Source organism: Aegilops tauschii, chromosome 2, assembly GCF_002575655.3.
Source record: "Aegilops tauschii subsp. strangulata cultivar AL8/78 chromosome 2, Aet v6.0, whole genome shotgun sequence".
Classification (NCBI taxonomy): domain Eukaryota; kingdom Viridiplantae; phylum Streptophyta; class Magnoliopsida; order Poales; family Poaceae; genus Aegilops; species Aegilops tauschii.
In genome coordinates, this window is record NC_053036.3 from 406757063 (window position 1) to 406829151 (window position 72089).

Here is a 72089-nt window from a genome sequence, read left to right on the forward strand (position 1 = left end):
ATGAGGCCCTTTGTAACTCTCGGCCCATTAATGGCCCGTGGTAAAACTAGCCCGTAATGAACAGTGTATCACTTTATACCCATTAATGGCACGTGGTGAAACTGGCCCGTAATGAACAGTGTATCACTTCATACCCATTAACGGCCCATTATTCCATTGGGCCGTTTCCAGCCCATGTTATCTTTCGGCCTTCTCAGGGCCCATTTATTCATGGGCTCCTTTCCAGCATTCGGTTACTTACGACCCGTTACTGTCATTTTCTGCTTGTGGGCCAAATTCAGCCCGTGGTTACAGTCGGCCCGTTTGTGGCCCGTTAATACGTTGGGCCGTTTTCACGTCAAAAAAACCCGTTGGGCTATTTTCATAGAGTTATCAAATACGGCCTATTAACGGCCCGTTATTTTCCCTGAATAGTACGGCCCATGATTGGCGAAATTATGATACGCCCCATAGAAGGCCCATGGATCCTACGGCCCGTAAAAGGCCCATGGATCGTACGGCCCGTAGAAGGCCCATGGATCCTACGGCCCGTATAGAAGGCCAATGGATCCTACGGCCCGTAGAAGGCCCATGGATCATATGGCCCGCAGGAGGCCCATGGTTACAACAGTCCGTGTGTTGCCATTATTATTTTGGCCTACTTTCCAAAAATAGGTTATTGTGGCCACTAGAAAAACACAAAAAAAGAACTGCAGTGACTACAAGCACAACTAAATAAGACAATAAGGAAATAAATAAGAAAGCAATTAACGCTAGCCTATTACCGCTATTACACATATTACATCCACTGGGCATCAAAGTTCACCACCAGTGCAAATATAGGGAACAAAGAAGCATATTACATACACTGGCCATCAAAATTGGCCACCAGTGCAAATAAACGCGGCAGCAAAACAAGAGCATAACTGAAACAACTTCAGAAGAGCTCAAGAAACGTTATCCTGGGTATCCACCATGCTGGCAATAAGCTTAGCAAGCTTATTAGCTTTGTCCTATTTGGCGCTAAAATCCTCCAACGCTTGTTGTTGCACCAGAAAGTATGCATCTGAATGCTCTAGGGACTTCCGCAGTCCTTCCGCTTCTTGTCGCAGCACAGCTGATCGATGTCTTTCAGCTTGTAGTTGAGACTCAAGAAACTGAACTGATTCAGACAGTGAGTTTGAATAGCTTGTGCAAGCGGTAGTGGCCAGTAACTCGAACACTAAACCAAGACAGGACTTTGGGGTTGTCTCACTGTCTTCGAGATAGTCTTCCTTAGCTGTTTTATCAGCTTTATTGGAGACCAACAAGGATGTGTCACTATCATGAGCCTTATCTGCATTACTTCCTTTACCATTGCTTAATTAGGCACTCTTCCCCAATATTCTGTCAGCATTCTAAAAGAAGAAACAAGCAGACACATAACAGGTTTAGCATGTACTAGTATATGAAACTCATTTCGGTGAACTAGTTCATTAGTAAGGTGGATAGGATTAAACTACCAAGTCTTCTATTGCCAAGTACTAGTACATAATAAAAGTATCAAACAAACATATATCTATGTCCTATGGTCACTGCATTGTCTTGCCAAATCAAAATAGAGACACGGTTCAAATCATATCAGTTCAAGACAAAGCAGCGGTGAAAGAATACAAAGCGTGGGAAACTACATGGCACAACAAGATTTCAGATGGGTACCATGGGTCTACATGTACAACAACACTATTGGCTCTGTTGTGATGCTAGTAATGTGCATGATATGAGAAGTCAACTGTATACACAATTGAAATTGAAATCAACAGAGCTATTGATAAGAGCAAGCCTGTTAAAGAAACATGCGTGAACATACCTGCCGTGCCATTGGAGTTTCGATTGGATCCTTCAATTTAAAAATAAGTTTGTATGAGTAAATACAGTGATACAAGAGCAAAGCAGTATGCACAATAGCAATCATAGTTAAAAAAAGGCGCGCCTAGGCTCTAGGCGTTGGCAAAACGCATTGCGCATAACTACGCTTAATCTATGCATAACTGCGCATAAGCATGCGCTTTGGTCAGTAAAGCGCAAGGCGGTGGCAAAACGCACAATTAACGCCTAGCGCTTTTTTGAACTATGATAGCAATGGAATCTTAAATTAGAACAGTTGTTCTTCAGGTTTAGGCACTTGTTCTACATGAACAGAGTACAGTAAGACGCAAGAATATAGTTCTTAAAAATAGAAAATGAGCTCATAGACCTTACCACATTCTTGGTTCGGGACCAGTACAGAACAAGGTGTTCCCAGTCATCGTCGAGTAAATGTGTCTCAGGAGAACGTAAGGGAATTTGATGAGTTTCTTTGCCGGTGAAGTACGTTTTCTTCAGGTAATTCCGATACTGCCACCAAGCATTCTTGAAGATAGCAAAGGTATTAGCACAGGTTACCTCATCCCGAGTTTCCAAATCGGTCCTTCTCTATAGAGAAAAATGGGAAAATTTGCTGTATTATAACCATCATGGAGGTAGGATGTATGGGACAAAGTAAAGTAATTGCCATGAATAACATTACTTACACATAACTCCTGGACAAACACCTGCAACTGGCATTTTCCTTCATCTTCAGTATAATATTTCCAAGATGGGAAGATACGCACATACGATTTAACAACATCAAATGCGACAGATGCTAAACTACGACTAGCTGGTTGTGCTTCCTCCACAGGAATAAGCGTACTAACTGGTGGAGTTGGGGTTCTGTCGGCGTTCTGGGAACGGGGGTCCCTAGACTTGCCTGCCTGTGGCCCATAGCGTGGCTAAGCTAGCAGGCCGTACGGCCCATCTTCATCAACAAGGCATCCAAGACCCTCGCGAGGGTCCAAGCTTCGCGAGGCGGACAACGCAAGACCTCTTCTGGAGTAGCCTAACCAGGCAGGCTCGCGAGGAGCGGAGATATCAAGGCGGGGCAAAACCTCACGAGGCTCTTGTGACGTGAGCCATGACGAATGACACCAGGCGGGCGCCAGCGCGCGCAGCGTCCTTATTTCCTCTTTGGTGCTAAGGAGGCTAGCGCAGGCGAAGAGTACCGAGGCATCATGCAAAGGTTGCTATATTGGTGCAACGAGACCAAGACCAGGAGGACGGCAAGACGGAGGTCATCGTGGAGCCCAAGACGGCGTCACCACCAGAGCTTTTCGCAGGCGAAGACCACTTTTGCCAGGATAGCTTGTACTAGCTGTCCCCCTTCAAATTCTCCCGCCATTGTTGGCTCCCTTCCCGCTCGATATTTGGGAAGAGGACCAGGGCCTCTATAAATAGGTCTAGCCACCACAGTAGGGGGGGACGGGATGATCTTAGCTGGATCCAACCCGATCGAATCCTCACCCGCACAAGTTCTACAAGCACAAGAACACCTCAACCTTAGCAGGTTGTTCTTCCTTTGTACTGTTCATTATCAGCCCAAGAGGCAATCCACCACCACCACACTGGAGTAGGGTATTACACCACAACGGTGGCCCGAACCAGTATAAACCTCGTGTCTCTCTGTGTTGCGAGTTCGTCGAGTTCTTCTGCGAGATCTTTGCGAGCCAGGGCATAGATCGGTAGGAGGGAAAGACTTCGCGCGCACCCCAGTGTTCTAACCTCAAGAGTTTGCCGGAACCCCACATCCGACATTTGGCACGCTAGGTAGGGGTGCGCTGGAGCCCCTCGCCACCAACTTGCGCTCCTCACCGTCGCGCTTCACCCTCATGGCAGGTGCCCGGCCATCCACCACTGCGGCCGACACCAGCAGCAGGGAATCTGGGTACCGAGCCCTGGCCCCCGCATTGCGGCGAGTGCATTGGCCAACCAAGTTCAAGCCGGAGATGCCGCCGCGTTACGACGGCACGGCAGACCCGGCGCCGTTCCTGCTGGCGTACGAGGAGGCCGTCCTCGAAGCCGGAGGCGACGACAAGATCATGGCCAACTGGTTCCCCATGGCCCTCGCCGGCGAGCCGCGCGCCTCCACCTCCCAGGATCCACAGTGGCATCCTGGGGAGAACTCCGCGACCTCTTCACCGCGCGCTGCGTGGTGCCGGCACACCATGCAGTCGCGGCACTGCTGGGTGGCTCTCAAGCACCGCCTTCAGATCGCCACGTCAAACCTTTCTTCCGTCAGATTGGGGCAGCTTCCAAGCGCCCGGGGGCTCCGCTAGGCTGGGCTGCCCCAGAGGCCATACGTACACCGTGTTTATCACACATAATATAGTGCCCCGCCCCCTACATTATGACAAGTATTTAGACCTGAGCTGCAAAAGCCACACATTAGCCCAAATTATGATCAATGTTCTATATATTATACGTAGTACTAGAAAGATGCCCATGCGTTCCACGGAACATCAACATGATCAAGGGGAGGCCTAATTTGCAAATATGGAGAGGGGTGTGGGTATCTTTTTTCAAAATTGCCATAGTTTCCTTCCTATCTGTCAGATATAAATCGGACGGCCTATATTGCAGGATGGCAGGCACACCATCATCAACAACTCCGTTTTTTATAAGAGTAGAGATAAAATATATTATATGTAGTATAACATGTTCATAACCACACCATGTGTATCACCGTTATATATATTCACACATGCGTCGGTTTAAAACACTATGATAAATTCTTCAAATATCCGAATTCGCTTTTTATAATGAAGTATGATCTCTATTCGTCTTTTACACCCACACAATCCTCTTATCTTTGTAGCTAGCGCTAACTTTCTCTCATGCATGCACACGCCCGCATCCCTCTCACCCTCCCTCAGCATTCTCTAGCGCCATCGCGCAAATTCGTCTTTTCACTTTAGGTCGTTCACCCACGGTGTGTGTAGGCCCCCCAGCTCCTTTACGGCACACATCGATCGATATGCCTCTCTAGCCAGGTGTGCCTAGCACAAACACAAGCTTCCCCTCTTCTCTTATCACCGTCCATGCCTCACTCCCACCACTCTTTTCATCAATCTCGTACTCGCACACTCCTTCCCCCTCGATATAGTATGACTCTCGCACCACCTCCTAGATGCATCCCTCTCTCTCTATCCTTCTCCCTGTGCCTCATTTGCTTCTAACACACACATGCATGTATACTGATCGATCTCGTCGACTTTAACTATTCCCCCCCCCATCGATCGACGTACCTCACAAGTTATCTCTCTTCTTTCTCTGACAAAGGACGATTGATCTTCCTACGTAGTTATGTCTGCTTACCACAGCCATATCGTCCCCCCTCATCATTCGTGCATGCCTCCTGACCCGTCTCTCACACGCACGTGCACAGACAGGCAGCCATCCCCTCTCTTATTGATATTGCAGGCGTGCCCTCTAGTTGTCTAGCAAGCCTATCGCACCATTTGTTAGAAGCAACTCCACTACCACCCCCTCCAACACTCTAGCTCTATCTCTCTCCCAACCTTATTCCTCTCCTACACATATGCATGGATGCCGATCGATCTCCCTTAATACATGAGGTAGATCGATCTCCCTTAATACATGAGGTAGGCCTCTCTCCTCCTCCACACATATACCAGCCATTGTACCTCTATAGTTAATTAGGCCTCCCTCCCCCCCACCACACACCGATAGTCGAGCGCTGTAGGTAGGTATCCATGCCACAGAGACAAACTGCACCTGCCCCCTCTCGCGTTCCAGTCACTCTATATCTTTGACGTGGGCACACACAAATTCGATGGCACTCTTTATCGATCGCGCGCGCACACACACACACATCATCCCTCTCTTCGATTCTATGGACACCTCAGGCCGATGATACCTCCACTCTCTTCTCGTGGATCGCCCCCTCTATATATATGATATATCCAGGACTCTATTTCACACACATTGCATATGTTACATTTTTTGATTGACCCCCCCCCCAAAACTCTCACGAACCCACACACTATCTCTCTCTACGTTTGTATCTCTCTCACACAACCCCACATAGGTGGTGTACGTATACAAGAAGAGAATAGGTGCACCGTGCACGTACTCACGCTTCGTGCCCAGCCACACCCGCGTGGGTACACGGTGGAGCTCATTTCTGTACGAAATGGCAGCCCACGTGCTAATTTGAACGCGTGTAGCGGTTGTTTACCTACGGAGGTCGTGTACCACGCGTGCACGAAAAAAAGTTCGACTTGATGCGTTGGTGCGTTATTTTTAAATAAAGTTATTTCGCTCAATGGCACGTACACAGAATATAAAACGATTTTTATGGAGAAAAAGGTAGTCCGCTCCACTATATACAATGGAGCCTGCCTGCCTGGTTTGTCTCTCTTCAGAGTATCTCACACAAGGTTGCGGTGGCCTCTCTCTCTCACCGTTGGTCACTGATCCGTCCACACCCCGTCCGCCGTCGGAAAGGGAGGACATGCATCGTTTCTCCGTTCGACGGCGTCGAGGCAGCACGTCCTGATCTGCGGTACACACCGTTCTCTCTGACCAAGCTCCGGCGCGGTAGGACCTACGCCACCTGCTCGCTGCCGCAGTATGGGCAAATTCCGCCCGCCGCCGCTCACCTAGTTACATCCGGACGCCCTCCAGGTATCCCCTCCGGCCTTGCTCCAGTGCCCGTCTTCCCACGTCACTGCATGTGGATCTTCCATAGTTCTTTGCCCAAAACGTAGCTCGTCCGGCGTACTTTCCATATTGCAATCTCGTCCTCACACCGTTTTAGACAAACACAACCGTGTTGTTATCTTCCCTTAGGACAAGGAATATGCTTCTTTTTTGTCGTCGCATGTGTCATCAACTGTTATTGGCCAGTAATTGTTTCCTTTCTACCTCTTTTTTGCAAACAGGGCTATCCATTTCACCTCGTTGCTATTGCGACCTTTTGGTGAACTGCACAAATCACTTTTTTCTTAAGAGTGTTTTGTGCAGTTCTACCAAAATGTCACACGGGCAACGTCTCTACATTTCAGTGCGACTGCACAAAGGGAGATTGGTTTTGCTCTATCCTCCTCATCCAACTCCGAGCCTAATCTTCTCCAACTAGTTAGTCTTAAGAGAGACTGCAAAGGTGACCGGCTTCTATTTGTGTGTTTATTGTTTCATGAGCAGTCCTCTATTATCGTAATCACTCTTAATATCTTTGGAACAGGGACGCTCAGCTCTATTTTAGTGGAACTGCACAAAATGATCAGAATGTTTCATGCTCCGGACAGCTACTTTTTTCCCAACATGCCTTGTTGATTTAGACAGAGCTGGGGGGACGTTGCTGCCAATGAAAGCATGGATAAATTTTAATTAACACCTTCTCACAACTTTGTCTTCAGTTGTGATGTAAATATTAGCTCTGATCTGCTAATAATTGAGATGCATTAGCAAGGAAGTTAGTTTTTTTATTGTTTTCGAAAGAGCATCGATGGCAAGACACACGAAACAAAAGCTGAAAGCTCACACCATTGTACAATTTCATGTCGCTGGAAAATTATTTGTATAGTACGTCAATTATGTAAACAAATGCTGGAACTTTGATAGCATTGCCAGAAGCCTCTTCGGCATCCGGGTCCATGTGCCATGCACAAAATTATACTCCTTAGTTCCTAAATATTTGTCTTTTTACAGATTTCAAGTGGGCATATTTTAGAGTGTAGATTCACTCATTTTGCTTCGTATGTGTACTCCCTCCGTTCCTAAATATTTGTCTTTCTAGAGATTTGAACAAGTGACTACATACGGAGCAAAATGAGTGAATCTACACTCTAAAATATGTCTATATACATCCGTATGTAGTAGTCCATTTGAATCTCTAAAAATACAAATATTTGAGTAGTCACTCGTTGAAATCTCTAGAAACACAAATACTCCGGGGTATATTTAAGAACCGAGGGGGTAGTGCACAGCCGCATGGGAGACTCAGCCCGGTCGTTGCGCCGCATTAATAGTGAGTAATGAGCAGTCAAATCATAAGCCCCACCTTTTCCCACTGTAAGTTGCTCGGAAGAAGCAACCATCAATACGCTCCTCTTTGAATCCGCTCATACTACTCCATCCGTCACTGTTTATAGAGCGCGCTTCAGAAAAAGAAAAAATCTCTGGGACCAAGGCGACTAGCGATCGGCCTGAAAAATAGCATTGGTAGCTATAGCACGGTGTCTATTACTAGAGGAAATAATGCGTACACACATGCATGCAGTGCTTCCACCCCGGGTACACACATGCATGCACTTACTCCACTCAGTAGTACATCGAGAGAAAATTGTGGACTTGATTGCGGTTACCACGCCCTAATTAATTGAGCATTAAAACAAACGCGTCTAAAGTCTCTCTGGTGGTGGAAATGCATTGAGAGAAATGCATCATAATGAAGCGTGCCCTGTAAACTATGACGGAGGGAGGAGTAGTATGAATGTGCAAAACCAAGTACGCGTATGGCCAGTCGGTCAACGCACCTCCTCTTGGCATATCACTGACATGTGGGACCGGAGTGTGAGCAAACCGATCTCAATTGACGGCAAAATGGCCAACCCACCGTTCCTTGAGAGAGACGAGGAGCGAGAACACACAGACGGGCTCGCACGGAGGCCAAGATATATTCGAGCATGGTTGATCGATATTATCATTACATGTTGGGCTGCCGTTTTCCGCCCTTCTCCGGAATAAATGTGTACTTTGTCAGAGATTAAAAAAAATAAGAGTACATAGGCTCCACCATGCGGTTCTAGTAGTAGTACTATTCGTACTACTAAACCTTGCGCTTGGCTCTTCGCCTCTTCGTGAAGTCGAACAATGATGGTACTCCGCATGTTCGGTACTACAGTGTATGCCTTTGGCAATCTGACATCGAATGAACTGATGCATGTGCACCGCCTGGGCGAGGGTACATTGCATTAGTCAAAAGGCGTAAGCGAGCTTCACCTTGTCCTGCAAGCTTCTCCTCGTTCTGCGAGTTGACGGGACACACCAAAAAGTAGTGCTAGTCCATACTCCCTCCTTTCCGGTTATTATGGCTTAATCCTTTTTGCGGGTAAATGAGAGAGCTTTATTCATATATAAGCATTCTTAGCACGATAAGCCAAGACACTGGTCACTAGGAAGCGAGGTACCCCGTAAAAAAAGAAGTAGGAAGCGAGGTGTTTCATCAAGCCAGCTCTCGGCCACATTCAAAGTGCGGCAAGCACAGTTCGCACAAAGATGCGCCGCAAGGTTTGCTGACATGTTTACATGTTGAATAACAAAAAAAGAGGAAATATTACCGAGCACTCCTATTCATAACAGGATATGAGCCAGAATTAAGCGAGAATTGTGGTGAGTGTTCCATGCAATCAACTTCCATTATCACATGCGAGAACCCTCGAAGAGAACCAAATGTGTTGAAGATTGCTTTATCACATTTTAAAAATATAATAAGAGTGGAGACGCTCCTCCATCCGGTTCCTAGTACTAGTATAGTACATACCTCTATAGACTATAGTAGTAGTACTAGTACTAGTAAACTTTGCGCTTGGCTGTTCGCCTCTTCGGGAAGTCGAACAATAATAGTACTAGTATAGTGTATGCTTCTGGCAATCTGACACCGAATTAACTGTTGCACGTCCACCGCCTGAGTGAGGGAGAGCTTGCATTAGTCAAAAGTTTCTCCTTGTCCTGCGAGCCACCGCGCGCAAGCTTCTCCCGTCCTGCAAGCTTCTCCTCATTCGGCAAGTTGACGGGACACAGCAAAGTAATGCTAGTCCATACTGCCTCCTCTCCGGTTAATATGGCTTAATTTCAAACGAGATAAATACACTGTCTGTCACTGTATATTTGTAAAAAATACGGTCAGTGGACTTCATAATACGCTCATTGTGCTCAATATATACATTTTCCGATGTTTATACGGTCACTAGCTCACCCTGGCTGAGTATGTGTGTGCATGCACGTGTAGGTTGAGCACTTGAGCGTGACCGTGTGTGTTCCGTCGTGTGCTCAGACATGCATGCATTAGGGCGTCGCGCGCGTTTTTGCGTCCACGTGTATGTGTGATTGTTGCATACACGTAGGGGGAGTATGTGTAGGGGCCACTAAAGGAGCAGTCAAATCACACAGTAAGTTAGTCGGAAGAAGCAACCATCATTTCACTCTTCAATGACACGTACGCAATATAAAATGGTTGATATGGAGAGAAAAAGAAACCCACTATATATACACTAGCAGGAGCCTAAGCTACAAGCCTGCTTCCTTGGGTTGCTCTCTTCACAAGCATAGAACGACGGTGGCCACACCGCTGGTCGACATCAGCGAGGGAGAAAATCCACAGTCGGTGCGTCCCAATCGGGGGTCACCGCGGTATGGGCCGATGTCGTGTCCCAACCGCCCTTCTAGCTACAGCCCGACGTCCCAGGTAGTCCATCTTCCTTTTGTAACCGGCTTGCTCCACTGCCGCAGCTCCCCACGTAGCTCCATCTCCATGTCGATCTTTCTCTACTTCTACCGGCTTCTACTTGTGATGAGTTTATGTCTCATGAACTAGTGCCAATACTATTATTCCAATCACACTTCTTCAATATCTTTGCCATTAGGGATGCTCAGCTCGATTTTAATGGAACTACACAAAAGCATCGTATGATCCGAGGGTGCCAGCTGTCTTTCCTTCGACAGGTTCTACCTAGCCAGGAAATTAAATCCTGTTTAGGGTTTAAGTCGTAGTGACCCCATCAGTAGTTTTTCTTTCATACACGCTCTCACAACTTTTGTCTTTAGTTGTGAAGTAAATATTGGCTATGATCTGTGAATCATTGAGATGCATCAACATGCGTGTTACTTTTCCTTTGTATTTGATGGATTGTTGTAACGGGGCAACCTTGGAGTAGGAATGAAAATGGAGTGGAAAGTTTCCGTTTTTCCGGAGAAAAAATGGAAACGGAGAGAAACCAACATTTCGTTTCGTTGGATCGCGCCATCGAGCAAAACCAACGTTTAAATCACGTCTGTCGCGTTCGTGTCTCACCCTCCTCCACGGCCCGACCCCACACGGTCGCTCGGCATGCCACTCACCGCAAACCGAGTATACGACGCCATGGAGTACTAGTACTACTAGAAGAGATTAACGAGTTGGGGGAGGACAACTAGCTGTAGCACAGACTCCCAAGAACTTTTAACATGCATGTTGTGGCCGGCTATTGCGACCTTTGAACGCGGAGCAGTCGCGTGCACCAGGAAGCGGCGCAGGCGACGCTCTCTCGGCCGGTGCGCCGCTTCAATGCCGGTGCCAGTGAGAGGTCGCATCCGCTCTGGCCGGGCATGAATGCGGCACTGACCGTTTCGGGCGGGAAGCACGCGCGGGTGATGAAGAGGGTTCGGGTTGGTCAGGAGCGGATGTGGCAGCGGTCCGGACTCCCGCAAACAAGAGATGTTGTACGTTAATATTGCCGCGTATATAATTAACAACGTAAATAATGTGCCATTTGGACAAATATGATTGGAGATGGAGATGGAAATGGAATTTTACATAAACACGGATATGCATGTCTATGTCTATGTGTGTGTGCGCGACGACTCTCGCGACCTGGAAGTGGGGGCGTGTTTTTGATCGAGTTTTCTTTCTTGGTACATTAAAAATTGTCCGCCAGTTTTTGTTTCTTTTTTCCGGGAACGCGCGTATTCTATTTAAAACCACTGCTATGGAGAGATTGTTTTACTCCATTATAGCCTCTTGTTTGATAGAGTTTCTCGTGTCTCACTCTCTCACCCTCTCCATATCGAAACAAGATGACAGTGTCCACACTATCTCTCTCCTCACCGGTGGTCACAGATCCTGCCAAATCCCGTCCGCTACGGGAGGTGAGGAGGTGCAGCGTTGACGTTGTCGCCGTCGGCGATGGAGGAAGCCGATGTGCACCGTCCTCTCGGAGCCGGTGCTGGCGCGGACGAAGGTGGGAAGATCCCACCTGCCCGCCTAAGCGACATCTTGCCCACTTGAGGTATAACTTCTTGTACTGGTCCAGCTCCCATGGTCGCTGCATGCGGGTTTTCTTCTATGCGACTACTCCCCAGCTCCCCATGTATAGTAGCTAGGGTTTGTCGGCTGGTCCAACATCACCTACTATTATAGAGGAAATGCCACTCGAAAAGTTGTCTTGATTTATGCCTCGGTGGAGGTATACATGTTGTTTCAACAAAAAGTACATGGTGGTTGTGCGGCCATTGTCCATATGCTCCTATTGTTGCTGCTAATCTAATGCTATCACTGGTTAAATGAAGAAATGCTTCTTTTCTCGGGTATCCTAGTTTAGTTCCCATCAAGATAATCATGATGCTTCTGTTTGTTGGTGTACTTTTCATAATTCTTATTGACAATTGAGATGTCGTTGTTAATCTTGTAAAACAAAGTAACAACACTATATCCCTTTTTTATATTTTTGGAAACAGCGATGCGTATCTCCATACCCGGGCATGTCTTCCTCAATTTTAGTGGAACTGCACAAAATTGGATGGCCATTGTTGTTCTGCCTCACTGTCCTCTGCCACGTGGTTCTTCCTTCCTCAAGCTTGATTACTAAGAAGAAACAGACCACAGTGAGGATTTGTCGAACTTCATAGGTGCCTCACCCAAACTTGATGCCAAATGGATGATGCATCACCACGATGACCTATCGATGCTCATGGTTGCGCCTCATGGTTGCGTCGGCTGGTGAAGCTGATTGATTTTCAATGAAAAACAAGCTGTCTTCCATCAGTGCTCTTTGCTTGTTACCCACAAAGATGATATCCTTCGTCAGTTCACCTTGGTTGCGTTGGAGACGGTGTCGTCTTTCACGTTGGTGCAATTTTATCACACAATTGGCTATGAACCAAATGTTTCCTCGAAGAAGGATCGACGTTGGTACTAAGAGCATAAGTTTTGTATTGATTTCTAAGCCTTCTCACAACTCTGTCTCCAGCTCCCCTGTAATTTTATTTGTCCAGCTATTAACTTTGATTAAAAAATGGTGCGGACTAAAAACCCGGATGGACGTAGTAGCCCTCCATTTTTATTTACTCCGCATATTAGATTTGACTGAAGTCAAACTTTGTAAAGTTTGACCAAGTTTAGGCCGGACACAACAAACCATAATTATTAGAGAGGGCAAACTGTACATACTCTCAAACCTTTCCGATAATTGAAATTAAAATTCTTTATTTGTACACACTCTCACACGTTTCCGATCATTTGGCGCATGTGTGTTTGTTCACTTAAGGGAGGGTAGTGTACCGCACGTGAAGTACAGGAAGTGCGACCAGGACGCGTGGATCGTTAGTTCATCCGAAGTACTCCCTCCATTCCTAAATATTTGTCTTTCAAGTGGTTTGAAATGGACTACCTGATACGGATGTATATAGACATTTTTTACAGTATAGACTCACTCATTTTTATGACCTGGAAGACTGCAGGGCTTACACCCCACAGCATTTTATTAAAAAAAAAGAACAAGGTACAGATACAAGGTTCCTCAAGAGGAGTAACAAAGAAATAGAAATAAACTATACAAGAAAGGCTATAGTAATATAAAAAAAAGGAAAAGCACTAAAATCTATAACTAGGAAAGAAAGAGCATACAAATAAGATGGCCCTCAAGGGGCAGGAAATCAATCCACTTGAGTAGAGCTTCCTTGTGTCTGGTCTTGATCCTGTGTGACAGAAGAGTAATATCATGAATAAACTCATTTCTCCACTGCCTAAAAGTTGGGTTGACATGCCTAAAAGCCCTGTCATTCCGAACTTTCCAAATATTCCCCCATGCAAGAAAAACCACCTCTGAGAAAAAAGGCTTATTAAACTCCTTCCTGGCATGTGAGGCAATTTGCACCATATCACTGCTATCCAACCAGGAAACTTGCAGGTAGTTCCAGATTCTCATACTGAAGTTACATTGGAAGAACAGATGATTCCTATCCTCAATTACTCCAGTCGGGCATAGGACACAACTAGGTCCATCATCAATTCTCCAATGGCGTCGTTGGATCATATCCTTGGTGTTAACTCTGTCCATAATTACCAGCCAGGCAAACATTTTAATTGTCATGGTACAGCAACTCTTCCAAACCCAGCTCAGAATAGGATTGGCAGGAACAGGCTGGTGGACAAAATCATAGTACTTTTTTGCTGAGTACTCCGCCTTTTTCCCATGCCTCCAAGTCCAGATATCATTACAACCATTGTTGAAGGAAGTTACAGATAACAAGCTTGATAACTGATTGAACTCCCTAAAAGCCAGTTCAGACAATGGTAAAGAAAACATTTGCTGCAAATTTCCTGCATGCACCACTTCCATGACAGAAAGGTTCTTCTGCAGGCAAAAAGAAAAAAGCCTTGGAAACCTTTCTTGCAGAGGAATACAAGACTGGCCAATCTCCCAATGATCACACCAGAAAAGCACATAATGTCCTGTGCCAATAGTGACAGAGGTAACCGCCCTATACTTGTCCAATAATTTGCAAATGTCCCTCCACCAGAAGGAGCCACAAAGAGTAGTGTCATGAGGAATCCTCTAAAAGTAATATGAGTCCCACACCAAACGAACCCATGGCACATCTGCTTTATTATAGAATTTATTCAGGTACTTAAGAAGCAGAGCATCATTTTGTGGTCCCAGATTCAGAATTCCAAGCCCCCCTTCATCTTAGGCCTGCAGACAAGGGGCCAAGCAGCCAAAGAGTGTCCCTTCTCCTGACCATATTTCCTCTAGAGGCACTATCTTTGAATCCTTTCTAACTGCTTTAAAATACCTTGAGGCAAAGATAGACTACAAAGGAAGAAAATAGTCAGTGAAGATATCATTGAATTTACCAGTTGCAACCTACTGCCTTGTGGTAAAAACCAAGAGCTAGCAGTAAGCCTTCTTTCCATGCAGTCCACCAAAGGTAGCAAATCAACAATTTTGGGCCACGTGGTTCCAACAGGAAGTCCCAAATAAGTGAAGGGCATTGTACCTAGCTGGCAACCAAACTGAGCAGCAAGTGCAGAAGCAATAGAGGCTTTCACATTGATTGGGTACATTGAAGATTTATGGAAGTTAATTTGCAGTCCAGTTGCCAAAGAAAAGGAGTTCATCACTTATTTGAGGACCTCCAACTGAGCTGGGTCAGCATTCACAAATAGCAAAGTATCATCCGCATACTGTACCTCTGGATAATCAGGATCATGTGTTGGCAATGGCAAGGTTAGCAGGCCCTTACACAAAAGATCATTGATCATGGTCTGCAAAAGATCAGCAGCAATCACAAAGAGCAAAGGAGAGATAGGATCTCCTTGCTTTACACCACATTTGCACTTGAAATGTTTTCCAGGCACACCATTTAACAGGACAGAGGAGGTTGCAGAAGATAATAGCTGTTGAACCCATGTGATCCATTTGCTATCAAAACCTTTTGCCATAAGAATTTTCAAAATTGCCTCATGCTGAATAGAGTCAAAAGCTTTTTCAAAGTCAAGCTTGAGCAATATGATTGACTTCTTGGAATGGTTGCATTGATGAATATACTCAAAAGTCCAAGCAATACAATCTTGAATTGTTCTTGATTTAATGAATCCATACTGATTCTTATGAACACAGTTGGTGATTTCATCTTGAAACCTGTTAGCTGCCAGCTTAGTCAGAAATTTCAGTCCCACACTTGTTAAGGAGATTGGCCAAAAATCTCCTACACCCTCAGGTGTTTGCTTTTTTGGGATTAAAGTAATGAAAGCTTCATTGAGATTTTCCAAAAGAGCAGTTCCTGCATGAAATTCCTTCACCAGCCTAATAAAATCAGTGGATATGATTGACCAGCATTTCTTCATAAAAGGCCATTAAAACCATCTGGCCCAGGTGCCTTATCAATGGGCATTTCTTTTATGACCTTTTCAATCTCTTGCAGCTGAAAAGGTTTTGTGAGCACCTCAAGACCCTACACTTTTGGGATAAGTGAGATAATGTCATTACCCAACAAAATTGGCTTAACAGTTCCCATTCTGCCCTTGAAAGCATCCAAAAATTCCTTGGCTATTTCCCCATGATATGAAGAAACTGTTCCATCAGATAGTTGCAGACTAGCAATAGAATTCCTCCTATACCTCTCTGTTGCCATGGCCTGGAAGAATTTAGAATTCTCTTCTCCCACCTTGATATATCTGATAGTGCACCTTTTCCTCCAATATAAAAACTGCAAGTGTAAAAGGTGCTCATGGTGCATCTTAACTATCTTCCTGAAGTTGTTTTCAAGTATGGATAGAGGCCTCCAATCCTCCAAATCATCTAGCCACAGAATTACCCAATTGCACTTTTCAATCAATGATTTGATATGTGATAGCCCCTTCTACCATTTCTTGAGTGCTAACCTCAAGGATTTCAATTTGTCCAAAATAACTGCGGTTATATGAGTCTTATGTGAAGGTTTGTTCCAAACCTCACTTACACAGTCCATGAACCCAGGTTGATGCACCCAATAGTTTTCAAATCTAAAGATATGAGCTTTTGGAATTGAGGTGCAGATAGATATTACACAAGGAACATGATCAAACGCAGTTCTAGCAAGAGGTGCAACCTGTGTCATGGGATATTGATTTATCCAACTGGCAGAAGTAAAAAACCAGTCCAACTGCTCAAGAAGTGGAGCATCTTGCATGTTTGACCAGGTGAATCGTCTACCCTTTAAAGGAAGTTCCAGCAGTCCTAAGTGACCAATGATCTCATTAAAGATAAAAATATCATTAACATCCCCACCAGGAATATTACGATTGTCCATGGACCTGATGAAATTAAAATCTCCCAATAACAACCATTTTTGCTCGGGTTCCACCTGAAGATTATACAGCCAGTTAACAAACTCATCCCTCATTATACCCTGACAAGGCCCATAAACATTTACTAAAAACCACTGGTCACTATTATGCACCGAGGTGAAGCTGATGACAATTCCAGAAGGCTTTACTTCAATTAAGGTACCCTTAAAAACATCTGAACGCCACACTGTCAGAATACCTCCCGAGGCTCCTCTCGAGGGTGATTCAATGAACTGATCAAAACCCATAGGGCAAATGCTCTTAATTAAGGAATGAGGACAATCTGGTAACTTAGTTTCTTGCAAACAAGCAACCGCACACTGACTTTCAGCAATTTTCTCTCTAACAGAACGCTGTCGTGTTTCAAAGTTAAGACCACGAACATTCCAACGTAGCACCTTCCAATTACGCATAGACATTTGATTCATGAGATAACCAAAAGCAAAGTAGCAGAAACTGCATGACATACAATGCCATACACCCCACGCCATAAGAAACAAAATGTATCCAGTTCTGACGACATAGCATAAAGTTTAGCACGACATAAACAACACCAAATTTAACAGGCTCGCTACACCTAGATAAAGTTTTAAATTGCAACATTTAAACACCACTGGAGGAGGAGGAGTCCTTGGGATTAGCCATAAGATTATTCTTGGACAGCAGGTTGGGGTCGATCTCCAGCTCCGCTCCAATTGCTTGCAGCACGTTGAGAGGCGTGGATGATGGAACATCTTCAAACTTGCCATTATTGCCAGCGTCATCAGGTTTGGGCTGGGCCTTCACTTGAATGGGCTTGGACCAGGGACGCCTTTTAGTGGGCTGGAGGGAAAGTTGTTCAAAACTCACATGTTTAAACCTATCCAGTTTTGCCGCGCTTCTTGTACATCTCCGTACAGAAGTGTCCACCAAAGGAGCCACGGTCTTCCTTCTTCTTGTTTGTTTCTTTTCGTTGGCCTGCGCAGAAGAAAAAACCACAGAAGAGGAAAAAGAGTTCTCCTCCTTGACAGCAAATTCAGCCATAACATCTTCAGTGAACACCTCTCCAGACACATCAAATTCAGACATAACATCTTCAGTGAACACCTCTCCAGACACATCAAATTCAGACACTGCATTATCATTGGCACTAAGAACCTCATCAGGTGAACCTCCAAAAAGAGCTCTGGCAATTGGGCGTTTAGCCACAATAGATTTCCTTTGAACAAGGCTACTGGGCAAGCTTGGCACCAATGAAAACATCTTCTGAGAAGCATCAAAGGCAATGGTCCATGTGCGCTTGGAGTAAGTCACTGTCCCAAGTGGCTTAAAGAAGATAGGTCTAGGCACCTCCTTGACAGCAAATTCAGGTAGCAGATTTTCAAACGATCGCTTCCAGATCATCTCTAGAGGAAGCGGTGGCCCAGCCACAATCCTTGCCATGCCAACGAAGATCTGATGCTGCTGAATGATAGGAGGTTGATATGGTACAATTGCCAAAGGATTTTCCAAAACGGCCGGCTGCACATTATCCTGTAACTGTTGCTCAGGCTGAAACTGATTTTGCTCCTCAATCTGAACTTCCACATGCTGTTCAACAGACCCAGAACCCTCAGGCTGATCAATAACAATAGAGACCTGGTCCTGCTCTGGCACCACAGGCTGTGGCGGCTGCTGAAGCTCATCCTCATTGTCCCCCCAGTTTGCATTTCCCCATCCAGCATCTCCTATGTTATTTTCCGGAGGCAATGGAGGTGCTACAGGCGCATCGTTCCATCCCAGCATTGGATATGGCAGAAGAACAAACATCACATTGTCTTGCAGCAGGTTTCCAGGCAATGGGTGAGGATTTCCATCCAGAGGCATTGGATCTTCATCATTTGGCATCTGATCAGCCAAGTCAGCGCCCAGCACATAGCAAGCAGCGGTCCAGGAAACCTGAGCTCCTCCCCATTCTGCATAGTCTCCAAAGACCACATCACGTGGCACCAATGGTGTGTCCGGAAAACTTGCCTCCACTAGAGTCCAAACCAAATATGGGTCCTCACTATCCCAAGAGTGAAATTTCCCAAAGGTGCCTACCGCTTGTGAAATGAACTCCGTATTGCGATAGTCAAGAGGAAAACCAATGAACATGAGCCATCCCTTACAAAACCCATGACTCCCCTTAAAATTCTCTCCCTCATCATGCTTCATAAATCTAACAAAACGATCATCACCCAGAGGAAATGGGGCATGCTGAATCAACGTATATCTGATAGATGGATCCCTGACTTGAAATAACCCTACCCCTTGGAATCAAGGTTGAGCGGAGCGAACCAGAGTACCTCTATTCTGAAGGAACTGAACAATCTCTTCCCTGACCGGCCCGAGCAGTCCCACCAGAGCAGGCATGACCTCGGTGACCATGTAATCCTCATGGCGGCGAGGAGGACGAGCCGCATGCATGATGAAGGTGTGTGGAAGCCGTCTGTCTCCACCATCAATGATGTGATGGCCTGCCGGCACGAAGCGCTGTGGATCAAGCTCATAGTTCGCCATGGTCGGCCGCTTCAGGGAGGGGGTGGGGTTTTCATTAGGAGGAGGAGGGGGATTGGCGTAATGTGGGCGGCGATGATGTGACTGGGCAAGCTATCCCAATAACTCCGGCACCGTTCCCCTGACCGGCAGGGTTTTCCGATATACCCGTGCTTTGTTGCAGAGAAATTGGTCTCCAAGCCAATCCATTGGTGCGCGCGAAATCATTACAATCCCTGCTAGAGTGACCCGTGCGTGAACAAGCCGAGCAGACCGCTCGCATGCCACAAGAGGCTTGCACCGTATGTAGTCATTTGTTGAAATCTCTAGAAAGACAAATATTTAGGAACAGAGGGAGTAGTAGTTTTCTTCACTGGTACGTTAAATAAAGAGTTTCGTTTTGTACTGACACAATTTAAAACGATTGTTCTGGAGAGAATAAGAAAACCACTCCACTATATATTAGTCGTATACACGAGTACTATATGGACGCAACTTCATTGACTTTAGTGCACCCGCCTTTGGGTTTATGACAGGTGGGCCCAAAATGTGGTTGGCCCACCTGTCATACAGCCAAAAGCAGGTGCAGTTAAGGCACCGGAGCTCAGTCCGTACTACAGTATATATATAAGCTGGAGCCTCAGCGCTTGTTCGCTAGGGTTTGCACTCTCCACACTCTTGCTGCACTACATATATATACACGCTGGAGGCTCAGCGTTCCTTTGCTATATTCACAGTCTCTCACCCTCTTCACCAGATCTAAACAAGACTGCGTTGTGGCCTCTGTCTCTCTCACTCCCCTCACAGCTGGCGAAGGAGGCGTCCGGATCCCGTCGCACCGGGAAGGGGAGGAGGTGCAGCGTACACTCTATTGCCTTCGGCGAGGGAGGCAATCCACTGCTGGCTGTGCTTTTCTCTTTCACCCAGCGCCTGTGCAGGACGGCCACCGACCCCTTCTTCCTCGCTGTCGTACGTAGTGTGGGCAGATCCGACCTCCCGCCGCACGCCTTGCGACATCCTGATGACCCTAAGGTATAAGTTTCTTTGAAACCGTCATTGGTCTAGCTGCATGCGGATCTTTTTTGATTCTGTAGTCGAATCTAGGTTTTGGTTCAAAGAGGAAAGAAGGGTACGGTGGGGTGGAGCAGGAATCTAGGACGTGGTTCAATGAGGAAGGAGGGAGGGAAAGTAGTATAGACTAGCTATCCAGACGCTTTGTTGGTCGAAAAGGGAAAAAGGGGGTAACCCAGTACACACATATGTAAGGAACCGAACTCTTTGTTGAAAAGGGAAAGAAACTGGGGGGTCGGGTAGTTTGTGCAGGACTAGATTTGCTGCCCTCACATAGGAAAAAGTTTCAAAGAGAACAAATATGGGACCAACGCAGATATGCTGCTTGGCTACATACTCTGCATCACCCATTTATACGTGTGGACGCACATGGTGCCGGCATGTCCCATGTCCCATCCACATGATCGTGCAGTGTGTTTTGAGATGTTGTGCTACTTGTATTGGTATTGTTTTAAATAAATGTTGAATTGAAGCTATTGTATTGCTCTCTTTTCCCATTAAGTAGGGAACAAAAATGGTACCAACCCAGACATGATGCTTGTTGCTTTGTTACAACAAACTCTGCATCACCCCCTTTATAAGTAGATGGAAGCACATGGTGTTGTTGCGCCCACTCGCCCCTGGAACTGTTTATGCTTTTTCTTAATCTAATGCTGATGGTAAAATTAAGCAATGCCGCTCTCAGAATTAACTACTGAACTATTTTAAGAGAATTTCTCTGTTAATATGAATCAATGCAACCGTTTTAGAAATGCTACTGTCCTATACTTTGTTTTCCATCAAGATAAGGTAGATGCTTCTTTTTGTGGCCGCATATTTCATCCTGCTTTATTGGCAGTAATTGTTTCCTTTTTTGCCTCTGTTAAATCAGGGATATCTATTCAACTTGTTGCCATAGCAAACTTAAATGTCACACCGGCGACTTTACTTGATTTCAGTGCAAATGCACAAAACGAGATTGGATTTCCTATTCGTGTTGGCAGATTCGTACGTGATCTTGTGTGCGTCATGATAGGTTGGTACTTGCCTTCATCCACATGATCGTGCAGTGTGTTTTGAGATGTTGTGCTACTTGTATTGGTAGTGTTTTAAATAAATGTTGAATTGAAGCTATTGTATTGTTGTCTTTTCCCATTAAGTAGTGAACAAAAATGGGACCAACCCAGACATTGTGCTTGTTTCTTTGTTACAACAAACTCTGCATCACCTCCTTTATAAGTAGATGGAAGCACATGTTGTTGTTGCGCCCACTCTCCCCTGGAACTGTTTATGATTTTTGTTAATCTAATGCCGCTGGTAAAATTAAGCAATGCCACTCTCAGAATTAACTACTGAATCTTATTTCAAAACTGCAACACTTGTTAGGGATTGGCGGGATTACCATTTTTGTGGCCGCATGTTTCATCCTCCTTTATTGGCCAGTAATTGATTCCTTTTTTGCCTTTGTTAAAACAGGGATATCTATTCAACTTGTTGCTATTGCGACATTTTACTTCGCTTAATTTTGGTGGAACTGCACAAAATGAGACTAGATTTCCATATATGTGTTGAGATCTCTTTTAGATCTTCCTCAGGAGTTGTTTCAAATCTTGGTATTGAAAGGTCAGTACCTACTTTCCTCAGAATTAACTACTGAATCTTAGTTCAAAACTGCAACACTTGTTAGGGATCGGCGGGAGTACCATTTCTGTTAGGGATCGGCCGGAGTACATGTTTAAGAAATGTATTGTTCAGATAATGTCTCTGTTATTATATATCAGTTACAGTGTTTTACAAATGGTACTATCCTGCTTTGTAGTTCTTTCTACATGTTTAACCAAGGTATTGTTAAGATAATGCCTCTGTTAAAATGAATCAGTCGCATTGTTTTAGGAATAACACTTTCTGCTTTGTCGTTCTTTATACATGTTGAAACAAGGCATTGTTAAGATAATGTCTCAGTTAATATGAATGAATCACACTGATTGAGAATTGCTACTCTCCTACTTTGTTTCCCATTAAGATAAGGTAGATCAGTAGATGTTTTTCTTCTGGGAGTACAAGTCATCAACCGTTATTTCTCAGTAATTGTTTCCCTTATACCTATTGTTGCTTACAGGGATATCAAAATTAAAGCTCGGTTTTATTCCGACTTTGATTTTAGTTGAACTGCACAAAAGGAGCCAATGTGTCTAAGGAAAACTGCTGCATTAGTGGGTCCAGTTGGTCTTACCACTTTGCAGAAAGAAGCAGTCACTGTTTGCGCTACATTACACAAGGAATGATCGAGAAGCTTTACAGAGTATTAGTAGACGCTGGTGACATGACTAGTCTGTAGAGAGCATAGGAAACTCTACAGCATGTGGAGTGCACTGGGCAAAAAGTGCCCAAACAAGTACAGGAAGCCAGGACAGGACTCCAAATCTGTCAATGTCATTCTAAGAAACAATGATGGGGCATCTGGGTATGGTAATCTGTTTACCGTACTTTCAGTTTGTTAGTCCACCGATTGGTGGGTTGACACTGGGGCCAATATTCATGTGTGTGCTGTTGTGTCTTTGTTTTCTTGCAGCATATAAATACGATATCCACAGGGATGCTCAGCTTGATTTTAGTGAAACTGCAGAAAATGTCCAGATGGTTTGTGTCCTCCATACTACTTCATCATGCACAATACATCGAATGGTTCTCTAATCATTCGTCGTCACCTTGAGCCACCGGACTATATGTTTGAATGGTGCTGCCAGCGTCGGCCATTAAGAAGGGTAAGAAGAAAGACAAAAAGAGAGATGACTGCTTTACTTGTGGTTCGGAGGAACACTAGGCAAACGAGTACCAAGAAGCCAGGACAGGACACCAAGTCTGTCAATGTCACTCTAAGCAACAATGATGGCGCATCTGGGTATGGTAATCTGTTTACCGTACTTTCAGTTTGTTAGTCCACCGATTGGTGGGTTGACACTGGGGCCAATATTCATGTGTGTGTGCTGATGTGTCTTTGTTTTCTGGCAGCATATAAATACGAAATCCACAGGGATGCTCAGCTTGATTTTAGTGGAACTGCACAAAATGTTCAGATGGTTTGTGTCCTCCATAATACTTCATCATGCACAATTATTTGAATGGTTCTCTAATCATTCGTCGTCACCTTGAGCCACCGGACTATCAGATGACAAACTGATGACAAACCCTGCCCGTTCCACAATCATAGGCATTACATATTTTGAATGGGAAAAGCTTGTCAAAGTTGACATTAGTTTAATATATTGGAATTGGAAAACCTTGTCACTTTTTGCTCATTGATGTTAGCCAGAAGACATGCATTTGATATTTTTGAGTGGCACGCCCTTTGCTGTGAGCAACGTCGATCTTTTTTTCCTATTCCTGTCTTCAGTTCAGAAGTAAATATTTGCTCTGCTGAGATGCATAGTCACATGAATGTTGAATTATGTAAGATATTTAAGAGTTTGTTCTGAATATTGTCTATGTAATGCCAGGCCTTGTGTTTGATTGCAAAGTTGAGCTTGGAATGTTGCGGCATGCGGCATCACGAGCTATTTACCGTGCCTCCTGAGAATAATGCTTCGTATTGTTTTGCATGTCGATCTAATGCCAGTGATTTGCTTGTTAGGAAGATCATCCTCTTCTGTTGTTTCCGTGCTTAAGAAGTTCATTGTCTTATGTTTCATTCGTAGCCTATACGACAAGTCGGGTAGGTTAGACGTGAAACCATATGATCTTCCGACCAACTCATCATCTTAGGCCGTGATTGGATCGTCGTTTTCCAACCAAAACTGCTTGTAGAACTGACGCTTGTAAATAAAAGCAGATGGTCTCGGGTGAAGCACTTGGTTGGTCGATTTCGACTAGTAAAATATACACTACTCTCTCAAATTACACGCGTAACCCGCCGGTTTTACTTACAGACCTCGGGCCCTCGGTTTCATTACGCCTGTATTTTACGCGTTGTTTCCGATGACGAGTAAATTACACTTGTATCTTAATGCAGGTGTGAAATAAACCAGAGCTCCCAAGCGCGGCCTTACCGTTTCATGTCGTCTCAGTCTCTCAAAGGTGCTCATAGGTGTCCGATGATCCTGGCTTCCTGAATGAGCAGCGGGCGATGTATCAGACCATCCGTAGGGCCCGCGAGGCCCTCTCCGTCGTCCTTCAAGTTTTTGCGCTCGTCGTGGCGCCGAGCATTGTTAACATGGTCAATGAACATGAGGATTCAGGAGATGACTTTATTTTTACTGGATGACAGTAGGGACCCACTAGGGCCATAGCCGTACGTACGCAAGTGCCTCCTTATTATGTACAACTATATTTTTTTGCTTCCTCCTGGTTTCCTAACATCATAGTCCCACACCATTGTCAACCTATGTAGTCAATATAAATGAGAGAATTGCACAAGGTGCGGCCGACAGCTGGGACCAAGCAGCTCGAACAGTATTTGTGTTTTTCAGGCGTGAGCACTGCAGAGTTTTTCTTGGCGATGTTTTCGTTGTTGTTCAGAGGAGAGCGGGGTATTAACTGGGCGGGCTGTGGCCCGTCTAGCCCAGGACAGATATCCAGCCCGGATATTAAACTTTTTCCAGATGAAAATGGCTAGACCAGCTATACGTTTTTTTGAGGAATACCCAGGCAAGGTCAACTTGTTATTCTCCGCCCCGCTGGGCTGCAAATCTTTCCTAGGAGAGATGCATTAGGCTTAACAGGAAAATGGGCTTTAAAAATAATAAATGAGATGTAATTATAAAAACTGGGCAATAACTATAAAAAATGCACCAAACACGAAATTAGTTTATAAAATATTATTTATGGATTTTGAAAATCTTAATTTTAATTGTTGCGCGCGCAATGTTTCGTTAGATTTTTACGTAATACAAATTTATATTTAATCTGACTAGAAATTTTGGGATAAAAATATTTCAGATCCCATCAAAATGTGGGAAATTTTATTGAATTCTGTCTTGAACGGTTGGTTGAAATTATTAATCGTTGTCCTAGCTAGAAAATGGGATGTAATTTTAACAAACTGTAAATGGGATGCAGTAAATTCCATTAGAATTCAAAAATAGGCTGTACATTCCTACAAATCGCAAATGGGCTATAAGTTCTCTGCTACACACTTGTGGGCCTACTAAGTTGACGCGTTCCTAAAAAAATGAAGTTGACGTGTATGCAAGGCTTTGTCAACTTATTATAGTCAACACACGGTTCTAGCAGCAGTGGTCGTTGGATGTCCATCCAACGGATGCCATGCTTCTTCTTCAATCCCGGATATTCTAGCTTCACCCGCCCAAAAAATGATTCCTCCCCCTGACATCTCGGGCGCACCGTTTCGGAAGCTGACCTGTGGGCCTACTAAGTTGACGCGTACCAAGGGCTTTGTCAACTTAGTCAATATAAACGATTCTAGCTGTAGTGACCGTACGTTGTCCATCCAACGGCCGTAGTGCTTCTTCAACCTCTGGTCTTCTTGCTCCAGCCGCCCAAAGCAGCGCCGGTCGTGCCGGCTGCTCCTGCCTCCCGTGGCCGGCTGTGCTGCCGCGGAGGCCTCACCGCTCCCTACTACTCCCACCGCTGGCCAGGCCATCCCTCCACTCACCCACACCCCCTGTTATTCTGCGGCGATGGCAGCATCACACCGCAGCCGAACCAGTGAACCCTCGTACTCCTCTCCGGCTCCGCGTCGTCCCCTTCCTAGGCCTCGCTGTCGTCCACCGCCCTGGTGCTCTCGGCGCGGCGTGGTCAATGTGGTCAAGGAACGACTTCCATCGGAAGAGTACTGTACGTGGAGAGGCTGACAGCTGGGTCCACGGGGGCCGCAAGGAAGTGCCTCCTTATTACGCGCAAAATAATTATTCCTGCACCTGACAGCAAGGACCCACCGGACGGGCCACCGTATTTCGTGAAAAAAAGTTTACCCCCTAACTGCTGGGACCCACCGGCTACATCTTCGCACGCAAGGAAGTGCGTCCGGGCAAAAAAAAAACAATTCGTCCCCCTGACTGCTGGGACCCACCAGCTATATCTTCGCACGCAAGGAAGTGCCTGACAATCGGGACCCACCCGGTCAAAGCGTACGTAGCGTTGTCATTCCGGTCGCGAACGTGTACGTACATACTGGTCGATGTAGAGCGCGCACGTGTCGTAGTAGAGGCGCGCATGTAGCATGTACACGTATGTACAGCGGCCAGTGTGCAAGAAAGAAAATACGGCCACGTACGTACATACGGGCGGGGTCTCGAACGCCTACTCACGCGTACGTACGGCCAGGGCTCGTGTACATGGCTGGGTCAGAACAGAGAAACTGCATCGTCGTCGTGTTCATGGGGAGGCAACGGAATGCGTCGTGTTCATCGGGAGGCAACGGAGCGCGTGGGATCCAACCAGCTTGGACAGAACAAGCCGATGGAAGCGAGTCCTGGCGTACCGCAGAACGGAGGAAGCAGCCTTGTGTTCGACCGGCCACGGTCGAAACGGGATCCTGTTCATCGGGAGGGGTCTGGCGTACCGCAAAACGGAGGAAACGGACCTCCTACGGTCGAAACGGGGGTCCTGTTCATCGGGAGGGGTGTGGAGTACCGCAAAATGGAGGAAACGGACTTGTGTTGGAGCGCTACGGTCGAAACGAGGGTCCTGTTCATCGGGAGGGGTGTGGCGTACCGCAAAACGGGACTCCACAGGATACTGTTCATCTCCACCGTCAACCCCCTCCAGCCTCCACGGGCTACTGTTCATCCACCGTCGACCTCCTCCAGCCTCCACCTGCGACTGTTCATCCACGGGCTCGTGTTCATCCAGCCTCCACCGCGCGCTACTCCACCGGCTACTGTTCAACCAGCCCTCTCCACGGGCTCCTGTACAACCACCCCTCCATGGGCTACTATTCATCCAGCCCTCCACCGTCTACTGTTCATCCAGCCCTCCACGGGGTGGTCCTGTTCATCTAGCCCCAACCGGCTCGATCGATCGGGGTCCTGTTCATCCAGAGGCAACACCACGGGGTCCTGTTCATCCACCCCCACCGGGAACTGTTCATCCAAACCCCCCAGCAACGCTCACTGTTCATCCAGAGGCAGCATCAATCGGCTTCAGTTAGCAGCAGTAGCGAAGGAATCGCTCGATCGGGTTCAGTTAACAGCCATCGATCGATCGCTCGGGTTCAGTAACGCGTAGCCTGCAGTGCAATCGCTCGGGTTCAGTTAGAGCCCAACGCTTCGCACCCACGCGCGTGCGTGTATGAGAGAAACGCGCATCGCTCGGCCTCGACCACCCACCGTAACCGGGAACGCCCCGATATTTTCCTCGCCCTTGCTTCTACCATGGTTTTTTCCGTCATGGACGGCCCAAAGAATGTCATGCAGCTCCGTCTCCGACCCGCCAAGGATGAAAAGCCCATTTTCTGTCATGATGTTTTGTCATAGAAGTAGGAGCCCACCACATCTATGATGATACCGGGTTTTGTCACCATTATCGTCATAGAAGTGTCATAAGTATGACAGAATTTTTTTTCGTTCGGCCCAAAATGTCACGGATGTGTCTTTTTTTTGTAGTGCTCCCTGACACCGGTGCAATACTTAGTTGCTATCCAAACGTCACTTCATAACCGGGTGATCATAAAGGTGCTCTACAGGTATCTCCGAAGGTATTTGTTTGGTTGGCATGGATCAAGAATGGGATTTGTCACTCCGTATGACGGAGATATATCTCTGGACCCTCTCGGTAATACAACATCTTACAGAGCTTGCAAGCAATATGACTAATGAGTTAGTCACGAGATCTTGTATTACGGAACGAGTAAAGAGACTTGCCGGTAACGAGATTGAACTAGGTTTGGAGATATCGACGATCAAATCTCGGGCAAGTAACATATCGCCGGACAAAGGGAATTGCATACGGGATTAACTGAATCCTTGACATCATGGTTAAACCGATAAAAGATCTTCATGCAATGTGTAGGAATCAATATGGGCATCCAGATCCCGCTATTTGTTATTGACCGAAGAGGTGTCTCGGTCATGACTACATGATTCCCGAACCCGCAGGGTCGCACGCTTAACGTTCGTCGATGCTAGAGTAGTATTGGGATATTTGATGATTGGCAACCGAATGTTGTTCGGAGTCCCAGATGAGATCTCGGACTTCACGAGGAGTCTCGGAATGGTCGAGAGGTAAAGATTTATATATGGGAAGTCATGTTTTGGATTCTGGAAAAAGATGCAGTTTTTTCGGTATTGTACCGTGAAGCTTCTAGAAGGTTCTGGAGGATTCCGGAAGTCCACAAGTGGGTCCACCACGAGCCAAGGGCTGGCATGGGCTGAGGGGAGGCTCCCTGGCCTTATTGGGCTAGGTGCACCAAGTCCTCAAAAGCCCATGTGTCTAGGGAAAGAAAAAAAAGGAGAGTCCTAGTAGGAATAGGATTGGACTTGGAGTCCAAGTTCTCTCCCCCATGGCTGCGCTCTAGGGCTTGGAGGGGCTGTTCCCCATGCCCCTCCACCTATATATAGAGGGGAGGGGTGCCCCAAGAGGACACACCAAGCCCTTGGTGTCCCTCTCTCTCTCCCGTTACTCCATAGTTCCTCCGTCCTCGTTCTAGTAGCGCTTGGCAAAGCGCTGCTGAACTAGCTCCACCACCACCATCACCACCACACCGTTGTGCTGATTGTGATCCCATCTACTTCTCTGCCTTCCCTTGCTGGATCAAGGAGGAGGAGACGTCATCGAGCCACACGGGTGCTAAACTCGGAGGTGCCGTTCGTTCGGCACTAGATCGGTTGGATCGTGATCGAATCGCGAAGAGTACAACTACATCAACCGTGTTATATACATTTCTGCTTTCGGTCTGCGAGGGTATGTAGAAACACTCTCCCCTCTCATTGCTATGCTTCTCCTAGATAGATCTTGGGTGTTTGTAGGAATTTTTTTGATTTTCATGCTTCGTTCCCATCAGTGGCATCAGAGTCAGGTATATGCGTAGATGTATATGCACAAGTAGAACACAAAGAGTTGTGGGCGTTGATGCTCAAATTGCTTACCTCTCTTGTCTTATTTGGATTCGACAGTATTGTGGGATAAATCGGCTCGGACCAACCTTACATGTCCTCGCACATGAGATCGATTCCACCGGCTAACATGCAACTTGTTTTGCATAAGGTGGCTAGCGGGTGTCTGTCTCTCCTACTTTAGTTGAATCTAATTTGACAAAGGTGGTCCTTATAGAAGGTTAAAAGGCAACTTGATTATTACCGTTGTGGCTTTGCATAGGTAAGAACAGTTCTTGCTAGTTGCCCATAGCAACCAATTTGCAACAACAAAGTAGAGGACGTCGAACTTGTTTTTGCAGGGCATGTTGTGATGTGGTATAGCCAAAACCTGATGTGATATATGTTGATGTATGAGATGATCCTGTGGTTCACGACTTGCATGTCGATGAGTACGGCAACCGACGGGAGCCATAGGGTTGTCTTTAATTTATTAATCGCCATGTAATTGCTTTACTTTATCGCTATGCATTAGGAATAGTTGTAGAAGCAATAGTTGGTGGAGACGACCACATGACGACACGATGATGGAGATCATGGTGTCATGCTGGTGACGATGGAGATCATATCGATGCTTTGGAGATGGAGATCAAAGGCACCAGGTGATAATGGCCATATCATGTCAGATATGGATTGCATGTGATGTTTATCCTTTTTTATGCATCTTATTTTGCTTAGAATGACGGAAGCATTATAAGATGATCCCTTCACTTAATTTCGAGAAATTGTGTTCTCCCTGAGTATGTACCGTTGCAAATGTTCGTTGTTTCGAAGCACCTCGTGATGATCGGGTGTGATAGACTCTATGTTCGCATACAACGGGTGTAAGCCAGTTTTACACATGCAAAATACTTGGGTTAAACTTGATGAGCCTAGCATGTACATACATGGCCTCGAAACACAGAAGACTGAAAGGTCGAACTGTTGGAAATATGCCCTAGAGGCAATAATAAAAGGTTATTATCATATTTCCCGTTCATGATAAATGTTCATTATTCATGCTAGAATTGTATTGTCCGGAAACCTAAATACATGTGTGGTTACATAAACAACACGGTGTCCCTAGTAAGCATCTACTAGACTAGCCCGTTGATCAAAGATGGTTAAAGTTTCCTAACCATAGATATGAGTTGTCATTTGATAACGGGATCACATCATTAGGAGAATGGTGTTATGGACAGGACCCAACCATAAGCTTAGCAAGAGATCGTATCGCTTAGTTTATTTGCTATTGCTTTCTTCATGTCAAGTATCTATTATTACACCATGAGATCATGCCACTCCCAGATATCGGAGGAATGCCTTGTGTGCTATCGAACATAACTTCGTAACTAGGTGATCATAAAGGTGCTCTACAGGTATCTCCGAAGGTGTGTGTTGAGTTGCATGGATCGAGACTGTGATTTGTCAAAATATGTCTATATATACATCCATATGTGATAATCCATTTGAAATCTCTAAAAAGGCAAATATTTAGGAATGGAGGGAGTAATATGCAAAAGGTTCCGAAGTCTCGACGACCGTCCATCGATCTAACTAACATTGGTCCAATCTTCCAGATCGCCTGCGTAGTATACAAAATGAGCCCCCTGACCTGAATCAAAACCATGGAATGGAAGCAGTCCTCACGTGCACATCGAGGCCTGATCCTGCATCGGAAGCGAAAATGGGGTTCCACTTCCACCTCCTCTTCCGGCCAGATTTAGGAGATCCAAATGAGAACGTCTGAGCCCCACAACACTGTAGACCGGGCTAGATGCACGGGCCACGCGCCGGGAAGAAAGCCCACCTCCGTCGCGTCGGCGCCGCGCACTCCGAAGCTCCGTCCACCGACCACCTCCGTCCAGATCGAAACCGCCGAAATGTCACTTTTGCTAGGCCGGTGGTAGCCAGCAGATCCCTTGTCCTCTTGTAGTAGCCAGCAGATCCCTTGTCCTCTTGTTGTAGCCAGCAGATCCCTTGTCCTTGATCTTCTGCACTTCCTTCACTATGAATGACTCGATGTTGTTGTGGTCCACATCCTCTCCAGAGTCATACTTCACACATTAATCAATTACATAAATACATTATGGATTCATATATAACAACATGTCAAAGGAACTAAATGACCAATTTAAATTTCAGCTTGGGCTTACCTCATAGACTTCGTCGTCACCACAGCTTGGATCATACGGGTCATTGAACCCACTAAGGTCCAACTTCTTCTTCTTGTCCACAGAATCATCCTCCTAAATATTAAAGTACATCCATTACTAGTAACTACAGAAGCCAACTGAAAATTTTAATATTCACACATGACACATTGATCGCATTATCCATACTCAAATCCTATTTGCATTTTCCATTGTCATGCACACACTTTGGAACAACATAGCTAATATAACTACATTTTGTGGACAACTTTCTAATTACAGGAAACCGACACAAAAAGAAAAATTTAAAGTTACCTAAACATTTTGTTTTGGGGATAATGCAACAAAGGTCCTACCTATATTAACATAATACAGTAGTTACATAGGTACATCTTCAACTATAAATGCATAGATCTTCAACTAACATCTTAAATTTCAGTAGTTACCTAAACAACAAATTTTTATATTGTAGATGAATGAAGTAACATCTTAATTGCGTAGGCACATCAAATTTAATGCATTCCATTTGGGCATATGACAGACAAAACCCCCAATCTGTGTAGCATTCAAAACCAAATCTAATAATCATACATGTCTGCTACATTGAACCACAGATCTACTAAGCATATATGGTCTATCTGTCCTTAGCATCTCTCATTAATAAGGTGTTAGACCTCATAATAATACAAATCTAATAAGCAAATATTCAACCGCAAATCTAATAAGCATATGAGAAAATCCCATCCCTCAAATCAACTACTCTATCTCTCAGATATATCTGTCTACCATTTTTGCACGAAGTAGTACAAAAAAACCTAATGCAGAGATAATCCCATCCCTCAAACTAACTACTCTAACCTACGAATCTTCTGGCCAAATCAATGGAACTAACCCTACAATCTAAATATTAAAACTAAAAGGGAAATGGAAGTACCTTCTTTTCCACCTGCTCCTCGCCAGAGCCCGCCTCCACCTTCTCCACCGTCTGGGCCACCTGCTCCTCGCTAGAGCCCGCCAGAGCGTGTCGCATCTGGCTGGACTGCGCCGCTCGAGCCCGCGTCCACCTGCTCCAAATCTGCAGCAGTGATAGAGGGTGCGGCATCTGCTGCACCACCATGGATGCCAGCATCGTCCTGCACTGCTGCCGTCACCGCGCCTTGCGGCTCCACCAGATCTGCACCCGCAGCTGCAGCATCGCCATGACCGTCCTCCATGGCGTTGGAGGTGAGGGAGAGGATGCGGTGGGGAGACCTAGAGGACGTGGTGTGGGAGAGGGAGAGGACGCGGTGGGGGAGAGAGAGATGACGCGGTGGGAGAGGAGAGGGAGACGATGCGGCGGGGAGAAATGGTGGGCAATGCGGCCGGAGGTGGTTCCCCTCCTCTTTATAAGATGGGGCAGTTTTGGCATTTTCCCATGGACACGTGCTGCCCCACGGCCACGGGCGGTTGCACGCGAAAACGAAACGCCCACCCGTATATGAATACATATACGGTAAGTAGACGAACTAACCAGAGATAAAAAGAAGACAACTTTCATCATCTTTGTCGAGGTCCTTTAGCTCGAGAGTGATGGAGGACTATGTCCGAATTCTGGAGATTACCATGTTGGAATAATGGGAAGGAATGGTTATTTCATGTGTTGTATCCACTACCTGAGATTGAAAGATCCATTCTCATGAACATGTGGTGCTGCTAGTATATAGGAAATGAGGTTGGGCACGACGACTTCCCGACTGTCTCCTACAACAAGGTTTGCCCGGCTCCGGTGAGGGAGGGGAGGGGGTGATTCGGCCCGCTTCAGTGCTTGTAGTCTTGGCTAGGTGGTCCACAGACCTGGATGTAATTTTTACTTCTAGTATTCTTTATACTATCTTAACAGTTGATAAATAAATCAAAAGTTTTTCGCGCACAAAAAAAGCCTCCTCCTCCGATGGAAGCCTCTAATAGATTCCTTGTTAGGTACCTAGATTCCAACATAGGCTTGAAATTTGACCTGAGTGCTGATTCATGCAAAGGCAAGATGATTTCGACATATGATCAGCCATCCAAGTGTAACCACGTGTCGTTGCCAGTTAACTCTTTGTCATGAATGTCCCCAGATCAAGGATGGATGAAAGTGAACTCTGATGGATCTTTATCTGCTGATGCTGCAGCAGGTGCTGGAATGGTTGTTTGGAATGATTATGGAGATATCATTTTTTTTTCTCATGCAGACAACTATTCTCTTGTCGAGATGCTCTCGAGGCGGAACTATATGTGCATGCATGGAAGGTTTATCTTAGTCTCTCCAATGTTGTGATTCTCCAATATCATTGAGATGGACTCCCTTGTTGTTGTGAAGTTGATCAAAGCTCATAGCCATGACAGATCGATCTATGCTTCCATAATAAAGGAGATTAAGTACTTGATGTATCTTCATGAATGTTGTATTACTCATATTAGTCGAAACCAGAATAAAATTAGCGTTAGCCTAGCGAATTTAGCCAGAACGGAAGGCAGAACCATGACTTATTAGCTTTGTTCTTGTCCTCCTGTTGCCATGGAGCTGCCTTTAGCTGATTGTAATCTTACCGCCTTTGAGTAACATATATACAAGTTTCTCAGCAGCAAAATTTTTTTGGTCGACGCATAGAGACGCAGTCGTTCGTCCTACGAGAATGGAGCGTTCGTGGAGGCCTTGGTCTTCTTTTCCGGCTGACTGCAGGTGCACGGTGCACACGCAGTGCGTGCAGGGTGCAATGGCAATGCCCACCCATGTCGTCTCCTTGCTTTTTAAGGCGGGCGATGGGTCCACGTCGACGCCGTCTCTCGGTCGTCCGGCGGGCGGTCCCGCTCGTCCACCGATCTCACCAAGTAGCCACGTCGCCCCATAACACTCCCGCGCCGCGTGCAAGTGCAACCACCGGTCCCGATTGACGGACCGAACGGCCGCCCCGGCCGTCCCCGTGCGTACGTGCATCCACCCTGACGCGTGTGATCGACCGATGAGTTGTCCCCGCCCATCACTGTGCCCGTGCGGTGCATGCCGGCCGTACCGCGCGCGCACGTCCACCTCGGCGGCGCATACGTACGCAGCACGTCTCCGGGCAGATCGTCGCAGTTATGATCAGATCAATCGGTCGAATGTATCGCCGTCCCCCGGTCCATCGGACATGGAACTCGCCGTTTAATTCCACACCTCCTGTCAACGTCGTCCGCGTCGGATCACTGACTCACTGGGCCGGGGTGGTAGATCGATGTACATGCATGCATGGCATGCTTGCGCGCGGCGACGGAGCGGCCGCTAGGTGCTTTCTTCTTCTTGACGCGGTCGTGCGCCGGGCGAAAGTGGAGGCCGGGGGCGACGCCGACGCGTGCCAACAGCGGGGCTGGAGCTAGCCTAGCCAGGCGCGGCCGCACAAAAGGTCTCCCCGTACGTGTGCGGTGCAGGTGCTGACCTCGTCGGTATGGCTAGTGGCCGTCCGCGTCCACGTCTAGCTGGCGGGATCGACCGAGCAAGGACTAGACGGGTGGGTGGTTTTGTCAAACCCCTTGCAGTTCGCTGCTACTACTGGTCTGTTCGGTTGAGGGTCTCATTTTTTTAGGGTCATTTTGTTAACATGACTAACCTGTGCTTAAGGGAAATAGAGCCAATATGTATGTCTATAAAACATGTTGGTGCATCTACAGCACAAAAAGAAAAACCACTACGAAAAGAGATTTCATGGTAGATCTAACGAAACGGTACATATGTTGCTAAATTTCTAAAATTTTAATCAAACTTAATCACTTATGTTTTGAATGGCCCACATCACAATCCCAAGTGCCTTGCTGCTAGTGTGAGAAACCAAAATGATCCTTTCGTCTAAGGAAAAAAGATCGCAAGCCTAGGTTTAACTAATAATTTGCTCTCTGTCCCTTGTAAGCACGCTGAAATGATTGGGCATATACCCTAAGCATTTGCTTGAAACACAACCATCGACTTATTTTCATTTCCGTCTCCGTCCATCAGTTGTAGTTTGTTACTGCCTTTGTACACTAATATAAAAGCGTTTAGATCACTGCTTTCTTTACGAAGGGAGTACTAGAGAGTAGTGGTGTGAGATTTGCACCTGTTCAACAAATATTTCCTTAGGGTTCTATCACAATTGTACAAGCCCTGCACTAGGTCACTCCAGTTGGTCCTTTGCTAGCTCCTCCTCCAATCCCACGAAGCTGCCACTTGATTGACCATTGGGCTCCTTGATGGCATCCAGCTAGATGTGGGCAGGTCATGGGACTAAACTAGAGTATGTACATACATGTCAGCCCCATTATACTTATATGGCATCAGTCATGAGGACTCGATACAGAGCAGGTGACCGCGCACAGTACTGCAGGCTTCCACAATACAATACTCCAAAAGCCTTTTGTGTCTGCATGATGACTCCAAGTTGGTGTGGATGGTGATATTTTTAGGGACCTTGACTCCGCCGTATGATTTGTTGAACTCTTAGTAGTCATGCCTGTTCATTTTAAATATAGAAGGCCGGAGACGATATGGATGAAGAAGCTAGTTGGCGATTTCGTGCATGCGCCACCCGCTCCGCCTAATTTATGTTGGTCAGTGATGCAAGCGGGGCTTACTAATGTCGCCGCTCACGTATAAGTATATCTTCTCGGGAGGGCGCAAAAGCCATGTGTGTCACTGTCCTAGCAAATGACAAAAGCAAACTAAATTTGTTTGGTTTTCCCGCTACAGCGTGAGCCAGGTCATCTGGTACTGTCTTATATTATGAGACGGATGGAGCAGTAGTGTTCCTTAAAGAATTACGGCCAATGCGACTGAAGAGACATTCCGATACAATATACAAGGGGCATGTTCAGTTATCTGCACGGATTTTGACCCTCATGCATCAGTTGTGGCTCAGTAGGGTCTCGCTGAGATGATACATCCAAAAATCATGTTCCACACTTAATTTAGTTGTTTATCCCTCTTAGCCTGGCTGAGAAATACATGCACGGCTGTAAACATTTGCTTCCTTTTTTTAACATAGTACAGACGCAAACGCTTATATACACGCGCATACATTTATCCCTATGAACGCACACACGTACACCCTATCCTTATTAACACCTCCAGAAAATTGAGCCGGTATATCATCTTGAAATTAGGTGAGTAGCGGTCTCGAGGGCTTGCTCCCCATATGCAACATAATGTTGTTTGGTTGGGCTGAGAAATATGTTTGTACAGTTTCAGTAGAAAAATGTAGATAAACTTGCCTACAACCGTTGAAACAGAAAACTATAAGGATGAAGCTAGTAGTCAAGGTAGATTTTAATAGTTTTGCTAAAGTACATCTAAATGTGCCATAAGTATTGCACATCTACATTCTATATCATTGATCTTACGTGAAGATTCGTGTGAGCATTTTCTTTTCTGTTTTTCTTTTCCTTTTTTTTTGCTTGATTAAGTCAATTAGATGTGTAATAACTATGGCACATCTAGATGTGCCTTAGACACACCCAAATTTTAAATGGTTGACGTACGCGGAGAATTTACCAAAATCCATCTTTTTTTTAGGAACCGGCAGGAATACTGCCTATTCATTAATAAGGTGGAACTATGTACATATAGGCATGTTTAAAGGGGTACATGCCGGAAAAACACCAACCAAAAATAGAGCCACATGCGGACTACTCGTGCTATTGATAGCTCTTGGCCGAAAGGCCAGTTCACGCAATCTCCTCGAAGGTGGGATGGACCACCTCAACATAAGTCAATCTCAAGCCGTTGAAAATGCATCAGTTCCGTTCCTTACACACATTCCACATTATGTAAATGAGAACACCATTGCGCCGCTTTCATAGTGTGTTCTTTATATCTTTGAGCCCTCTCTCCCACCAAGAGTCAGTTGAGGGGAATGTCATCGTGGGGCCAAAGGCGAGCTGGTCGTCTACCCAGATGTGCACCTGTCCATGAACAACCGTCATGAAAGGGCAGTCCTTTTCTTGTGTGGTATGAAAGGGCAGTCCTTGCAGAGGTGAGTAGCGGTCTCGAGGGTACTGAGGCAAAGCTAGCAAATAGGGTAAATCGGCCAGCCCCGTATGGCAAGCCGATCAGCCGTGAGGATCCTGTTGTGAAGTATGAGCCAAGAGAAGAGCATGCACTTTGGCTCCGCAAACGCCTTCCATACTTTATGGGTTGAGAACTTTGGATGGGATCCATGGAATTGCACCTCGTAGGCCAAGCTGAACGAATATTCCCCACCATGATGCCAAATCCAGGTGATGGAGTCTTGTATGAGCGAATTCAAATTCATGGAGTTGATGATAGAAGCCAGGACAATGAACTCCCGTGGCTGCTCAGGAATGTCCAGCCTAGCCACAGATCTAATCCAGTTATCATTTAGAAGCTCATTCTGCACCGATCTATTCTTGTGGGTAGAGATGTTGAAAAGGCCCGGGCAGCGGCGGCAGAGGGCCCCATCACCATTCCAGTTGTCATGCCAAAATGCAGCCTTATGCCCGTCGTCGATGGTGATTTTCATGGATGCTCCGAAGAGGGGCATATCAGAAGCGTTACACAGGAGTTGGGAACCAACCCACATGCAATCAGAGCCCTTCCATTGTAACCAAAGCCAACGTTGTTTGCCCCTCCAGAGCTATCAAGGTCCGCAATGCCAAAGCCCTCCCAACACCTTTGGACGGCACATAGTCTTCCAGTTTACAAGCGGCCGCCCACCGCCAGCGGTCTCACTATCATCGACAGCCCTAGACGAATCCCCAAGAGATCTTGTCGGCCTTGGTCATGGCCCACTTAGGTAGAGGGATGATTGTCATGTGGAAAGTGGATGTGGAAGTGAGGACCGACTTAGCAAGCATCACTCTAACCGCTCTGATAATGTTCTTGCCCTTCCAGCCAGGGAGCTTCCTGAAGGAAATATGCCCTAGAGGCAATAATAAAGTTGTTATTTATATTTTCTTATATCATGATAAATGTTTATTATTCATGCTAGAATTGTATTAGCCGGAAACTTAGTACATGTGTGAATACATAGACAAACAGAGTGTCACTAGTATGCCTCTACTTGACTAGCTCGTTGAATCAAAGATGGTTAAGTTTCCTAGCCATAAACATGAGTTGTCATTTGATTAACGGGATAATTAGATTTATGCCCCTAGTTGTGTCCCACTCGTCTGTTTTACCCCTAATTCCCAAAAGTCACCGGTTCTATCCAAATCACTTTGCTCCTCTTATGCTTTTTCCCTTTGACCGTTTGACCGTCAGTTTGAAAACTTCATAACTAATTCATACTAAATCAGAAAAATGCAAATAAGATACCAAAATGTTCAGAAAAACATCACCTATATGTTAGTGTCATTTGCATTCATGAAAAAAATGTTGGAAAGTGCCCATCCGAGTTTTAGCTCTTATGCTACCACCATGAATAGTAAAATCTAAAAAAGTTCAAAAAAATTCAAAAATAATTTGGTGGCAAAGAATGACAAATGTTTTAAGTGCCTGCCAAGTTTCATTAGGGAATAACATTCGTGGGTGCCGCGGCCAAAAAAACAATCAGCACTCCAAAATAGATTATTTTTTTGCCACGACTTCCACGAATGTCGTTCCCTAATGAAACTTGGCAAGCACTTACAACACTTGTCATTCTTTGCCACCATATTTTTTTTGAATTTTTTTGAATTTTTTAGAGTTTACTATTCATGGTGGTATCAAAAGAGCTAAAACTCGGATGTGCACTTTCCAACACTTTTTTCATGAATGCAAATGACACTGACATATAGGTGATGTTTTTTTGAACATTTTGGTATCTTATTTGCATTTTTTTATTTTGTATGAATTAGTTATGAAGTTTTCAAACTGACGGTCAAACGGTCAAAGGGCAAAAGCATAAGAGGATCAAAGTGACTTGGACGGAACCAGTGACTTTTGGGAATTAGGGGTAAAACAGATGAGTGGGACACAACTAGGGGCATAAATCTAATTATCCCTTCCATAAAATATCCCAAAAAGCACTTTCACTATTCACGACGACATTTTTCAGCGTCCGTTCGAACTGAAAATATTTATGTGGGCATAGAACATTTCCAGTACCCACCATAATAATTTTCAACGCGTTCTGGAACAATTCCAGTTTAGTGATTTTCATCTGCGAAAAGCATCTGAACCGGTTCCTGCAGCTCCGGAACATTTCCGGTTTTTATTTCTGAAAATTCCAAAAAGTTTCCAGAATGATTCTGGCACCCTCCAAGAATTATCAGGCATGTGCCGAAACCATTTTGACTTAATGGCATACCCCGAAAAAACTATTTCGGTTTCACCGAAACTCATCCGGTGACCTCTCTCTGCGGAACTTTTCCGCTGTCCGAAACTTTTCGGTGTCTGAATCTTTTTCGATGATTTTCTCTCGGACTCCCTGTCTAGTATACAGCAGATATATGACCCTTAAGCGCGTGACCCAATAGGTTCGGTGAAGTATAGACATGACCCGGAACCCCTTTCGATCAATGATCAACATCGGAGTCGTGGACACCCATATTGACCGCAATACCCACACGAATGAATATTCGAGTGAACCTCCAGTTGCCGTGAGCTATTCCTGTTGCTTCGCGATATGTCACAAACACCCGAGGTGAGATTTATTGCATTCCTGTGGATCAACAATTTGTCCACCATGCAAGTTACCTCGTTACCGGTTTTGTTCTCTTTTCTCGTTTCCGTGTTCCGGCATCCCACTGATCAAATCACAATGTGTCTGGCCAGACGGTGATGGATACCGCTACACCAAGAGGGCCCGAGTATATCTCTCCATCGTCGGAGGAGCAAATCCCAATCTTGAGCTATCTCGTTACTTGCCATACTTTTCCGTGAACCCGTAAGCCGCCGTAATAGCCACCCAGTTACGGATGACGTTTAACAAACCCCAAAGTTCACAAAGTAAGTATGAAGGAACTCGATACTCTCATGGTCTAAGGAATTATGCAAACAATAACTTCTCTGTGTTATTTGACCATTAACTTGTGACGGATGTATCTCATAACATAACATCAAATTGGGTCGATTCAACACAAGTGTTCTACTAATAATTGTGCCCTCAAAATTGCCGGCATAGTCATGCCCATGATCAGGAAAACATGATCACATGCAACACTTGAGCTAGTCTTAGAGGCCAGACTAAGAATACTTCTTACCGTTTATTATTCCACACGTGCATATGAGTCTTCCTCCGAGCCTCGTGTGATTGCAGACTCGAGAACCATAGCAGTTATAGCATGGAACATAAACATAATTATGAACTTGGAGATAATATCATTTATTATTGCCTCTAGGGCATATCTCCTACACGGAGACACCTGTTGAGCATCTTTATAATCACCCAGTTACGTTGTGACGTTTGATAGCACACAAAGTGTTCCTCCGGTATTCGGGAGTTGCATAATCTCATAGTCATAGGAACATGTATAAGTCATGAAGAAAGCAATAGCAACATACTAAACGATCAAGTGTTAAGCTAACGGAATGGGTCAAGTCAATCACATCATTCTCTAATGATGTGATCCCGTTAATCAAGGGATAGCCACCTTTTGGGGCTTTGCCCAAAAGATCTAGGGATGACATGGATGGATTGGGAGGCCCTCATGGGGGCCCCCCAAGGGGTGTGGCCGGCCACACTTGGGGCTCCACCTTGGAGCCCCTCTTGTTCCTTGGTTTCACTCTTATGCCCTTGAGGAAGGACTTCATTCATGTGCATTTTGGGTTTTTGTGTTAAACTACCCTACCCCTTGGGATTTCCTATAAATAGAGGTGGAGGGGCAGCCCTCCACACTCACTCTTTCTCACATACAAGTGCCATGCATGATCTGGCTTCTCTCTCCCTCCCAGCGAAATAGTTTCGTAGAGCCGAAAGGTTGTCTAGGTTCCGGCAGGAACTAGTTCTGGACGGCGAAGCCCTGCCGGATAGATCACACCATATGTGTGCAACTCTGTAGAGAGGTCGTAGTTTCGATCTTAGTGCCCGAGGGGCTGTTCGAGAATGCCTCCCGAAGGGCTGTCCAAGTGACGGTCCGAGTTCTGTGAGTCCTCCCGAAGGGTTGTCCGAGTGACCGTTCGAGTTTCGAAGGTCCTCCCGAAGGGCTGTCCGTGACACCGTCTGGGGGACTGTTCGACCGCCTCCCGGAGGGCTGTCTGAGGAGCAGATGAGGGTATACATCCTCGCGGTTGGGAGGTTGTAAATCCTAGCTGCGGGGATCTGCACCGCCGATCGTCATCGAGTCGGTAACGAAAAAGATCAAACCATGTATGTAGTCTCCATAGTGGTCCTAGGCTGGTGCGTAGGTCGGAATTTTTTTGTTTGCTGCTACGTTCCCCTACAGTGGCATCAAGAGCCGTGCTATGCGTAGATGTAGGTTTCGATCTAGAATACATGGAGATGTATGGGTATTGCATAATATAATTAGGTAGTAGATGCGATCTATTGTTGAAAATTATTTATGCGGGTGACAGATGAAATCTGTTATCCGACGTTCTTGTTGCTTCCCTAGAATTTGCGTTTGCTCAATCTAGAGACAGCATGGTGGAATTAGACAAAGTTCTGGCAATCCGTGATCCTGATTGATCATGGAAGTGCTATCAGTTCTTTGGGTTCTGCCGTAGTCAAAAGAAAGATGAAATTCGCAGATGAAAGGGCATTGCAGATATGATCTGCACGGGGGTCATGCGTATGACGAAGTTTAGTATGGGGCTGGAGATTTAATTATCTCGTGTTTCATACACCCCGAGATGTTAATCTAGCAACTTGAATAATCATACTTGATGATAAAACGTTGGTAGCTGCGGTTTAAGTCAAAACCTTAGAAGCCACGTAAAATAAATTTTTGCATAAACCGATTAGAGGCGTCTAAGTTGGTTTTGCAGGATGTGCATGTGATGTGGTCTAGCAATGCTCATATTCAATTTGATTATGTGTGAGATGACTATATGATGTAATTAACATGACCTGCGTGTCATGATTCGGCATGATGGCTGGAGCCATATGATTGTCACTTTAATGACCTGCGTGTCAACCTTAAGTAATGCACTTATTTTATTAGCTATAGAGATAGCAATATTATCTGGTGCATCGACAGGGTGGTGGCAATCTTCGTGAAGGTGAACACCGACGCGAATGCCAAAGACGAAGGAATGAAAGACTTCTCCGTCATAAAGGGCTATACCATGTCATGCTATTATGAATTGCCTGAGATGTTTATCCCTTTGATGCACCCTTTTTGATTGCGCGGTAGTCGCTTTTTATTAGGGTGATCTCTCACTAAAATATCAAGTAGTTAGTGTTCTCCCAAGTGTAGCACCGTCACGGCACCTATCTTTTCGGGGTGCGCCATGGATGCATGGGTACGAACGATTAGAGAAGTGTGAGGCGGGTGAGGTCAGACCTCGCAGCAAGATCACTTGGTTGTCTTGACGTTCATGGCAGGATCGTCCTGAGCTCGGAACACACGCATCGAAAGATGAGCAAGAGTCACATAGAGATGTGATCAACAAGTTGGCCTACCGATTAAAATTCCCGTTATGAGATGATGATTCTATGGCGATGAATTGAAGTATGGATCTTGTATCACTCAAAATTAATTATGAGAGATATTGATTTGAGTGGGAGCGCACTGTTGAATTAACATGTTTAATTCTCAGTGCAATTAATTATGAACACTGTCTAAGTGTTTCTTGCAAAATAGTTGTAGAATAATGGCTCGCGATTCCACTTTCCCTGTTAAAATTGAATAGCTGTTAAATATCTAGTTAAAACTTTACGATTGGTGACGTAATGTGAGGATTGTCCTCAAAAGTGCCGAGAAGGACTTTGTCCTATCGCATGCTTTCTGTATCCTCCCGCTAATTCTATGGATCATGTGACTCTCGTCCTTCGATCCAAAAGCTAGAATTCTATTATGGTCAAGTGGAATATGTTTGCTTCCATGAAACCCAAACTTCGAAAATTGGGATAGTTATATGATATTCATGGAACTGAAAATTATTTTCAGATACAAACAAAGCAATGTTTGTTTGCAAGTATTAGGAAAAGTGTTTACTATGCATTTGACTGTTGGGAAAGGGATCCAGAAGAACGCCTGTCATATAATGAAAGGTGAATAAAACAACAACTTAAAGAGAAAGGAAGTGTCCAAAGGGTGTTAGTATGACTTACACACCTAGGAAGTCCGGGCTAACGCCACTCTTAAGTTGGGTGCTTCTTTTGCGAGTAGGAGAAATACTAAAATTTAAACTGTTAGAAGTATAAAGGCAGAAAGAAAGATGACTGGAATATCCAGCTCATGTATGAATGTCATACAAGTTTTTGATGTATAGTAGGCTGGTCAAAGATATAGTTCTTGGGAATTATGGTTAAACATGTTAATCACTAATTCTTGGGTATTGTGAGTTAATCACAAAGATACCCGCTCGATTGCATTCTGTTGCGAATCAATGTAAGAGCTACTATGGCCTAAAAAGACTAGCCAGAAATGAGGTTAAGGTATACACAGGGAACATAGTAAATGTTACTATACCTTCCATCGGTGTATTGCCGTCTGTATTTATTTTCATAGTTCATTTAGAGTTTTACAAACTCTAGCCCATTGCATAAGGTATCTTGCAAGAAGGTTGTTCATAAGAGAACTTTTTATGTTCGATGTTATGAATAACACAAGGGCCATACTTTCATTATGAATGAGATGTATGTTATGAATATTGATAATAATACAATACCTCTGGGTTTACTTTCATAATTCATTTCAGAGTTTCATACACTCTAGCCCATTGCACAATGTTTGTTGCAAAAGAGTTGTTCAGAAAAACAACAATTGTTGTTAAGTATTATGAATAACATGAAGGGCCGTGCTTCCATCCAAGATGGGATGTATGTTATGAATATTGATGGTAATATGATACATCCATAACACTGACGCTAAATGTCGCAAGACTAAAAGAATACCACACAAGTGTGGCACTACATTTGGTCACATTGGAGAAACCCGCATGGAAAATTCCATTATGATGGATTTTGAAGTCTTTTTGATTTTGAATCATCTGACACTTGCAACTTTCCTCCGAAAAGTGAAGTGACTAAAATACCGTTCACAGGCCATAAGGAACGAACAACAAACTTATTAGTGATCATACATTTGATGTGTGTAGTCCGATAAGTGTTGTTAGTGGTGGATTTATTTATCTTCAGAAATGACTCAAGTATATATATGGATATTTACTTGATGAGACGTAAGTCTGGATCTTTTGAAATCACTCGAAAGGTTTTCAAAAATGAAGTAGAAGTTATTGTAACAAGAAAATTATGTTTCTGCAATTTGATTGCACAAAGTAATATTTGAGTTACATGTTTAGCGAATGTCTAATGAGTTGTGAAAGGGGTTTCATAACTTGCACCTCCCGGAACACCACTGCAAGTGGAAAGTCCGTGGAGATGTAATCTAACCATTTATGACATGGTAAGGTCAAAGATGACATCAATAAATTTGCCATTATCCCTTTTAAAGTGATGCTTTAGAGACTGCGGCTTTTACACTGAAAAGAGCTACAACGGGTCTGTTGAAATGAAGCCATGGTATGGTATGCCCAACCATGTTATATATTTTCTTAACATTTGGAATATGGGGCTTTTGTAAAAGGTTACAAACCTATTCCAAATCAACAAGTGCTACTTTGTAGGTTATACCAAAATGTTGGGTATTCCTCCCTCACTATACCGAGGCAAATAGTTTTGCCGCGAAATGGTGTGCTTTTAAAGAGAATGGTTCTTTCAAAAAGGTGAGTGGGAGAGTAGTGCAACTCGACGAGATAAATAGTATCTTCGTCATCAGATCAAAGGAAAGAGACCTTGGAAGTAATTCTAGAGTTTCCTACTGCGACTGATACGGAAGTCTCTACAATAAAATGTATGAACTTCGGTCGAACTTGCAGCTGAACCACGTAGGCAAGGCTCGTGCAAACCTCTCAGGTGCACAAACGATATATTGTTGTTAGACAACATTATACCTACGATACACAAGGAAGCGTTGATGGGCCCTGACTCCGGAATTGGCTAAATGCTAATACAACCCGAGTTAGTTTCCATATAAGTGATTCAAGATTAAAACCTTGATGCACCTTTCGTAAGACTTAGAGTCTAACGAATATTTATGGAACTTAAAACTGATACGGATAAAAATGTTTTATCCATAAAGCTCGACTTGTTGAAATAACAAGTTCAAGAGTTGACTACGATGAGGTTGTTTTCATCGTAGCGATGCTTAAAGTCGGTTTGGGTTGAACTAGCAATTAATACGTATTTCAATCATGAGATATGAAACATGGATGACAATAGGATTTCCATCTGATGGAAATGAAACCAAGGACTTGCATGTGTTACAGTCCAAGGCATTTTGTCTATCCAGAGGATGCTAGTAAGGGTGCAAACTTCAGAGTTCCAGCGATGGACAGAAGAGAGCAAAATGGAGTTGGAATCTTCGTGCTTTGATGAAATGGTCAAAGGGGTTTGACTTCATCAATGGGTAACGAAGATGCTTGTAATTCAAGAAAGTAACTGGGAGCGTAATAATATTTCTAAAAACCTTGTGTGCTTGACACATTGTTAATTGGAAATAAATTTCTTGACACAAATTAGGTCTTCATTTGAAAATAGTATTTTGATGAAGTGCTTAGGCTAAATAGCCTCAATATTAGGCATAATGATCTATGGCGATAGATTTACCTAATAGGGCTAAGCAATGAATACATATTGACAAGGTGCTAAAACCTTTTAGCATTTAAAACCGCCAAGGAGTGATTCTTGCCGGAGTCACGTGGAAGAGTTTTTTGCAAGACTCGGTGTCCCAAAACACTGATGAGCAAAATACATGATGCAGATTCCACACACTTTTGTGTTTGGATTAATCATGTATTCCATGGTATGTAAAACAACCAGATATGTCCGATACTCCCAAGGTGTTGCGAGTATGGATACTAAAGTGATCAAAGTACTGATCGTGGGACAACAGTGAAAGATGTCATTGAGTACTAGAGTAAGTACTGATGATATGTTTTCTCGCAAGCGGAGATCATGAAGAGTTCGTTGTAAAATGTTACATCGATACAGTCTTCATCTTTTCTCCATGCTATTTTCGATTTAAGTTAAGGGTTTTGTGTAATACATAATATGGTGGCACAGTAGTTGGAAATTGTTCCCAACAGGATACTGTGGCGAATTCTATAACAAATAACTAAGTATGTTGACGCTTTAGAAGCGACAAAGAGGATGTTGAATCATATAGTTCATTCATGAACTTAGTATGGTTCCAAGATGGCTTTTGTCAATGGGACACTACTGCAGGTAGTTTCTCCATAACTCAGTCTGAGGAATCCAGGTTCGGCATGTGATTCACATACATAAAAGCCAAGTCCACACAAAATATGAATTTTGTGAAAGCGTGAAAACGTGAGGATATGCAATGATACACACGGAGCTGAAGTCGTCAGATCCTTTGGACATCAGGCTATACCACAAGTGAAGCATTTTCTACACCAGTATGCCATAGGTGTAAAGTGCATTAGCATTGACTAGATATTGACTCTAGTGCAAGTGGGAGTCTGTAGGAGATATGCCCTAGAGGCAACAATAAATGATATTATCTCCAAGTTCATAATTATGTTTATGTTCCATGCTATAACTGCTATGGTTCTCCAGTCTGCAATCACACGAGGCTCGGAGGAAGACTCATATGCACGTGTGGAATAATAACGGTAAGAAGTATTCTTAGTCTGGCCTCTAAGACTAGCTCAAGTGTTGCATGATGATCATGTTTTCCTTATCATGGGCATGACTATGCTGGCAATTTTGAGGGCACAATTATTAGTAGAACACTTGTGTTGAATCGACCCAATTTGATGTTATGCTATGAGATACATTCGTCACAAGTTAATGGCTAAATAACACAGAGAAGTTATTGTTTGCATAATTCCTTAGACCATGAGAGTATCGAGTTCCTTCATACTTGCTTCGTGAACTTTGGGGTTTGTTAAACGTCATCCGTAACTGGGTGGCTATTACGGCGGCTTACGGGTTCACGGAAAAGTATGGCAAGTAACGAGATAGCTCAAGATTGGGATTTGCTCCTCCGACGATGGAGAGATATACTCGAGCCCTCTCGGTGTAGCGGTATCCATCATCGTCTGGCCAGACACATTGTGATTTGATCACTGGGATGCCCGAACACGGAAACGAGAAAAGAGAACAAAATCGGTAACGAGGTAACTTGCATGGTGGACAAATTGTTGATCCACAGGAATGCAATAAATCTCACCTCGGGTGTTTGTGACATATCGCGAAGCAACAGGAATAGCTCACGGCAACTGGAGGTTCGCTCGAATATTCATTCGTGTGGGTATTGGGGTCAATATGGGTGTCCACGGCTCCGATGTTGATCATTGATCGGAAGGGGTTCCGGGTCATGTCTGTACTTCACCGAACCTATAGGGTCACATGCTTAAGGGTCATCTATTTGCTGAATACTAGATGGGGAGTCCGAGAGAAAATCATCGAAAAAGTTTCGGACAGCGGAAAAGTTCCGCATAGAGAGGTCACCGGATGAGTTTCGGTGAAATCGAAATAGTTGTTTCGGGGGATGCCATTAAGTCAAAATGGTTTTGGCACATGCCTGATAATTCTTGGAGGGTGCCAGAATCATTCTGGAAACTTTTTGGAATTTTCAGAAATAAAAACCGGAAATGTTCCGGAGCCGCAGGAGCCGGTTTAGATGCTTTTCGCAGATGAAAATCACTAAACTGGAATTGTTCCAGAACACGTTGAAAATTATTATGGTGGGTACTGGAAATTTTCTAAGCCCACATAAATATTTTCAGTTCGAACGGACGCTGAAAAATGTCGTCGTGAATAGTGAAAGTGCTTTTTGGGATATTTTATGGAAAGCCACCTTTTGGGGCTTTGCCCAAAAGATATAGGGATGACATGGATGGATTGGGAGGCCATCATGGGGTCCCCCCAAGGGGTGTGGCCGGCCACACTTGGGGCTCCACCTTGGAGCCCCTCTTGTTCCTTGGTTTCACTCTTATGCCCTTGAGGAAGGACTTCATTCAGGTGCATTTTGGGTTTTTGTGTTAAACTACCCTACCCCTTGGGATTTCCTATAAATAGAGGTGGAGGGGCAGCCCTCCACACTCACTCTTTCTCACATACAAGTGCCATGCATGATCTGGCTTCTCTCTCCCTCCCAGCGAAATAGAGCCGAAAGGTTGTCTCGGTTCCGGCAGGAACTAGTTCTGGACGGCGAAGCCCTGCCGGATATATGACACCGTATGTGTGCAACTCTGTAGAGAGGTCGTAGTTTCGATCTTAGTGCCTGAGGGGCTGTTCGAGAATGCCTCCCGAAGGGCTGTCCAAGTGACGGTCCGAGTTCTGTGAGTCCTCCCGAAAGGCTGTCCGAGTGACCGTTCGAATTTCAAAGGTCCTCCCGAAGGGCTGTCCGCGACACCGTCCAGGGGACTGATCGACCGCCTCCCGGAGGGCTATCTGAGGAGCAGATGTGGGTATACATCCTCACGATTGGGAGGTTGTAAATCCTAGCTGCGGGGATCTGCACCGCCGATCGTCATCGACTCTACTTCCCGTTGCGCTACGAGTCGGTAACGAAAAAGATCAAACCATGTATGCAGTCTCCATAGTTGTCCTGGGCTGGTGCGTAGGTCGGAAAATTTTTGTTTTCTGCTGCGTTCCCCTACACTCCGATGGTATTTGTTGAGTTGGCATAGATCGAGATTAGGATTTGTCACTCCGATTGTCGGAGAGGTATCTCTGGGCCCTCTCGGTAATACACATCACTATAAGCCTTGCAAGCAATGTGACTAATGAGTTAGTTACGGGATGATGTATTACGGCACGAGTAAAGAAACTTTCTGGTAACAAGATTGAACTAGGTATTGAGATACCGACGATCGAATCTCGGGCAAGTAACATACCGATGAAAAAGGGAACAACATATGTTGTTATGCGGTTTGACCGATAAAGATCTTCGTAGAATATGTAGGAACCAATATGAGCATCCAATTTCCGCTATTTGTTATTGACCGGAGATGAGTCTCGGTCATGTTTACATAGTTCTCGAACACATAGGGTCCGCACGCTTAACGTTCTGTGACGATCGGTATTATGAGTTTATGTGTTTTGATGTACCGAAGGTTGTTCAGAGTCCCAGATGTGATCACAAACATGACGAGGAGTATCGAAATGGTCGAGACATAAAGATCGATATATTGGATGGCTATGTTTGGACATCGGAATGGTTCCGGGTGACTTCGGGCATTTACCGGAGTACCGGGAGGTTACCGGAACCCCCCGGGGAGTCAATGGGCCTTAATGGGCCATAGTGGAAAGGAGGTGGAGGAGGCGGCCAAGGTGGGGGCGCGCCCCCCAAGCCCAATCCGAATTGGGAGGGGGGCCGGCCCCCCTTTCCTTCTCTTCTTCTCCCCCTTCCTTCCCTCTCCTACTCCAACTAGGGAAGGGGGAATCCTACTCCCACCGGGAGTAGGACTCGCCCCTTGGGCGCGCCTAGGAGGCCGGCCCTCTCCCCCTCCTCCACTCCTTTATATATGGGGGGCACCCCATATACACACAAGTTGATCATTGATCTCTTAGCCGTGTGCGGTCTCTCCCTCCACCATAATCCACCTCGGTCATATCGTTGCAGTGCTTAGGCGAAGCCCTGCGCCGGTAGGTTCATCATCACCGTCATCACGGCGCGTGCTGAAGCTCTCCCTCGACACTTAGCTGGATCGAGAGTTCGTGGGACGTCACCGAGCCGAACGTGTGCAGATCGTGGAGGTGCCGTACTTTCGGTACTAGGATCGGTCGGTCGTGAAGGCGTACGACTACATCAACTGCGTTGTCATAACGCTTCCGCTTACGGTCTACGAGGGTACGTGGACAACACTCTCTCGCTCGTTGCTGTGCATCACCATGATCTTGCGTGTGCGTAGGATTTTATTTGAAATTACTGCGTTCCCCAACTGTGGCATCTGAGCCAGGTTTATGCGTAGATGTTATATGCACGAGTAGAACACAAGTGAGTTGTGGGCGATAATAGTCATACTACTTACGAGCATGTCATACTTTGATTCGGCGGTATTGTTGGATGAAGCGGCCCGGACCGACATTACGCGTACGCTTACGTGAGACTGGTTCTACCGACGTGCTTCGCACACAGGTGGCTGGCGGGTGTCAGTTTCTCCAACTTTAGTTGAATCGAGTGTGGCTACGCCCGGTCCTTGTTGAAGGTTAAAACATCACATACTTGACGAAAAATCGTTTTGGTTTTGATGCGTAGGTAAGAACGGTTCTTGCTCAGCCCGTAGCGGGCACCTAAAACTTGCAACAACAAAGTAGAGGACGTCTAACTTGTTTTTGCAGGGCATGTTGTGATGTGATATGGTCAAGACATGATGCTAAATTTTATTGTATGAGATGATCATGTTTTGTAACAAAGTTATCGGCACTGGGAGGAGCCATATGGTTGTCGCTTTATTGTATGAAATGCAATCGCCAGGTAATTGCTTTACTTTATCACTAAGCGGTAGCGATAGTCGTAGAAGCAATAGTTGGCGAGATGACGACGATGCTTCGAAGGAGATCAAGGTGTCAAGCCGGTGACGATGGTGATCATGACGGTGCTTTGGAGATGGAGATCAAAGGCACAAGATGATGATGGCCATATGATATCACTTATATTGATTGCATGTGATGTTTATCCTTTATGCATCTTATTTTGCTTAGTTCGGCGGAAGCATTATAAGATGATCTCTCACTAAATTTCAAGGTACAAGTGTTCTCCCTGAGTATGCACCGTTGTGAAAGTTCGTCGTGCCGAGACACCACGTGATGATCGGGTGTGATAAGCTCTACGTTCACATACAACGGGTGCAAGCCAGTTTTGCACACACAGAATACTCAGGTTAAACTTGACAAGCCCAGCATATGCAGATATGGTCTCGGAACACTGAGACCGAAAGGTCGAGCGTGAATCATATAGTAGATATGATCAACATAGTGATGTTCACCATTGAAAACTACTCCATCTCACGTGATGATCGGACATGGTTTAGTTGATTTCGATCACGTGATCACTTAGATGATTAGAGGGATGTCTATCTAAGTGGGAGTTCTTAAGTAATTTTGATTAATTGAACTTTAATTTATCATGAACTTAGTACCTGATAGTATTTTGCATGTCTATGTTGTTGTAGATAGATGGCCCGTGCTGTTGTTCCGTTGAATTTTAATGCGTTCCCAGAGAAAGCTAAGTTGAAAGATGATGGTAGCAACTACACGGACTGGGTCCGTAACTTGAGGATTATCCTCATTGCTGCACAGAAGAATTACGTCCTGGAAGCACTGCTAGGTGCCAAACCCGCTGCAGGAGCAACACCACATGTTATGAACGTCTGGCAGAGCAAAGCTGATGACTACTCGATAGTTCGGTGTGCCATGCTTTACGGCTTAGAACCGGGACTTCAACGGCGTTTTGAACGTCATGGAGCATATGAGATGTTCCAGGAGTTGAAGTTAATATTTCAAGCAAATGCCCGGATTGAGAGATATGAAGTCTCCAGTAAGCTCTACAGCTGCAAGATGGAGGAGAATACTTCTGTCAGTGAGCATATACTCAAAACGTCTGGGTATAACAATCAATTGATTCAACTGGGAGTTAATCTTCCTGATGATAGTGTCATTGATAGAATTCTTCAATCACTGCCACCAAGCTACAAGAGCTTCGTGATGAACTATAACATGCAAGGGATGGATAAGACAATTCCCGAGGTCTTTGCAATGCTAAAGACTGCGGAGGTAGAAATCAAGAAGGAGCATCAAGTGTTGATGGTCAACAAGACCACCAGCTTCAAGAAAAAGGGTAAAGGGAAGAAGGGGAACTTCAAGAAGAACGGCAAGCAAGTTGCTGCTCAAGTGAAGAAGCCCAAGTCTGGACCTCAGCTTGAGACTGGGTGCTTCTACTGCAAAGGGACTAGTCACTGGAAGCGGAACTGCCCCAAGTATTTGGCGGATAAGAAGGATGGCAAGGTGAACAAAGGTATATGTGATATACATGTTATTGATGTGTACCTTACTAGTGCTCGCGGTAGCACCTGGGTATTTGATACTGGTTATGTTGCTAATATTTGCAACTCGAAACAGGGACTACGGATTAAGCAAAGATTGGCTAAGGACGAGGTGATGATGCGCGTGGGGAATGGTTCCGAAGTCGATGTGATCGCCGTCAGCATGCTACCTCTACATCTACCTTCGGGATTAGTTTTAGACCTGAATAATTGTTATTTGGTGCCAGCGTTGAGCATGAACATTATATCTGGATCTTGTTTGATGCGAGACGGTTATTCATTTAAATCAGAGAACAGTGGTTGTTCTATTTATATGAGTAATATCTTTTATGGTCATGCACCCTTGAAGAGTGGTCTATTTTTGTTGAATCTCGATAGTAGTGACACATATATTCATAATGTTGAAGCCAAAAGATGCAGAGTTGATAATGATAGTGCAACTTATTTGTGGCACTGCCGTTTGGGTCATATTGGTGTAAAGCGCATGAAGAAACTCCATTCTGATGGACTTTTGGAATCACTTGATTATGAATCACTTGGTACTTGCGAACCATGCCTCATGGGCAAGATGACTAAAACTCCATTCTCCGGAACAATGGAGCGAGCAATTGATTTGTTGGAAATCATACATACTGATGTATGTGGTCCAATGAATATTGAGGCTCGCGGCGGGTATCATTATTTTCTCACCTTCACAGATGATTTGAGCAGATATGGGTATATCTACTTGATGAAACAGAAGTCTAAAACATTTGAAAAGTTCAAAGAATTTCAGAGTGAAGTTGAAAATCATCATAACAAGAAAATAAAGTTTCTACGATCTGATCGTGGAGGAGAATATTTGAGTTACGAGTTTGGTCTTCATTTGAAACAATGTGGAATAGTTTCGCAACTCACGCCACCCGGAACACCACAGCATAATAGTGTGTCCGAACGTCGTAATCGTACTTTATTAGATATGGTGCGATCTATGATGTCTCTTACTGATTTACCGCTATCGTTTTGGGGTTATGCTTTAGAGACGACTGCATTCACGTTAAATAGGGCACCAGCTAAATCCGTTGAGACAACACCTTATGAACTGTGGTTTGGCAAGAAACCCAAGTTGTCGTTTCTTGAAGTTTGGGGATGCGATGCTTATGTGAAAAGACTTCAACCTGATAAGCTCGAACCCAAATCGGAGAAACGTGTCTTCATAGGATACCCAAAGGAGACTGTTGGGTACACCTTCTATCACAGATCCGAAGGCAAGACATTCGTTGCTAAGAATGGATCCTTTCTAGAGAAGGAGTTTCTCTCGAAAGAAGTGAGTGGGAGGAAAGTAGAACTTGATGAGGTAACTATACCTGCTCCCTTATTGGAAAGTAGTTCATCACAGAAATCTGTTCCTGTGACTCCTACACCAATTAGTGAGGAAGCTAATGATGATGATCATGTAAGTTCAGATCAAGTTACTACCGAACCTCGTAGGTCAACCAGAGTAAGATCCGCACCAGAGTGGTACGGTAATCCTGTTCTGGAGGTCATGTTACTTGACCATGACGAACCTACGAACTATGAGGAAGCAATGATGAGCCCAGATTCCGCGAAATGGCTTGAGGCCATGAAATCTGAGATGGGATCCATGTATGAGAACAAAGTGTGGACTTTGGTTGACTTGCCCGATGATCGGCAAGCCATCGATAATAAATGGATCTTCAAGAAGAAGACTGACGCTGACGGTAATGTTACTATCTACAAAGCTCGACTTGTCGCAAAAGGTTTTCAACAAGTTCAAGGAGTTGACTATGATGAGACCTTCTCACCCGTAGCGATGCTTAAGTCTGTCTGAATCATGTTAGCAATTGCTGCATTTTATGATTATGAAATTTGGCAAATGGATGTAAAGACTGCATTCCTGAATGGATTTCTGGAAGAAGAGTTGTATATGATGCAACCTGAAGGTTTTATCGATCCAAAGGATGCTAACAAAGTGTGCAAGCTCCAGCGATCCATTTATGGACTGGTGCAAGCATCTCGGAGTTGGAATAAACGTTTTGATAGTGTGATCAAAGCATGTGGTTTTATACAGCCTTTTGGAGAAGCATGTATTTACAAGAAAGTGAGTGGGAGCTCTATAGCATTTCTCATATTATATGTGGATGACATATTGTTGATTGGAAATGATGTAGAATTTCTGGATAGCATAAAAGGATACTTGAACAAGAGTTTTTCAATGAAAGACCTCGGTGAAGCTGCTTATATATTAGGCATCAAGATCTATAGAGATAGATCAAGACGCTTAATTGGACTTTCACAAAGCACATACCTTGATAAAGTTTTGAAGAAGTTCAAAATGGATCAAGGAAAGAAAGGGTTCTTGCCTGTGTTACAAGGTGTGAAGTTGAGTCAGACTCAATGCCCGACCACTACAGAAGATAAAGAGAAAATGAAAGTTGTTCCCTGTGCTTCAGCCATAGGCTCTATCATGTATGCAATGTTGTGTACCAGACCTGATGTGTGCCTTGCTATTAGTTTAGCAGGGAGGTACCAAAGTAATCCAGGAGTGAATCACTGGACAGCGGTCAAAAACATCTTGAAATACCTAAAATGGACTAAGGATATGTTTCTTGTTTATGGAGGTGACAAAGAGCTCGTCGTAAATGGTTACGTCGATGGAAGCTTTGACACTGATCCGGATGACTCTAAGTCACAAACCGGATACGTGTTTATATTGAACGGTGGAGCTGTCAGTTGGTGCAGTTCTAAGCAAGGCGTCGTCGCGGGATCTACGTGTGAAGTGGAGTACATAGCTGCTTCGGAAGCAGCAAATGAAGGAGTTCATATCCGATCTAGGTGTCATACCTAGTGCATCAGGTTAAATGAAAATCTTTTGTGACAATACTGGTGCAATTACCTTGGCAAAGGAATCCAGATTTCACAAGAGAACCAAGCACATCAAGAGACGCTTCAATTTCATCCGTGATCAAGTCAAGGAGGGAGACATAGAGATTTACAAGGTACATACGGATATGAATGTTGCAGACCCATTGACTAAGCCTCTCTCACGAGCAAAACATGATCGGCACCAAGACTCCATGGGTGTTTGAATCATTACTGTGTAATCTAGATTATTGACTCTAGTGCAAGTGGGAGACTGAAGGAAATATGCCCTAGAGGCAATAATAAAGTTGTTATTTATATTTCCTTATATCATGATAAATGTTTATTATTCATGCTATAATTGTATTAACCAGAAACTTAGTACATGTGTGAATACATAGACAAATAGAGTGTCACTAGTATGCCTCTACTTGACTAGCTCGCTGAATGAAACATTGTTAAGTTTCCTAGCCATAGACATGAGTTGTCATTTGATTAACGGGATCATATCATTAGAGAATGATGTGATTGACTTGACCCATTCCGTTAGCTTAGCACTTGATCGTTTAGTATGTTACTATTGTTTTCTTCCTGACTTATACATGTTCCTATGACTATGAGATTATGCAACTCTCGAATACCGTAGGAACACTTTGTGTGCTATCAAACGTCACAACGTAACTGGGTGATTGTAAAGATGCTCTACAGGTGTCTCCGATGGTATTTGTTGAGTTGGCATAGATCGAGATTAGGATTTGTCACTCCGATTGTCGGAGAGGTATCTCTGGGCCCTCTTGCTAACACACATCACTATAAGCCTTGCAAGCAATGTGACTAATGAGTTAGTTACGGGATGATGTATTACAAAACGAGTAAAGAGACTTGCCGGTAACGAGATTGAACTAGGTATTGAGATACCGACAATCGAATCTCGGGCAAGTAACATACCTATGGCAAAGGGAACAACGTATGTTGTTATGCGGTTTGACCGATAAAGATCGTCGTAGAATATGTAGGAACCAATATGAGCATCCAGGTTCCGCTATTGGTTATTGACCGGAGATGAGTCTCGGTCATATCTACATGGTTCTCGAACCCGTAGGGTCCGCACGCTTAACGTTCTGTGATAATCGGTATTATGAGTTTATGTGTTTTGATGTACTGAAGGTTGTTCGGAGTCCCGGATGTGATCACGGACATGACAAGGAGTCTCGAAATGGTCGAGACATAAAGATCGATATATTGGATGGCTATGTTTTGACATCGGAATGGTTCCGGGTGAGTTCGGGCATTTACCGGAGTACTGGGAGGTTACCGGAACCCCCCGGGGAGTCAATGGGCCTTAATGGGCCATAGTGAAAAGGAGGAGGAGGCGGCCAAGGTGGCGGCGCCCCCCCCCCCAAGCCCAATCCGAATTGGGAGGGGGCCGGCCCCCCTTTCCTTCTCTTCTTCTCCCCCTTCCTTCCCTCTCCTACTCCAACTAGGGAAGGGGGAATCCTACTCCCACCGGGAGTAGGACTCCCCCTTTGGGCCCGCCTAGGAGGCCGCCCCTCTCCCCCTCCTCCACTCCTTTATATACGGGGGAGGGGGCACCCCATATACACACAAGTTGATCATTGATCTCTTAGCCGTGTGCGGTGCTCCCCTCCACCATAATCCACCTCGGTCATATCGTTGAAGTGCTTAGGCGAAGCCCTGTGTCGGTAGCCTCATCATCACCGTCATCACGCCGTCGTGCTGACGAAGCTCTCCCTCGACACTCAGCTAGATCGAGAGTTCGTGGGACATCACAGAGCCGAATGTGTGCAGATCGCGGAGGTGCCGTACTTTCGGTACTAGGGCCGGTCGATCGTGAAGATGTACGACTACATCAACCGCGTTGTCATAACGCTTCCGCTTACGGTCTACGAGGGTACGTGGACAACACTCTCCCACTCGTTGTTGTGCATCACCATGATCTTGCGTGTGCATAGGAATTTTTTTGAAATTACTGCGTTCCCTATACTTCCTACCAATCTTGTCGATGAGAGGTTGTAGGTGGACTTTATGAAGCCGACGAAAGTGAAGCGGGAGGCCCAGATATCGGCCCAGGAAGGAGGCGATCTTTGCTGGGAAGATAGTGAGGAGGTCATGCAGGTCAATGACCTCACAACGGATGGGGAAAACCTCAGTCTTCAAGAGGTTAGTGACCAAGCCAGAAGCAGTCGAGAAAAGATTTGATTGAAGTGAGGTCGACCTTGCTAGGGTTGGCGAAGATGCTGGCATCATCCGCATGGAGTGGGATTCTATAGCGTGTAACCCTTGCCCTGACCAGTAGAAGGACACTCGAGCTGCCCGCCGTTCTCATACGATGGTGAAGAGGGTCAGTGCCCAAGATGAAGAGCATAGGCAATAGTGGGTCGCCTTGATGAAGGCCACGTCTGGGCGAAAGGGGTGCCCGAGCTACTGTTGAGGAGGACACACGAGGTTGATGTATTGAGTGTCAAGTAGATCCGATCACGCCACCCTTGTCCAAAGCCAATATGCTCCATATCCTCCAGGAGGTAGGCCTAGTTGACCGGGTCGAAAGCCTTTGAGATATCGAGCTTTAGGAACAGACTCGGGGTCTTGGACTAGGGAAGTTCCTTGATGAGGTTCTGGACGAACAGGAAGTTATCAGGGATGCATCCCTTTTTTATGAAAGCGCTCTAACTTGTGGACATGATGCCATCAAGGGCGGGGGCAAGTCTATTTGCCACACGTTTGTACAGTCCAGCAGAGAGATATAGATATACTCATGACGCCCGTTGAAACAGAAAAATAACACGTCAATCGTGTGAAATAGAGAGATGGAGCTAGTGGTCAAGGAAATTTTCAAATGGTCGATCGTCTGCGTAGAATTTTCTAAAATTCGTCTAGAAAATCTCCAAACAAGAGCATGCAATTGATGATTTACACTCAATGAAACTAGAAACCAATCATCCGAATGGAATTACAATGTCGGAATGTGTCTTTTTGTGCAAAATTTATCTCAAATTAAAGCACGATTATGTACATTAGAAGAGCTTAGTGAAGGAGATTAAGAGAGGTGAGTAGACCAGAACACCGAACACAACACGTGCAAACCCACATACATGCATATACTAGATTGCACCGCCAGGCCTACCCACATGAGCTTGCTTGCATCGCCAGGCCTGGGTGTGTGGAAAACAGGACCAACGGTGCCTTAAGATTCGTGATAGCCAAGGTTTTGATGCAGGTCAAACATCCAAACGGCCAAAGTCACATCACCGAGGCCTGATAGAGGAGTATGTAGGCAACCAAACATGCCCAAAAAGAAGGATATGGGACAGTACATTGTGGATCTAAGGTGTTAATAACTTTATCCTTCATATCCCACACATAAGTTGACCAACCATGATGCATCAGAACAACAATAACAAACTGAATTTATTTTGCACAATATAAAAATATTGGTGAAGGAAATATGCCCTAGAGGCAATAATAAAGTTGTTATTTTATATCTCCTTATTCATGATAAAAGTGTATTATTCATGATAGAATTGTATTGATCGGAAACTAAAATACATGTGTGAATACATAAACAAATACTGTGTCCCTAGTAAGCCTCTACTAGACTAGCTCATTGATCAAAGATGGTTAAGGTTTCCTAGCCATAGACATGTGTTGTCATTTGATAACGGGATCACATCATTAGGAGAATGATGTGATGGACAAGACCCACCCGTTATCTTAGCATAATGATCGTTTAGTTTATTGTTATTGCTTTCTTCATGTCAAATACATATTCCTTTGACTATGAGATTATGCAACTCCCGGATACCGGAGGAATGCCTTGTGTGCTATCAAACATCACAGCATAACTGGGTGACTATAAATATGCTCTATAGGTATCTCCGAAGGTGTTTGTTGAGTTGGCATAGATCGAGATTAGGATTTGTCACTCCGAGTATCGGAGAGGTATCTCTGGGCCCTCTCGGTAATACACATCATAAGCTTGCAAGAAAACGACTAAGGAGTTAGTCATGAGGTGATGTATTATGGAACGAGTAAAGAGACTTACCAGTAACGAGATTGAACTAGGTAAGAAGATATCGACGATCGAATCTCGGGCCAGTAACATAACGATATACAAAGGGAATTACGTATGTTGTCATAACGGTTCGACCGATAAAGATCTTCATAGAATATCTAGGAGCCAATATGGGCATCCAGGTTCCGCCATTGGTTATTGACCAGAGAGGTGTCTCGGTCATGTCTACATAGTTCTCGAACCCGTAGGGTCCGCACGCTTAACGTTCGTTGACGATATAGTGTTATATGAGTTATATGATTTGGGGACCGAATGTTGTTCGGAGTCCCAGATGAGATCACGAACATGACAAGGCGTCTCGAAATGGTCGAGAGGTAAAGATTGATATATAGGACGATCGTATTCGGACACCGGAAGTGTTTCGGAGGGTACCGGGTAGTTATTGGGTCACCGGAAAGGAGTTTCGGGCACCCCCGACAAAGATATGAGCCTTCATGGGCCAAGTGAGGGAACACACCAGCCCATAAGGGGCTGGTTCGCCCCTATAGAGGCCAGCCCTATGAGGAGGTAAAGGAAAGAGGGGAGGGAAAGGAAAGTGTGGAGTAGGACTCCCCCTTCCTCCCCCCCCCTCTTTCCTTCCCCCTTGTTTAAATATGGCAGGGGGCGCGGCTTGGGAGGGACCCAAGTAAGATTCCTCCTACTTGGGTACCTCCTTTGGCTGCTCCTCCCTCCCTCTCACCTATATATATGTGGGAGGGGACGCCTAGCACACAACAGAAAATTGCCTAGCCGTGTGGGGCACCCGTCTCCACTGTTTACACCCCTAGTCATATTTTCATAGTGCTTAGGTGAAGCCCTGCGGAGATCACTTCACCATCACCGTCACCACGCCGTTGTGCTATTGGAACTCATCCACTACATCGCTGTCTTGCTGGATCAAGAAGGCGCGGATGTCACCGAGCTGAACGTGTGCTGAACACGGAGGTGCCGTACGTTCGGTATTCGATCGGTTGGATCACGGAGAAAGTTCGACTACATCAACCCCGTTGTGAAATGCTTCCTCTTACGGTCTACGAGGGTATGTAGACACACTCTCCCATCTCATTGCAATGCATCTCCTTGATAGATCTTGCGCGGGCGTAGGGTTTTTTGTTTTGTTTTCATGCAACATTCCCCAACAGTGGTATCAGAGCTAGGTCTATGCGTAGATGATATGCACGAGTAGAACACAAAGAGTTGTGGGCGGTGATAGTCATACTGCTTACCACCAACGTCTTATTTTGATTCGGCGGTATTGTGGGATGAAGCGGCCCAGACCAACCTTACATGTCCACGCACATGAGACCGGTTCCACCGACTGACATGCAACTAGTTTTGCATAAAGGTGGCTGGCGGGTGTCTGTTTTTCCTACTTTAGTTGAATCTAATTTGACTACGACCGGTCTTTGAAGAAGATTAAAACAGTAAACCTGATTAATCACCGTTGTGTTTTTTCCGTAGGTAAGAACGGTTCCTGCTAGAAACCCGTAGCAGCCACGTAAAACTTGCAACGACAAAGTAGAGGAAGTCGTTTTTGCAGGGGTAAGTTGTGATGTGATATGGTCAAGACATGATATACGTTATTGTATGAGATGACCATGTTTTGTAATTTATCGTCAACCGGCAGGAGCCTTATGGTTGTCTCTTTATTGTATGAAATGCAAACGCCATGTAATTGCTTTACTTTGTCGCTATACGTTAGCAATAGTTGTAGAAGCAATAGTTGGTGAGACGACCACGACACAACAATGGATATCAAGGCGTCGAGCCGGTGACGATGGAGATCATGACGATGCTTTGGAGATGGAGATCAAATGCACGAGATGATGGCCATATCATGTCACATATTTTGATTGCATGTGATGTTTATCTTTTATGCATCTTATTTTGCTTAGAACGACGGTAGCATTATAAGATGATCCCTTCACTAAATTTCAAGATATAAGTGCTCTCCCCGAGTATGCACCGTTGCACAAGTTCGTCGTTTTGAGACACCACGTGATGATCGGGTGTGATAGACTCTACGTTCACATACAACGGGTGTAAGGCAGTTTTGCACATGCAGAATACTTGTGTTAAACTTGACGAGCCTAGCATGTACAGACATGGTCTCGGAACACTGGAGACCGAAAGGTCAAACATGAGTCATATACTAGATATGATCAACATAGAGATGTTCACCATTGATGACTACCCCATCTCACGTGATGATCGGACATGGGTTAGTTGATCTAGATCACGTATCACTTAGATAACTTGAGGGATGTTTATTTAAGTGGGAGTTCATTAGTAATATGCAAGGGATAACAATAATGATTCCTGAGCTCTTCGCGATGCTGAAGTCGGTGAAGGTAGAAATCAAGAAAGAGCATCAAGTGTTGATGATTAACAAGACCACTAGTTTCAAGAAGAAGGGCAAGGGAAAGAAAGGGAACTTCAAGAAGAATGGCAAGGAAGTTGCCACTCCCATGAAGAAGCCCAAAGCTGGACCCAAGCCTGAAACTGAGTGCCTCTATTGCAAAGGAAATGGTCATTGGAAGCGGAACTACCCCAAATACTTGGCGGATAAGAAGGATGGCAAAGTAAACAAAGGTATATTTGATATACATGTTATTGATGTGTACCTTACTAGTGTTCGTAGTAGCCCCTGGGTATTTGATACCAGTTCAGTTGCTAAGTTTAGTAACTCGAAACAGGAGTTGTAGAATAAACAGAGACTAGTTAAGGGCGAGGTGACGATGTGTGTTGAAGTGATTCCAAGGTTGATACGATCACCATCCCACACTCCCTCTACCTTCGGGATTAGTGTTGAACCTAAATAATTGTTATTTGGTGTTTGTGTTGAGAATGAATATGATTAGATCATGTTTATTGCAATACGGGTATTCATTTAAGTCAGAGAATAATTGTTGTTTTGTTTACATGAATAAAACCTTCTATGGTCATACACTCAATATGAATGGTTTACTGAATCTCGATCGTAGTGATACACATATTCATAATATTGATGCCAAAAGATGCAAAGTTGATAATGATAGCACAACATACTTGTAGCACTGCCATTTAGGTCATATTGGTGTAAAGCGCATGAAGAAATTCCATGCAGATGGACTTTTGGAGTCAGTTGATTATGAATCATTTGATACTTGCGAATCATGCCTCATGGGCAAGATGACTAAAACTCCGTTCTTCGGAACAATGGAGCGAGCTAATGACTTATTGGAAATAATACATACCAATGTATGTGGTCCTATGAGTGTTGAAGCACGCGGCGGGTATCGTTATTTTCTGACCTTCACAGATGATTTGAGTGGGTATGGGTATATCTACTTAATGGAACACAAATCTGAAACGTTTGAAAAGTTCAAAGAATTTCAAGGTGAAGTAGAGAATCATCGTAACAAGAAAATAAAGTTTCTATGATCTGATCACGGAGGCGAATATTTGAGTTATGAGTTTGGCCTTCATATAAAACAATGTGGAATTGTTTCACAACTCACGCCACCTGGAACACCACAGCGTAATGGTGTATCCGAACGTCGTAACCGTACTTTATTAGATATGGTGTGTTATATGATGTCTCTTACCGATTTGCCACTATCGTTTTGGGGTTATGCATTAGAGACAGCCGCATTCATGTTAAATAGGGCACCATCTAAATCTGTTGAGATGACACCGTATGAACTGTCATTTGGCAAGAAACCTAAGCTGTCATTTATTAAAAGTTTGGGGAAGCGACGCTTATTGATACGTCTCCAATGTATCTATAATTTATGAAGTATTCATGCTGTTATTTTATCATTCTTGGATGTTTTACAATCATTTTATAACAACTTTATATCATTTTTTCGGACTAGCCTATTGACCCAGTGCCAGTTGCTGTTTTTTGCTTGTTTTTTACATCGCAGGAAATCAATATCAAACGGAGTCCAAACACCGCGAAACTCCACGGAGATTTTTTATGGGCCAGAAGACTCCCGATCGGCCAAAGAAGCACCTAGGGGGTGCCCTGAGGGGGGCACAACCCACCAGGGCGCGCCAGGCCCCCCTAGTGCGCCCAGGTGGGTTGTGCCCACCTCGGTGGCCTCCCGCACCCCTTCTTTGCACTATAAATTCACAAATATTCTGAAACCCTTCAGGGTTACCCTAGATCAGACCCTGATGGAGGGGGGAATTGTTGGGGAACGTAGTACTTTCAAAAAATTTCCTACGCACACACAGGATCATGGTGATGCATAGCAACGAGAGGGGCGAGTGTGTCCACGTACCCTCGTAGACCGAAAGCGGAAACATTAGCACAACACGGTTGATGTAGTCGTACGTCTTCACGATCCAACCGATCCAAGTACCGAACGTACGGCACCTCCGAGTTCAGCACACGTTCAGCTCGATGACGTCCCGCGAACTCCGATCCAGCAGAGCTTCACGGGAGAGTTCCGTCAGCACGACGGCGTGATGACGGTGATGATGTTGCCACCGATGCAGGGCTTCACCTAAGCACCGCTACGATATGATCGAGGTGGAATATGGTGGAGGGGGGCACCGCACACGGCTAAGAGATCAAGAGATCAATTGTTGTGTCTATGGGGTGCCCCCTGGCCACGTATATAAAGGAGTGGAGGAGGGGGGAGAGGGCCGGCCCCTATGGCGCGCCCTGGAGTAGTCCTACTCCCACCGGGAGTAGGATTCCCTCCCCCCCTTCCAAGTAGTAGGAGTAGGAGACAAGGAAAGGGAAGAGAGAAGAGAAGGAAGGAGGGGGCGCAGCCCCTCCCCCTAGTCCAATTAGGACTAGGCCTTGGGGGGCGCAGCCTCTTCTCTCTCTTTCCCCTAAAGCCCAATAAGGCCCATATACTCCCCGGCGAATTCCCGTAACTCTCCGGTACTCCAAAAAATACCCGAATCACTCGGAACCTTTCCGATGTCCGAATATGGTCGTCCAATATATCGATCTTTACATCTCGACCATTTCGAGACTTCTCGTCATGTCTCCGATCTCATCCGGGACTCCGAACTACCTTCGGTACATCAAAACACATAAACTCATAATACAAATCGTCACCGAACGTTAAGCGTGCGGACCCTACGGGTTCGAGAACTATGTAGACATGAACGAGACACGTCTCCGGTCAATAACCAATAGCGGAACCTGGATGCTCATATTGGCTCCCACATATTCTACGAAGATCTTTATCGGTCAAACCGCATAACAACATTCGTTGTTCCCTTTGTCATCGATATGTTACTTGCCCGAGATTCGATCGTCGGTATCTCAATACCTAGTTCAATCTCGTTACCGGCAAGTCTCTTTACTCGTTCTGTAATACATCATCCCGCAACTAACTCATTAGTTACAATGCTTGCAAGGCTTATAGTGATGTGCATTACCGAGTGGGCCCAGAGATACCTCTCCGACAATCGGAGTGACAAATCCTAATCTCGAAACACGCCAACCCAACAAGTACCTTCGGAGACACCTGTAGAGCACCTTTACAATCACCCAGTTACGTTGTGACGTTTGGTAGCACACAAAGTGTTCTTCCGGTAAACGGGAGTTGCATAATCTCATAGTCATAGGAACATGTATAAGTCATGAAGAAAGCAATAGCAACATACATAAACGATCAAGTGCTATGCTAACGGAATGAGTCAAGTCAATCACATCATTCTCCTAATGATGTGATCCTGTTAATCAAATGACAACGCATGTCTATGGTTAGGAAACTTAACCATCTTTGATTAACGAGCTAGTCAAGTAGAGGCATACTAGTGACACTATGTTTGTCTATGTATTCACACATGTATCGTATTTCCGGTTAATACAATTCTAGCATGAATAATAAACATTTATCATGATATAAGGAAATAAATAATAACTTTATTATTGCCTCTAGGGCATATTTCCTTCAGTCTCCCACTTGCACTAGAGTCAATAATCTAGTTCACATCGCCATGTGATTTAACATCAATAGTTCACATCTTTATGTGGTTAACACCCATTGTTCACATCGATATGTGACCAACACCCAAAGGGTTTACTAGAGTCAGTAATCTAGTTCACATCGCTATGTGATTAACACCCAAAGAGTACTAAGGTGTGATCATGTTTTGCTTGTGAGATAATTTTAGTCAACGGGTCTGTCACATTCAGATCCGTAAGTATTTTGCAAATTTCTATGTCTACAATGCTCTGCACGGAACTACTCTAGCTAATAGCTCCCACTTTCAATATGTATCTAGATTGAGACTTAGAGTCATCTGGATCAGTGTCAAAACTTGCATCGACGTAACCCTTTACGACGAACCTTTTGTCACTTCCATAATCGAGAAACATATCCTTATTCCACTAAGGATAATTTTGACCGTTGTCCAGTGATCTACTCCAAGATCACTATTGTACTCCCTTGCAAAACTCAGTGGTAGGGTATACAATAGATTTGATACACAGCATGGCATAATTATAGAACCTATGGTTGAGGCATAGGGAATGACTTTCATTCTCTTTCTATCTTCTGCCGTGGTCGGGCTTTGAGTCTTACTCAATTTCACACCTTGTAACACAGGCAAGAACTCTTTCTTTGACTGTTCCATTTTTAACTATTTCAAAATCTTGTCAAGGTATGTACTCATTGAAAAAACTTATCAAGCGTCTCGATCTATCTCTATAGATCTTGATGCTCAATATGTAAGCAGCTCCACCGAAGTCTTTCTTTGAAAAACTCCTTTCAAATACTCCTTTATGCTTTCCAGAAAATCCTACATTATTTCCGATCAACAATATGTCATTCACATATATTTATCAGAAATGTTGTAGTGCTCCCACTCACTTTCTTGTAAATACAGGCTTCACCGCAACTCTGTATAAAACTATATGCTTTGATCAACTCATCAAGGCGTATATTCCAACTCCGAGATGCTTGCACCAGTCCATAGATGGATCGCTGGAGCTTGCACACTTTGTTAGCATCCTTTGGATCGATAAAACTTTCAGGTTGCATCATATACAACTCTTCTTCCAGAAATCCATTCAGGAATGCAGTCTTTACATCCATTTGCCAGATTTCATAAAATGTGGCAATTTGCTAACATGATTCAGACAGACTTAAGCATCGCTATGAGTGAGAAGGTCTCATCATAGTCAACTCCTTGAACTTTGTGAAAAAACTTTTTCGACAAGTCTAGCTTTGTAGATAGTAACACTACTATCAGCGTCCGTCTTCCTCTTGAAGATCCATTTTCTATGGCTTGCCGATCATCGGGCAAATCCATCAAAGTCCATACTTTGTTCTCATACATGGATCATATCTCAGATTTCATGGCCTCAAACCATTTCGCAGAATCTGGGCTCATCGCCGCTTCCTCGTAGTTCGTAGGTTCGTCATGGTCAAGTAACATGACCTCCATAATAGGATTATCGTACCACTCTAGTGCGGAACGTACTCTAGTTGACCTACGAGGTTTGGTAGTAACTTGATCTGAAGTTTCATGATCATCATCATTAACTTCCTCACTAATTGGTGTAGGCATCACAGGAATAGATTTCTGTGATGAACTACTTTCCAATTTGGGAGAAGGTACAATTACCTCATCAAGTTCTACTTTCCTCCCACTCACTTCTTTCGAGAGAAACTCCTTCTCTAGAAAGGATCCATTCTTAGCCATGAATGTCTTGCCTTCGGATCTATGATAGAAGTTGTACCCAACAGTCTCATTTGGGTATCCTATGAAGGCACATTTCTCCGATCTGGGTTCGAGCTTATCAGGTTGAAGCTTTTTCACATAAGCATCGCAGCCCCAAACTTTAAGGAACGACAAGTTGGGTTTCTTGCCAAACCACAGTTCATAAGGTGTCATCTCAACGGATTTAGATGGTGCCCTATTTAACGTGAATGCAGCTGTCTCTAATGCATAACCCCAAAACGATAGTGGTAAATCGGTAAGAGACATCATAGATTGCACTATATCCAATAAAGTACGGTTATGACGTTCGGAAACACCATTATGATGTGGTGTTCCAGGTGGCGTGAGTTGCGAAACTATTCTGCATTGTTTAGATGAAGACCAAACTCGTAACTCAAATATTCTCCTCCACGATCAGATCGTAGGAACTTTATTTTCTTGTTACGATGATTTTCCACTTCACTCTGAAATTATATGAACTTTTCAAATGTTTCAGACTTATGTTTCATCAAGTAGATATACCCATATCTGCTCAAATCATCTGTGAAGGTCAGAAAATAACGATACCTGTCGCGAGCCTCAACACTCATCGGATCGCATACATCAGTATGTATTATTTCCAATAATTCAGTTGTTCGCTCTATTGTTCCGGAGAACGGAGTCTTAGTCATCTTGCCCATGAGGCATGGTTCGCAAGCATCAAGTGATTTCAAAAACCCATCAGCATGGAGTTTCTTCATGCGCTTTACACCAATATGACCTAAACGGCAGTGCCACAAATAAGTTGCACTATCATTATTAACTTTGCATCTTTTAGCTTCAATATTATGAATATGTGTATCACTACAATCGAGATCCAACAAACCATTTTCATTGGGTGTATGACCATAGAAGGTTTTATTCATGTAAACAGAACAACAATTGTTCTCTAACTTAAATGAATAACCGTATTGGAATAAACATGATCAAATCATATTCATGCTCAATGCAAACACCAAATAACACTTATTTAGGTTCAACACTAATCCCGAAAGTATATAGAGTGTGCGATGATGATCATATCAATCTTGGAACCACTTCCAACACACATCGTCACTTCACCCTTAACTAGTCTCTGTTCATTCTAGAAGTCCCGTTTCGGGTTACTAATCTTAGCAACTAAACTAGTATTAAATACTGAGGGGTTGCTATAAACACTAGTAAAGTACACATCAATAACATGTATATCAAATATACCTTTGTTCACTTTGCCATCCTTCTTATCCGCCAAATACTTGGGGCAGTTCTGCTTCCAGTGACCAGTCCCTTTGCAGTAGAAGCACTCAGTCTCAGGCTTAGGTCCAGACTTGGGTTTCTTCACTTGAGCAGCAACTTGCTTGCCGTTCTTCTCGAAGTTCCCCTTCTTCCCTTTGCCCTTTTCTTGAAACTAGTGGTCTTGTCAACCATCAACACTTGATGCTTTTCTTGATTTCTACCTTCGTCGATTTCAGCATCACGAAGAGCTTGGGAATCGTTTCTGTTATCCCTTGCATATTATAGTTCATCACGAAGTTCCAGTAACTTGGTGATAGTGACAAGAGAACTCTGTCAATCACTATCTTATCTGGAAGATTAACTCCCACTTGATTCAAGTGATTGTAGTACTCAGACAATCTGAGCACATGCTTACTGGTTGAGCTATTCTCCTGCATCTTGTAGGCAAAGTAATGTCAGAGGTCTCATACCTCTCGACATGGGCATGAGTCTGAAATGCTAATTACAACTCTTGGAACATCTCATATGCTCCGTGGCGTTTCAAAAACGTCTTTGAAGCCCCGATTCTAAGCCGTAAAGCATGGTGCACTAAAGTATCAAGTAGTCATCATATCGAGCTTGCCAAATGTTCATAACGTCTGTATTTGCTCCTGCAATAGGTCTGTCACCTAGCGGTGCATTAAGGACATAATTCTTCTGTCCAGCAATGAGGATAATCCTCAGATCACGGATCCAATCCGCATTATTGCTACTAACATCTTTCAACTTAGTTTTCTCTAGGAACATATCAAAAATAAAACAGGGGAGCTAAACACGAGCTATTGATCTACAACATAGATATGCTAATACTACCAGGACTAAGTTCATGATAAATTAAAGTTCAATCATATTACTTAAGAACTCCCACTTAGATAGACATCCCTCTAATCCTCTAAGTGATCCCGTGATCCATATCAACTAAACCATGTCCGATCATCACGTGAGATGGAGTAGTTTCAATGGTGAACATCACTATGTTGATCATATCTACTATATGATTCACGCTCGACCTTTCGGTCTTAGTGTTCCAAGGCCATATCTACATATGCTAGGCTCGTCAAGTTTAACCTGAGTATTCTGCGTGTGCAACTGTTTTGCACCCGTTGTATTTGAACGTAGAGCTTATCACACCCGATCATCACGTGGTGTCTCAGCACGAAGAACTTTCGCAATGGTGCATACTCAGGGAGAACACTTATACCTTGAAATTTAGTGAGAGATCATCTTATAATGCTACCGTCGATCTGAGCAAAATAACATACATAAAAGATAAACATCACATGCAATCAATATAAGTGATATGATATGGCCATCATCATCTGTGCTTGTGATCTCCATCTTTGAAGCACCGTCATGATCACCATCGTTACCGGCGCGACACCTTGATCTCCATTGTAGCATCGTTGTCGTCTCGCCAACTACTGCTTCTACGACTATCGCTACCGCTTAGTGATAAAGTAAAGCAATTACAGGGCGATTGCATTGCATACAATAAAGCGACAACCATATGGCTCCTGCCAGTTGCCGATAACTCGGTTACAAAACATGATCATCTCATACAATAAAATATAGCATCATGTTTTGACCATATCACATCACAACATGCCCTGCAAAAACAAGTTAGACGTCCTCTACTTTGTTGTTGCAAGTTTTACGTGGCTGCTACGGGCTGAGCAAGAACCGTTCTTACCTACGCATCAAAACCACAACGATAGTTCGTCAAGTTAGTGTTGTTTTAACCTTCTCAAGGACTGGGCGTAGCCACACTCGGTTCAACTAAGGTTGGGGAAACTGACACCCGCCAGCCACCTGTGTGCAAAGAACGTCGGTAGAACCAGTCTCGCGTAAATGTACGCGTAATGTCGGTCCGGGCCGCTTCATCCAACAATACCGCCGAACCAAAGTATGACATGCTGGTAAGCAGTATGACTTGTATCGCCCACAACTCACTTGTGTTCTACTCATGCATATAACATCTACGCATAAAACCTGGCTCGGATCCCACTGTTGGGGAACGTAGTAATTTCAAAAAAATTCCTACGCACACACAGGATCATGGTGATGCATAGCAACGAGAGGGGAGAGTGTGTCCATGTACCCTCGTAGACCGAAAGCAGAAGCGTTAGCACAACGCGGTTGATGTAGTCGTACGTCTTCACGATCCGACCGATCCAAGTACCGAACGTGCGGCACCTCCGAGTTCAGCACACGTTCAGCTCGATGACGTCCCGCGAACTCCGATCCAGCAGAGCTTCACGGGAGAGTTCCGTCAGCACGACGGCGTGATGACGGTGATGATGTTGCTACCGACGCAGGGCTTCACCTAAGCACCGCTACGATATGATCGAGCTAGAATATGGTGGAGGGGGGCACCGCACACGGCTAAGAGATCAAGAGATCAATTCTTGTGTCTATGGGGTGCCCCCTGGCCACGTATATAAAGGAGTGGAGGAGGGGGGAGAGGGTCGGCCCCTATGGCGCGCCCTGGAGGAGTCCTACTCCCATCGGGAGTAGGATTCCCCCCTTCCAAGTAGTAGGAGTAGGAGTCAGGGAAAGGGAAGAGAGAAGAGAAGGAAGGAGGGGGCGCAGCCCCTCCCCTTAGTCCAATTCGAACTAGGCCTTGGGGGGCGCGGAGCCTCTTCTCTCTCTTTCCCCTAAATCCCAATAAGGCCCATGTACTCCCCGGCGAATTCCAGTAACTCTCCGGTACTCCAAAAATACCCGAATCACTCGGAACCTTTCCGATGTCCAAATATAGTCCTCCAATATATCGATCTTTATATCTCGACCATTTCGAGACACCTCGTCATGTCCTCGAACTCATCCGGGACTCCGAACTACCTTCGGAACATCAAAACACATAAACTCATCAAATCGTCACCGAACGTTAAGCGTGCGGACCCTACGGGTTAGAGAACTATGTAGACATGACCGAGACACGTCTTCGGTCAATAACCAATAGCGGAACTTGGATGCTCATATTGGCTCTCACATATTCTACGAAGATCTTTATCGGTCAAACCGCATAACAACATACGTTGTTCCCTTTGTCATTGATATGTTACTTGCCCGAGATTCGATCGTCGGTATCTCAATACCTAGTTCAATCTTGTTACCAGCAAGTCTCTTTACTTGTTCTGTAATACATCATCCCGCAACTAACTCATTAGTTACAATGCTTGCAAGGCTTATAGTGATGTGCATTACCGAGTGGGCCCAGAGATACCTCTCCGACAATCGGAGTGACAAATCCTAATCTCGAAATACGCCAACCCAACAAGTACCTTCGGAGACACCTGTAGAGCACCTTTATAATCACCCAGTTACGTTGTGACGTTTGGTAGCACACAAAGTGTTCTTCTGGTAAACGGGAGTTGCATAATCTCATAGTCATAGGAACATGTATAAGTCATGAAGAAAGCAATAGCAACATACTAAACGATCAAGTGCTAAGCTAACGGAATGGGTCAAGTCAATTGCATCATTCTCCTAATGATGTGATCCCGTTAATCAAATGACAACTCATGTCTATGGTTAGGAAACTTAACCATCTTTGATTAACGAGCTAGTCAAGTAGAGGCATACTAGTGACACTATGTTT